This window comes from Lotus japonicus, chromosome 5 (genome assembly GCF_012489685.1).
Source record: "Lotus japonicus ecotype B-129 chromosome 5, LjGifu_v1.2".
Taxonomy (NCBI): Eukaryota; Viridiplantae; Streptophyta; class Magnoliopsida; order Fabales; family Fabaceae; genus Lotus; species Lotus japonicus.
The window spans coordinates 59,883,590-59,954,912 of record NC_080045.1 but is presented as its reverse complement, the minus strand read 5'-3'; the positions used below and the strand labels follow the sequence as shown (position 1 = coordinate 59,954,912).

The 71,323-nt window shown below is 36.7% G+C and overlaps 7 protein-coding genes across 8 annotated transcripts; 1 reads left to right on the top strand and 6 right to left on the bottom strand.

Annotated features, from left to right (window-relative positions):
- Positions 1–10,766: 10,766 nt before the first annotated feature.
- Positions 10,767–21,034, top strand: LOC130716653 (putative 1-phosphatidylinositol-3-phosphate 5-kinase FAB1D). Of its 2 annotated transcripts, none has more exons than XM_057566642.1 (13): positions 10,767–11,078; positions 12,574–12,848; positions 12,951–12,984; positions 13,069–13,722; positions 14,341–14,485; positions 14,557–14,898; positions 15,561–16,406; positions 16,661–16,977; positions 17,397–17,523; positions 17,684–17,836; positions 18,296–19,642; positions 19,884–20,150; positions 20,457–21,034. In XM_057566642.1, the coding sequence occupies exons 2-13, from the start codon at positions 12,611–12,613 to the stop codon at positions 20,772–20,774; spliced, it is 4,788 nt and encodes a 1,595-aa protein (XP_057422625.1). In that variant the 5' UTR covers positions 10,767–11,078; positions 12,574–12,610; the 3' UTR covers positions 20,775–21,034. The 2 variants fall into 2 exon arrangements, with proteins under 2 accessions (XP_057422625.1, XP_057422624.1); XM_057566641.1 differs by having other exon boundaries at positions 10,768–11,078; positions 13,063–13,722.
- A 2,678-nt stretch (positions 21,035–23,712) lies between these two features.
- On the bottom strand, positions 23,713–27,042 carry LOC130718715 (probable arabinosyltransferase ARAD2). The gene is made up of 3 exons (XM_057569347.1): positions 26,322–27,042; positions 25,754–26,007; positions 23,713–24,544 (listed from the first exon to the last, which is right to left on the bottom strand). Exons 1-3 carry the CDS (start codon positions 26,959–26,961, stop codon positions 23,993–23,995), a joined length of 1,446 nt encoding a protein of 481 aa, XP_057425330.1. The 5' UTR covers positions 26,962–27,042; the 3' UTR covers positions 23,713–23,992.
- A 2,474-nt stretch (positions 27,043–29,516) lies between these two features.
- LOC130720681 (uncharacterized) lies at positions 29,517–32,083 on the bottom strand. The gene is made up of 2 exons (XM_057571360.1): positions 31,811–32,083; positions 29,517–30,067 (listed from the first exon to the last, which is right to left on the bottom strand). The coding sequence occupies exon 2, from the start codon at positions 30,046–30,048 to the stop codon at positions 29,737–29,739; it is 312 nt and encodes a 103-aa protein (XP_057427343.1). The 5' UTR covers positions 30,049–30,067; positions 31,811–32,083; the 3' UTR covers positions 29,517–29,736.
- A 3,101-nt stretch (positions 32,084–35,184) lies between these two features.
- Positions 35,185–36,375, bottom strand: LOC130721237 (uncharacterized). Its single transcript, XM_057571998.1, has one exon. The coding sequence runs from the start codon at positions 36,145–36,147 to the stop codon at positions 35,416–35,418; it is 732 nt and encodes a 243-aa protein (XP_057427981.1). The 5' UTR covers positions 36,148–36,375; the 3' UTR covers positions 35,185–35,415.
- A 2,539-nt stretch (positions 36,376–38,914) lies between these two features.
- LOC130718638 (uncharacterized) lies at positions 38,915–39,770 on the bottom strand. Its single transcript, XM_057569255.1, has one exon. The coding sequence runs from the start codon at positions 39,697–39,699 to the stop codon at positions 38,971–38,973; it is 729 nt and encodes a 242-aa protein (XP_057425238.1). The 5' UTR covers positions 39,700–39,770; the 3' UTR covers positions 38,915–38,970.
- A 4,538-nt stretch (positions 39,771–44,308) lies between these two features.
- On the bottom strand, positions 44,309–45,659 carry LOC130720085 (uncharacterized). The gene has a single exon (XM_057570688.1). It carries the CDS (start codon positions 45,388–45,390, stop codon positions 44,662–44,664), a length of 729 nt encoding a protein of 242 aa, XP_057426671.1. The 5' UTR covers positions 45,391–45,659; the 3' UTR covers positions 44,309–44,661.
- Positions 45,660–55,355: 9,696 nt separating this feature from the next.
- Positions 55,356–55,831, bottom strand: LOC130719902 (uncharacterized protein At1g43920, Chloroplastic-like). The gene is made up of 2 exons (XM_057570497.1): positions 55,676–55,831; positions 55,356–55,610 (listed from the first exon to the last, which is right to left on the bottom strand). The coding sequence occupies exons 1-2, from the start codon at positions 55,829–55,831 to the stop codon at positions 55,356–55,358; spliced, it is 411 nt and encodes a 136-aa protein (XP_057426480.1).
- Between the last annotated feature and the right edge of the window lie 15,492 nt (positions 55,832–71,323).

Sequence of the window (71,323 nt, the reverse complement as noted above, 5' to 3'; positions counted from 1 at the left end):
AAATTAGGTTATTACTCGTCAAACTCACACATCCCAATCCTTAAATTAAGTAGAAGGCTAAACAAAAAAAAAACAAAAAAAAATCCTCATCATAAATAATAATATATATTTCAAACGAAAATGAGATGTTAATTACATTCTTAACCAAATTGTTAGCCTAAGAACCCTATTTGTTTGTTGAACCACCTTGATTTTAAAACAATGGCTACAAGCCTAGAATATATATACACCTAAGTACTGCATGGGAATATATATAAGATGTGAAAGAAATTAATATTGTTTCATCTTACTGCATTAGGATGCATAGGATGTTGTCTATTTCTCTTAGATAAATACTTTTTTCGATATTCAAACTTGTGTTTTCATTCTTACTTGATCTATTTAGTTTATCACTAGACTTACACTTTTTTATCGTTCAATATGCTAGATATGCATGCATGGTAAAAAAAAAAATTAAAAATCCATTAAAAATTAAAAGTTAAAATCAACTCAACACATCTTATATTATATCAACCCAAAAGTTAACTCAAGAGTTTAGGGTTGCTATACCTTTTATAATTAAGCACTTAATTGATCAATATATAGTCAATGTGAGACTCTAACATCTCATCTAAAAGTAATATTTATATTGCAAATTTAGAAAGCCCTCCCCCTTTGTCAATCTACTATTTCAAGAAAATGAAAAGTCGTGTTCAATGTACAGTATATCGGTGTAAGGAATCAGAATATATTGAAGGAGATCCCCAAAATCTGCATTCTCACCAACATTTTGGGTATTATATATGAGCATGGCAACGACACCTTCATCCGTTCTTTCATTGTTGAACGTATATAGTGGTTCGTTCAAAGGCCGGTGGTGATTAATTGGTCAATTATCCATAATATTCCATATGGCGGTACCACTTTTCCGGTTTCATGAAGACTCCAGATTTGGTCCTACGGCGGCACCATCAAGCAGCATCAATCGTGATTATAATGCTTCCACTTTCATAGTATCTTTTTACAACCGAAAAAAAACTGTATTTAGGTTCAAGTTGATCAAACAGATTTACTCAAATTAACTAATATTAATAGTAATTTATTTTTATTTGATATGAAAGTTTATATTATGTGGCTTTATGAGAAAACAATTGATGAGCGATATTATTTGGTTGTAGTTTTATTTGGAGTAATTTTGGGTTTTGATTTCATGTTTAGGCAAATGATTGGTTTAGGCCCTCTTACAAGCTTGATCTCTCATCATTTTATAATGTGTCATTATGTCCGACCAGCATTTATGTGATATGCCCACACACGTTTAAGTGACTAAGAAATGACATTTTACATTTTATTTATTTTTTTCCACTTTTTTTTTAAATTATTTTCCACATCAGATTAAAGTCTTAATTAGTTAATTTTTTTTACAAAGGAAAAAAATTGGCCTTAAACTTCGCTAGCCATCTATTTAGTTTGATCACATTTATCTCCACATGAATCAATCATTTTAAAGTAAACTGAATTTCATGTATGTATTGAGTTAAAAGAAAAGTTTTTTCATGCACATTACTAAATACTCAAATATTCTATTTTATTTAAGGATAATCGATATGACTTGAATCAATCGTTCATTCGTATTTATCATCCATGTACTATTTTATAGCTAGTGTTTGACATCATATTTTGAAACAAGGGCATGCCTTTTATTATTTTAAATTTCAGATCAGTATTTTATTTGTTTTTTTATATACATGGAGTATAATTTTTCACAATCATCAGGAATGCAAAATGAGGTGACGCCCGATATAGCAATGATAGGGTGCACTTATATGGTTCCATTCAATACACGAAAAACCTCCATCCAATCACAGTGCTCCATCTCTATAACCTAAAACCATTATCATCACGAACTCTTTGCAATAATTCAAGCCTATTTTACACCTTAAAATCCACGTGGCGAGCTACAAATGGGACACGCTGGATCCCAATCATTTAAGCAAGAGAACAAATCAGCGGCTCCTAGCTAGGTCGATCTTAGGTACTGCTTCCAATTCCTGAAGGAAACGTGGACCAATCCCCAACGGAGACTCACTAATTTTCCCACATTATAGTGAAGGAGAATATATAATTCATTTTCACACTTGAATTTTATCTCATTTGAGTTGGGTTGATCCGATTTTATGTTTTTTTAACTCGAACCAATCCAACCCGTGTAACACTATCAGGTCATGATGGAATCAAGTTTGTGAAAAAAGGAAATATTAATAAATGATTCCAGATCTATTGCTAAACCAGAAAATAATTAAACGATCACTCCCATACCAATTTTTCGCGTCTAGAGTAAAGGTATTGAGACCCTAAAAATAAAAAGCTCATCTCATAGAGTAAGGAAGAAGCATAGCACACAACAAAGCTCACATTGAAAGGATCCTGCTATTCTCTCATCAAATTACCTCTTCCACTATACTAACTCCATAATCGTTGCACTCATTTATGTTGGCGCGAACGTTTAACGAAGTTGAAGAAGAAACGCACTCCTTGTCGACCAATATTGCGACAACACGACAACCTCATCCCTTAACTTCATCAAATTAACGATTGATGACGACACAAAAGATTCTCAATGGCAGAAAGAAGGAAACCAAGGTGAGAACATTGAGACTACAACCACAATGATGATTAAAGCAAGGTTAGCACAAGCCCGTGAAACCTATAACCAACCCTCGCTTTTACCTATGATTTTTATTGAGTCAAGTGTGTTGGTTGGGTTGATCCAGCTATTGTATAGCCCTAGTTGTCCGAATCAAAGTCAAGCTAATTAATTAGAACTGGATAAGTTTAAATAATTAGTTCATTTTTCAATTCTAATCAAATAAAATCATTAGTTTAATTCTTAAAATGATTTTTTTTTTCTAATGAACATAAATATGTTAGGGTTCGGTCACCATCACGGGCAGGACATGCCGATCTCTAGGACCATAAGTCTTTTTTACAAAGATACTTATAGACCCCACTAACACAATTCTCACATTAACGAAAATCGAACATATAACCTTCCGAATGGAAGTGATTTTTTTTTAACTCGATATACAAACTCCCATCCCAATCAATCAATTAATCCAATTTTTCATTTTTTATAGTATTTTATATATTATATTTCAATACTTTTTTTCTTTTGGATAAACCAAGAGTTATATTTCAATACTTGAAATATTCATCTGTTTTGGTCTTTTTTTATCATTCTTTTAAAACGTGAATTACTATTTCTCAGGTAGGTTTTTTTTTTAATTAGTATATTTATTTTGTAAAAAGACTCCTACATTATTTGCTATTAAAATGACCTAACTAACCTTGGTTACGTTTGGATTTGGTTTCCAATTTAATATCCACAATAGACGTCTGTAATTCCTGTATCTCATTTGGCTTCCCTAAATCCTCATCAAGCTCAACACAATCGTACTTCAAACCTAAGTTTAAGCTAACTCAATTTGACACATGCATGCATGCTTCTCCCCTTTAACGTTCCACCATTGAGAGCTCGATCAAAAAGGCGCGCGGCTTAATTAATTGGTGTAAACAGAACTTGTTGTGACTTGTGAGATAACAACGATGGATGCTTCTTGGAGATGCGATGATTGCGAGTTTTGTTGGTTTGAACTAGCTAGTGATGGTGCGTCAAGATTATATAATTAAGGAGGAAAATGAGTGAATACATCCTAAATGTTAATGCTTTTTGTTAGGAAAAAAAATGCGAAGTAAAAGAGTAAAGGAAAAAAAAAAGATTTTGATAAGATGTTATTTTTTTGGAAAAAGATATTTGGCACGAGCTGCAAGGGCACGAGCAGGCACGAACAGTATTTATGACTAATAAATAATATTTTAAAAAAACACAAAGCAAACCCTTTGCATCAAACTAGTGCATTCTGTAACAAAAAAAAAAAGAAAAAACTAGTGCATTACCACCCGTTCTACATCGAAGGAACACAAAAACCCTTTTGTGGGTACCCTGGTTTTGGCATCTCTTGTGTCAAAAATGGCTTCCCAATCCTCAATTTGTCAAACACCCAATACATCATCAACCAAATATTCTATGAAAGTCAATGAGAGTGTCGAATGTTGAATTTTCAAGTTCAATTTGTTGTACCTTGCTCTTCCCAGCGTGTTCCATCTTGTTCCGAACCAAAAGGAGGTGATATTGTTCTTCGACTGCGACAACGTCGCTACCTAGAGAGCTCAAAGAGAGCACAATTGGGTGTTCTGAAGAAAGCGAAAAGGGTTCGGTTCTGGCATTGTATTAGGGGGGATAAAAATCTGAGCTTTGCGTCGCGAAATTGCAAGGGGGAGGTGGTGGTTGCGACGGTGGAAGATGGCGGTGGGGAAGGAAGGGTTGAAGCGGCCTTCAGAGTTTAGATCAACACTGTCCTTGGGGAGAAAGACCATGGTAGGCTCGTGCGGTGAAGGCTCGATGGAGGCATGTTGTGGCTATGGCCACGATGCAAACGGGGTGACTCAGGCTTGATTGGAACATCGCGAATAGAGTACGCGGAGGTTGCCATCGTCGATGGCGGTCTTGTGATGGTGCAGGGTCGAGATCGCGTGAATCCTTTGTGGTGTTTGGTTCTGGTTTCTCCACCGTTGATAATGGGAGAAGAGAACTGAATGAAATGTCACGTGTCTGTCGTGTCTGCTCGTGCATAGGTGTATCATGTCATATAGCGTTACTCTATTTTATTATTGATACTTAACTAAATAAACTAACTTAATTAACAAGGTGTTGGTAGTGGTGGACCCAACTTTAAATGAGAGGTTCTTGCACTTAGGCCCCGTTTGGATAAACAGCTTAATTAAGCGCTTATGGTCATAAGCGCTTATGACATAAGCGCTTATTCATAAGCTATTTTTAAAAATTTATTGAAATAAATTAGAAATAAGCTGTGTATAAGCATAAGCTGTTTTTCATAAGCTATCCTGAGTAGCTTATGAAAATAAGCTGAAAATAGCTTATGGCAGACCATAAGCTGTTTGCATAAGCTTTTCCAAACACTGACATAAGAGCTTATGTTGTCAGATAAGCTCAAATAAGCTCTTCCAAACTGGGCCTTACTCCCCTATATAATTTTTTTTGAACCCTGAAAATTTTAAATTATACTAGTAGACCAAATTTTGCACCTATTTGCACGAAAGACACACATTCACTCCTCTCATTAAAAATTGCACATACCCCTATATATTTTTATCGATGTGTTAATTTAAAAAATTTAAACCTCCTAACTCCAGGTCCTAGATCCGCTACTGGGTGTTGGTATAATGACGTACAAATTTATTTTATTATCTGTACTTCACTTTTTTTTTCTTTTCTAAATTACGTAAATTCAAGTATCTACGTAAAATAAGAGTACAATTCGAATCCTGATAAAAAAATATTTATTAGAAACAACATACAATATTTTTTTAACGACTAACAATATCTGTGTTAAAGACATAAATAAACTGTAAACCGACTTAAAAAGTTTAGCTCAAAACAGAAGAATAAGGTTCTTTTGAAGCAGATTATTAGTTGGAAAATTGGAATCATGCGCCATTTTCCACGACTATGTATCATGAATCAGTCTGTTGGATTGGATGGACATAATCACATAAAGGAAGTCAAATGGAATTAAAATTTTCAAAAAAGCTGAAAAGGAAACGGACCTGATGTAACCTCGTAAACATACCAAAAACAGCGCCGTCTTTCCTGATTCAAATCTAGCTTCGATTTGGATAAGTATATGTTCACAAATTTTATTACATCAAAATGATAGATTACACCTTTTAAAAATTGATTTGTAGACCTCTCCTTTAATTTCTCAACTTATATATCCTTAGCTGTTGCTATTTGGATTATCATTACTATGTTCACACTTGCTTACCTAAACAAAAAAAACTATGTTCACACTTAATTACACTTATATTTAAGAGAGAAAGAGAGAAATGAAAAAAATGAGACATGTAAAAAGAAGAAATAGATAAGAGGAGAGAAAAAAAAAATAAAAGATAAAAAATAATTTGCATTGAAATAAAACTTTTTATTTAATTTAACCTACCAGGGTCCCCTTATTTAAAAAAATTAACAAATAATGCTTGTATATATCATAATAGATACATCAAAATGGTATAGGTAAGTGAGAAATATGACAAAAATGAATATGAGTTTTTTCAGTGCATTTTGTCATAACTCACGCGCTTTTAGGAAAACTTCCTGAGATGTCAGCTAGTCATCTCAATATTGCTCTAAGACAAGCACACTTAACAATTTTTTGAGTTGGACTTTCGACAAGAAGATACATCTTGTCACGAGTGTAACCAATCAAATGTTTTATATATGCCTTTCTCAACTGTATAGTCTCATACCTATACAATATCGAAATACACCTATTGTCGGTTTATTCAAGTGTTCTTTCAGCTAGAAGTTTGTCATGAGCTAGGAGTCGCTCCTTGTTCGTGCCTCATTGCTCTGGCGATCACTCCTCGCCCTCATCAACCCTAGATGTCACAAATCCAAACTTAATAAGCTTAATTACAATAATAGTTAAATGATTGAATTTAAGAAAATAATAATTTTAATTTTAATTTTTTTACACTAACAACCAATCGGGGTTTTTTTTTGCGAATGGGAAGAAAAGATGAAAAACTATAAGACTAACAAGTTCCTAGCTAAAAGGGACAAAACTAAAGGTGGCGGGGAATCCAATTCTGTCATAGCGCACTACAACTTTGAACCAAGCCCAACAAGACAATCCGCTGGCACATTAGCTTCACGAAACAGATGATCAATACGAACGTCTCAGTCTCGCAAAAGGAAAAGGTGCAAATCTAACAGAGCACTTCTATACATATGGAAGTTGTACCGATTCCGCTTCAGAGCATCCACCAACTCATAGAAATCCGACCCGCAAACAATACGCCTAAAAATCCGTTGCCAAGCTATCATGAGCCTCATCCGCAAGACCTGAATCTCAGAACATTTTCTCACATTTATGAAATTTTGGTTTAGTAAAATCTGCATGTGAATGATTGTATAAGATTTTCTTGTTACAAACGGTATAAGAATATACATGTGGATACAAGTTATTCTCATGATTTTTATATGAGAAAAGTATGTCATTATTGTTAGGTTTAATCATCAAAATTTCATTTTATTCAAAATAATACATATCATGAAAGTAAATTTGAAATAGACTGCATCAAGTTTTTTAAAAATAATAAAATATTTCAACTTCTATTAAAAGAATACTTCGTGCGAAAAAAGAGGCTACACCCTAAAGACAAAAAAAGAAGAAAAATTGCACCCTAGGGTCTACAGCTTTTCACCTTTCAGTTAGTTTTTTTGCTATTAGCTAATTTATCAGTTAGGTGTGCCAAACATAGCCAAAATTGGCAAAATGTCCGATTGAATACAAGCATTAAAACAAATAGGGAAATTACCAAACCAAGTCTCATCCCGGGACTGAGAATTTAGCTAGGCAATGAGCTACATTATTATCATCCCTATACATACACATGACTAAAAGAAAGGAAATCAAACTGTGGGGAAAATAAATGAGGATAGTGAAAAAATACGCGTTAAGGACTAAAATAAGAAAAAAAATGTTTTAAAAAATTGATGTGAATGTTTTTTTTTGAAACCCAGAACAATTATGTAAAACGTAACGGAACATAAGATATAAATTAAAGAAGTCGTATTCTACATTATTTAAAATTAAACCCTATACGTCTTTGCCGATGGCTATTATTAAGACTTGTATATGAATCCGTCAGTCATCTTCAATCTGCTTCAAATTTTGATAATTTTGAAACGCAAAAAAAATGGTGAATTTCAAATATTCAATATTGTTCCAAAGCATGACGAATAGTTTTATTGTTATTTATTCTTAGATTGTGACGTAGGACCTGTTTGTACAAGGCACAAAAGGTCACAGTAGGGGAGATATATAATTAATGAAAGGGGCAAATACTGTCTCTATTTCAAAGTAATATTTATTATTTTAACTTATATTTTTTTTTTACCATTTATATCTTATTTAATAAATTTCATATCACCTATTATCTTTTACTTTGACCCACTTTCATTCTTCTGGATCAGCATCTTCTCAATTTCTAGAAAAATTTGACACAATATTAATTTTCATGATAATAAGAGTTGTTATGAAAAATTAGAAAAATAATTAATATAGTATAGATAAGAACAAATAAGGGTATTTCAGTCAAATTTCATATTAATAAATAAAGGTAATAATAATAAATATGAAAGATGATTATATTTATTACTCTCTTTCACCCCTTATCCATTTCTTCCTTTATCATTAATTACATCACTAATTACATTTATCACTTACTTTTCCATTCCTTAGGGCCCGTTTGGTGCGACGTATAGTATAAGGCCTGATAGTATAAGACCTGATAGTATTAGGCCTGATAGTATAAGCCCTGATAACTTTCTTATACTATCCAGCGTTTGGCCATACTCTGTATAATTTACAATATCATTTAAATTAATGCAATTTTATGTTTAGTGAAATATTGAATAATGATATAATAAAAATCAAATATGGAGGTGATTATAACGGTGGTGGCGGTGGTGATGGAAGTGGTGGTAGGTTGGTGGTGGTGGTGGCAATGGTGGTAGATTGGTGTTGGTGGCGGTGGTGGTGACAGTGGAGATAAGTTGGTGGTGGTGGTGGCAGCGATGGTGGTTGTGGTGGTGGCGATGATAGGGTGGTGATGGTGGTGGTAAGACGGTGGCGGCTGCGGTAGGTGGCGGCTACGGTGGAGGGTGGACGCAATGGTGGTGGTGGTGGTGATAGGGTGGTGGTTGTGGTGTCGGTGGTGGCGACGATTATGGTGGTGGTGGTGTCGGTGGTGACGGTAGGGCGGTGGTGGCGGCGGTGGCAGCGATGGTGGTTGTGGTGTTGGCGACGATAGTGTGGTGGTGGTGATAAGGCGGTGGCGGCTGCAGTAGCGCGGCGACGACAGTGGAGGGTGGAGGCAATGGTGGTGGTGGTGGCGATAGGGTGGCGGTTGTGGTGTCGGTGGTGGCGACATTATGGTGGTGGTGGCGATAGGGTGGTGGTTGTGGTGTCGGTGGTGGTGGCGGCAACACCGGTGGTGGCGGCGGCGGTGGTGGCAGCGATGGTGGTTGTGGTGTTGGCGACGATAGGGTGGCGGTGGCGGCTGCAGTAGCGTGGCGGCAACAGTGGAGGGTGGAGGCAATAGTGATAGTGGTGGCGATAGGGTGGTGGTTGTGGTGTCGGTGGCGGCAATAGAGTGGTGGCGGCGATTATGGTGGTGGTGGTGGTTGTGGTGTCGGTGGTGGCGGTAGGGCGGCGGTGGTGGTGGTGACGGTTGGGCGGCGGTGGTGATCGGGTGGTGGCGGCAACACCCGGTGGTGGTGCCAATGGTGGTGTAAGTTGGCAGCAATGGAGGTGGTAGTGATGGTGACTTATACGTCACAACCTTATCATGTCTTATCCATCACTCACATGATGGATTAAATAATACGTCATTTTAACGTATAAGGGGACTTTGATGGATAAGCTTATACAATACAATGTCATCACCAAACAATGGATAAACTCATAATGTATTGTATAAGCTTATACTATCATGCCTAATACGGCGTGCCAAACGAGCCCTTATATTTTGGAGAAGATTTGGGGTGACCATTTAATTTTTTCCCAATATGAAATATTTGAATAATTTTATTTATATTAAATAATTAAATTAGATTTTAGCCTATACAAATAATATTTTTCAATATTTTTTAAATACACATTTTAAAAAATTGTAAATATAAAAGGAAGTTAAAACTAAAAAGTGATTTCTCTTGCATCTATCAATAAAATTATATCCGTTGAAAAAAAAAATCAAACAACATCTCAAGTTTTATGAAGACTTTTTCCTCTTATCACGCATTGACTTTATAGTTTATGAACTTGACTACTGCTTTATTTTCTACAAGTTGTTTCCTTGACGTCAAAAAAAAGTACATACATTTTATAATAATAATAAAAAAAACATTTGTTTCCTTTATTTCGGATAGTAATGTACACAATACGCTACACGGTATTGGCAATTTTGGTAATATACAGAAACTTGAGGGACCTATTTGCAAAATTGAGAGATGGAAACGCACTTTTAAACACGGATGACGCGTACAAAATCATGTATTTGGACAAAGATTACCCCAAAATCTAGCGTATGTCATAGCTGTCTCTATACGGTACATACATGCAACCCTGCAAATCTGCAATAAAAATAAAAACAAAAATCAACACATAATACGTGACATTTCCTCTTAAAAAGTTGTGTTTAATTCTCGCTGTCCATGTAAGGATTGTGCTGGTGAATGATCTGTAAGAATCTTTGTAAGCGACTTGTGGCACTGAATGCATTGCCTAACCCATGACCGTGACTAGAGCCGAACTCACACCAACTTTATTTATAAGAAAATAAAAAATTAATATTTTTTGAAGGACACATCATGTCAGTAAGGACATAATACTTCCTCTCAGAAGCTTGCGTATGTGATTTCCACTTCTGATGTGAGAGTTGCTTTAGTAGACGATATGTAAGCGACCTGAATACCAGAGACATGCCTTATCCCGTCGTGGGCGATCGGAGCCTAACTCGACCAAAATAAAAATAAAAAATTTATTTTCCGAGGATATTTTTTTTAGGAGGCAAGGAAGTTCAAGCAAATAGAGTGTGGGGTCCACAGAAGTGAAAATTTTCTTCGTCGTCTTTGTGATTTCTTTCTTCTTATTCTTCTCCTCTCTCACACAGTTCATTTTTCTCTACTTGTTTTTTCCCCCCAATTCATTCATCGATCAACCCTCTCAACAATTCTTCAAATCTCTTCATTCTATTCCCTACCCTTTTCTCCTTCGCCCAAAAAGATTGCAACTTTGTTTCTGGGGTTTTGTTTCCCTCACTCTTCATCACCAAATTCCTTGCTTGTTGGTGAAAGAAAACAGTGGATTTTTGTGGGCTGAGGGGTTTGGGAACTGCGATTGATTTGCAGGTCACATCCATGTACTTGTTCTTGGGTTTGCTTTGAAGCCAAGGTGTGCATTTCTTCCTAGTTTTTATTAATTTTTTTTTGTTAAATTTCAATTTCAAGCTATGGATTCTTTCTTTAAACGCTTTCCATGGAGCTGAAAATGGCAGTTTTTTTGATGAATCTTGGATTTATATGGAAGGTTTTTTATTGGTAGCAGAGGTTTTGATTGAGGGTTTTTTCTGATTTCTGTAGATCACTCATTTTTGGGTTGTTTTTCTTTCTGTATTTCTGCTTTGAACTCTGATCCATTTTGATTGAGTGTTTGCCATTTTCAAGATTCAGAGGGTTCTGGGTTTTGGTTATTTTTTTGTCTATCTGTTATTGGCATGAGAGAATGTGCATCTGAAATCACTTTTTTTTAGCCTGTTTTGAATCTTCAATCTCAAGCCTATGTGGTACCTTGAATCTTCAGTTTTTATGTGGTTAATGAATCTGGGTGTGTTCAGTTGATTGTTGTACTTTGCTACTGATTCTTTTTGTCTCATATCTCTGATGTTGGTTTTTGTTTGGGAATTGATATGACAAACAAAACCACCGTAATCAATAATTCTTTTGTGTTCTGTTAGACTAGCAATGTTTTCGTGTTCGTTCCCTCCGTTTAATCATTTGACGGAAACCAAGTTTTCTTTCGATTGATTCAGCTTACATCAAAGTTGTTCCAAGTTTTCCTGTTTATTGCATCAATGCACAAAAAAGAAGAAGTTATTTCTCTGGGCGGGGTGTGTTTCATAATTGAATCTATCTTTTTCCTGCAGTAGATCTCAAGCCACACCTTTCTATAGTCTTCTTATAGCCCATGAATTAGTTAGGGCTTAGGATCTTAGTGGAATTGTTGATTCCTTTATCATATTTGTCAATGAATATCTGTTTGACATTGAGTGTTATTGTGATTTTTGGCTGTTATTCAAGTAGATGATGCATTTCCTCTTTTTATTTCATTCTTTAATCGCAATGGTTCTTTTTGTTTATGTGTGTATGATAAATACTCACTTGAATCCTTTTTAAGTGTTGTTTAAGGTAATATATCACCCGATTAACAAAATAATTGATATTCTCATTTCTATTAAAATCGCTGTTTAATTTTCTACTATATCTTGTCTCTTTGATATGTTATCTCTCAGATATTTTCTGTGTTATTAATTATTTAGGTGTAAATAAGGGTGTAATTGAAAATGATAGATAATAGGAACAAAAAAATTCTTGTAAAATAAAACTTAATATGGAATGAAGGCGGTATTAGTTTAGTTAGAAGGGAAAGTACACTTAGTTGAATTTTATGCCTCTTCCCTCCCCCCCCCCCCTCTCTATATACATACATGATAAATATGTATATGTATATTGGAGGATCTGGTTTTATTCCAGTTGGTCTTCATGATGGAATTGGAATATTATCATAACTATCATATTGATTTTTATTGAATTTTTACAAATTAGTTCAATAAAGAGATAGAACTTCAAAAGGCACTCAGTGCTAATATGGAATATGTTACCAATAACAGGTATCTTTTAATAAAGTTTCTGGACAAGTGGGATCGGATGTGTAGTATGTGCCATCATTGTGGTGCAGGCTTGATGGAATCAAATGTAGATGACAAGAAACAGGGTAATGAGAGTAGTGTAGCGATTGGTAAAGTTCCCATCAAACCTTGTAAATTCTGTGGAGAGAAGCTAGGGCATGAAAATACGAAATGGAATAGTACAAGTCCATATGCGACACCACTTATCAGTCCGACTGTATCATTGTCAAGTACTGGTAGCTGTGTGTCCACTTGCAGTATGTTACTATCTCTCTGTTTATTCTTACAATATTAATGATGTGAGTCTTAGATTACAAAATGATCTTAACCCAATCTTTCTTCTATGTCTGATATTTCAGGTGAATTTTCAGTTGATTTGAACTCATTTGACAGGTATTTATGTGCACACTGAGGTTTGAGTATAAAGCTTACTTTAGTTGTGTTCAAATACTTATTTTTTTTTCTTATTAGGTATAGTCGAGAAGAAAAGACAGTTGAAAGTGTCACGGAAGGTCGTGATAATAAGTTGAATGGGGATTCTCAAAATGTGATGGAAAACAACTCCCGAGAAAGCAATAATGACAACCAGGGTTACACACTGAGAGATGTGGAGATTGCACAAGGACATAGCTTTCAAGAAGCAAAAGCTGATGGTTCTGAAAATCCTACGACATCTTCTGCCGAAGAAACTGAATATTCTCTTCCTGATGATTTGGACATCCAAACTTGGGAACTTCCTGAGCCAGAAAACCCACAGGATGATCTGGACAATAATGTGACTTTTAATGACGACGATGATGAAGACCAGGGCATTGGGATTGCTAACTTGGGTGAGCCAACTTCTATGAGTAATTCTAAAGATGAATTAAGTAGGAGCTGTAGCTTCAAAGAGGAAAAACAAAGAGCAATGGAAGAAGTAATGAATGGAAAATTCAAGGCACTTGTAGGTCAGCTTCTTAAATCTGTGGGAGTTTCCTCTTCTGATGGTGATAAGAGTTGGGCGGACATAGTTACATCTTTATCTTGGGAAGCTGCGTCTTTTTTGAAGCCTGGTGCCATTGGAGGTAATGCAATGAATCCTGATGGATATGTTAAAGTGAAATGCATTGCAGCTGGTTCCCGCAGCCAAAGGTAATTTTGGTGCTTCTGTTTGTTGTTTGTATGTATTCATGAGTTATTATTCATCCACACCTCTCAATTATTTTCCACCTTTATTTTCTAGATATTTCTCCCTTCTCTATCAATCAAACCATCTCTCACATGTTTACTTTCTCTCTCTTGTCTTCCTATCTCTCTCCTCCTCCACCTCTTTCTACCTCATCTTTGAGGTGTGAACAAAAGATTATTCGTATTCATATTGACAACAACCTAGATTACACATGATGGTCTTTTTATTTATTAATTTTTTTTGTTTAAAATGTACAATCTTTTTGTGCTACCATGTTTATGGTTTCCAGAAATCTTCATTTGGATTATGTGATTATCAAGGTGTTTTCCCCTAATTATTTAAGATCCCCCCCCCCCCACCCATTTTACCACATAGAGAGTTAACTTATTGCTTATCTTTTCCGTATGACATTTCCTTTTAGCAATAGGTTTCAACTGTTTTACTCTGGTATTCTTTTCCTACTTTTGTTTATGATAGAGTCTTTCTTGTGCTATGATCATTTTAATGGTATTAAGCATATGAATATTTGGCATGCAATTTTATGTGTCCTACCAAATCTTAAGAAAAATGTCTTGTACCAGTCAACTTTTCAAAGGTTTGGTCTTCAAAAAACATGCTGCTCACAAGCATATGCCAACAAAGTACAAAGGTCCAAGATTGTTACTGATCAGCGGCGCGCTTGGCCATTCTATCAATGGGCTGTCCTCATTTGACTCCATGGACCAGGTAAGTTAATTTGATTTGATCCTGTTATTATTAGCATAGGATTCTCTGGCTGATTATTTGCTTACTAACAGGAGAAGGACTATCTTAAATCTAAAATGGATCTTATAGAAATGTGCCATCCAAATGTTATATTAGTGGAGAAAACTGTTTCTCGTGATATACAAGAGTCAATTTTGGCGAAGGGAATGACACTTGTACTTGATATGAAGCTTCATCGTCTGGAAAGAATTGCACGTTGTACTGGTTCACCAATCCTATCGTGTGATAATTTGAACAGTCAAAAGCTGAGACACTGCGACTCCATTTATTTTGAGAAGTTTGTGGAGGAACATGATGGTGTTGGTGAAGGAGGCAAAAGGTCCGTCAAGACTTTAATGTTCATTGAGGGATGCCCTACACGTTTGGGTTGTACGGTATGCTTTTATTTGTGACTTGAAACCTCCATTTCTTATTTATGATTCTAATTCTAAATCTTAAAAACTAATGAGATGGATTCTTCGTCTTCTGTGACACTGCAAATTTGTATTGTGTTTATTTACATAAATTTGAAAGCAAACATTTCTCCGTACTTGAATCCTCAGTCTTTTGGCTTGGGTGTTCAAAGGTTTTGTTTTTGTTGAAGTTAGCATTCTATTATTATTTACATAATATATTGATGCTGTTTTTCACTTTGATAGCAAATAAACTGTATGTTGTTATATACTATGTAACATGTTTGATGAACATTAAAGTTATCCATGCCCTCATTTTCAAAGAATATATACTTCAACGTATCAGTGTACTGTGTGAATGTCTGGGGATTTATGCCTCTTTTATACTTATGAAATTTGAAATAATTTCTGCTTCATTATTATCAACTTGAGTAGTAATTTTTTGTTTTCAAATTGTTCGCACATGATATTTGTTATCTGCCCCGTGCTTGTGTTGGTTTATGATGTCAAATATTGGTGATTTTTACCACCATAATCTGCCATCATATGGATGTGAAGTTGTTGTTTATGGTCTTTCTTACTGAAAATGATTTTTCATCTAAAGTTTTGGGCGCTATTAACTTACGCATCACCTGCAATTGCAGATTTTGCTGAAAGGAACACACAGTGATGAACTTAAGAGGATCAAATGTGTCATGCGATGTGCCGTTATCATGGCATATCACTTAATCCTCGAAACCTCCTTTGTTGTTGATCAAAAAGCAATGTTCTCTACCATTCCTTCTGTGAATGTAGCAGATATCTTGCCAACCAATCAAGAATCCCATGATTCAGCATCAACTAATTCAAGTATTCCATCTCTCGAGTATTCTGCTGAAAATGGAATAATTAGTACTGATATTCCCATACGCAGTGGACTTGATGAAAAAAGCACCGATGGATTGAACTTGGAATCGGAAGGGTTTTCTCCATTTTCTCATGAACCATATAATCCAGCTGTCCTTTCTGGGTTGTCAGCTATTTCATCATCTCTGAAGAAAGTTGTGGGGGACAGTTTCCCCTTTCCATCTTCTGCTCCTTATGCGTCTCTATCAGCATACTTTGGCTTCAATGGAAGGAAACCTGATGATGAAGTCACCAAATCAGTTTCTATTTTGGACTCTGTGGAGGCAGATGAAAATACCAGTATTGAAGTGAAAAATCATTCTAATGAAGTGAAGTTACTTAATGGTGGTCAATCCCTGTCTTTGCCTGTGAACTTAGATTCGAATGAGAATGCAAGTAAAGATGATGATAATGGTAGAAGTGAACTGCAAAGCAAAGATGATATCAATTCGGTGTTGGATTCTCAGAGTATTTTGGTTTTGATGTCTAGCCGGAATGCCTTAAGAGGGAATGTATGCCTGCAAAGTCATTTTTCTCGTATTATGTTCTACAAGAATTTTGATATTCCACTTGGAAAGTTTCTGCAGGATAATCTACTCAATCAGGTTTTCATTGCTCTTCCTCCCCCCCCCCCCCTTCATTGCTTCTTTGCCTTTTCTGGTTGACTAATGGTAATTATATGATTCTGCGTATGATTTCAAAGTAGTTCATTTCTTGAATGCAGTATTAGAGTGAGCAAGGATGACAGTCCTGAAGTTTTCACGGGCAATATAATTTGATACAAATCTTTATTTGCATTGTGTATTTCCTCTGCAAAACGAGTTTGGGTTCTAACTGATTGTTGTTGCCATATATACAGACAAGACTTTGTGAGACCTGTCAAGAACCGCCCGAAGCTCACTTCTATTATTATGCTCATCACAACAAACAACTCACTATACAAGTTAAACAATTGCCCCTCGGAACTTTTTTACCTGGGGAGGCAGAAGGTAAAATTTGGATGTGGAGCCGTTGTGGAAAATGCAAGTCTTGTTCTACAAAGAGAGTGTTGATATCCACCACTGCTCGTAGTCTATCATTTGGAAAGTTTTTGGAGCTTAGCCTTTCTCACTACTCTTCTGGCAGAAAATTGAGTTGTGGCCATTTTCTTGATAGAGATTTTCTCTACTTCTTTGGGTATGATCATCTACATTTTCTTGTTCTGCTGCACACTTATTTTATGTTTATGTTGTTTAGAACATATTCAGTTCATATTTGACTTTTTTTCGAAATGATTTCAAATTTTAGCGACATGATGTATATTCAGTTCATATTTGACATTTGATTTCAACTGATTGCAAATTTGGCAATTGCGTAAGATTGGTTAATTTCATGTTGTATTATTGCAAATTTCAAGTACTACCACACTACTTTTAAGATTTAGGCATGTACCTTACCTTTCTATTCTTGAGTTCGTTTATTCGTATCTTGTGCTCTCTCTACAGAGTCCGTATATTTTGGCTTTAATAACACGAGGAGGGTCGGGAAGAATGTTCACCTGGCTTGTTTATCTATCGTTAATATTTGCTCTTATTGTAACTTTCCTTATCATGCAGACTGGGTCACATGGTTGCTCTGTTCAGATATTCTTCTGTCACTACTTATACTGTGTCAATGCCTCCTCAAAAGCTTGAGTTCAACTGTGCAATTCGGCAAGAGTGGCTTTTGAAAGAGATCCAGAATGTATGTTTTCTATTAGGCTATTTTGATGTTACTATTTCTTAGATTTGTGGAGGCTAATATACATATATATATATATATATATATATATATATATATATATCCTAATTCTCTTGAATTCCCTGCACTAAATTTACCTCCTTTTTATTTTTTATGTTTTAAGGTATACACGAAAGGCATATCACTATTTACTGAAGTTGCAAACTGTTTGAAGACAGTACAATTTGATGGATCAGCTACCTTCACCCTTGGAGGACCAATAGAAAAGTTCTCTGAGGTTGAAAAGATGTTAAAGCAAGAGCGAGAAGGGTTTGAGGTTAGCTTTCTGTTAGTAAATGATTTTGACATTTCATGTAAAATCAACTATTCTTCAAATTTGATTGTGCTTCTCAATGGTGCAAGCTCCAAATATCTCTTTTCTAGCTATAACTTGTAAATTTGGATTCCTACCTAACTTACTGAAAACCGTTGTCTAATGGAGATCAGTTATAGTGGAAATAAGATGCTAAGGCTTGGAGTGATGACATAGTTTGTAATAGTAATACTATATAAATTTCAAATGTAATATTGCTATTATTACATCTCTAATCAGAAGTTTCAATGCCAATATATATGATTTAAATCATAGTGCAACATATGAAGCAGAATGATTTAATTTGTTACAACTTACAAGTGATACATGAGTTTAGGATTTTCATTTCTTTTGAGTTTTGATTCAAGTTTTCCATATTATGATCACTATGCCTTCTTCCTTTGACATGTGTTATGTTAACAGGCAACTATCAAGAATGCTGTTGCTAAGATTGGTGATTCAGACCGGGCTGCCTTCCAACTTCTCAGTCTAAACCGATTGATGTGGGATCTTCTTGTAGAGTCATGTGTATGGGGTCGACGCTTATGCTCATTACACTCGCTTGATCATTTAAGAATTGAATCCAATGTCTCTGAGAAAGTTGTACAAGAGCATAGTCACTCAAAGGTGGAAGGTACTGCTGGTAGAGAAAATAGTTCTGTGGATAATTTTGTGGAAGATGACAATCTTAGTGGGGGTGGCAATATAAAAACATCAGTCACATCTGTGGAAGGAAATGATCTTCAAATAAAGGAAATTCCTATTAGTGGACATCTTCCTGAATGTAATGAACAGGATGATGATTTGAGATCAAAGAGATCGTGTGACCAAAATTTGAATCTGAGTCTAGATGTTGCAGCAGATGCTACTCTCCTGGAAAAGGATTTTGCTAATTTGAATAATCAAGTACATGAAAATTTCCCAGTTGCCACAAATATTCAAACTACTCTTCCAAGTGCTGATTTGAAGGTATTAAACAGGAGTGCTTCACCGCATTCACCTATTTCCAACTTGCAGGATTCAAATGAGTGGTTTTGGAAACCATTTTCTGACATTTGGCAGATAGGTGTTAGGGAATTCCAGAGAAGATTCTTTCAAAAATTTGAAGCTGTAAGCAGTTCTATTACAGAATATCTACCCACAGCAAGTCAATTTATCACTGAGGAAGGTACAAGGTTGCACATCCCTCTCAAGTCAGATAATCATATCATGTCTGACTTTGAGGGAGAACTCTCAAGCATAATTGCTTGTGCACTAGCTTTGTTGAAAGATTCGTCTGAGGTGACAGAAGTTGATGAGGATGTGAGGAGAGAAAGTGAAATAGCTGCTTCAAAATCAATGGAAAGTTCTTCAGATTCAGATTCTGCTCAGTCTACAGTAACCAGTTCTTCAGAAGATTCGCGAGCTTCTCGTGCTGCAGATAACCATAGCATAGAGATTCCTATGGGTTATGCAAAATCACTTGGCAGGGAAAAATATTCAGTAACATGCCATTTTGCAAAGCAGTTCCGTGAGCTAAGAAGTTGGTGTTGCCCATCTGAGCTTGATTATATTGCTTCTTTAAGCCGCTGTAGGAATTGGGATGCCCAAGGTGGAAAAAGTAAGTCGTTTTTTGCAAAAACTCTTGATGACAGGCTCATCATTAAGGAAATCAAGAAGACAGAACTTGAATCATTTTTGGGGTTTTCTTCTCTGTATTTCAAACACATGAGAGAGTCATTTGGGTCTGGAAGCCAAACATGCCTTGCCAAAGTTTTGGGGATATATCAGGTTGGTGTAATGTTTTGTACATACCTTTTCTCTTTGCCATTTGCCAAAATTTTCTTGTTTTATGGAAAACAAGTCATTTGCCATAGGCTATTCATTAAGAAGTATTTGGATTTAAATGGTCTGTCATTACATGTTTTATGATAGGATTATCTTGTCGCATGATCCATATAGCAAACCTTACCTAGTGGAAAAAGGTTTCAGTTGTTGTATGGTATTTTTAAGTGTTGCATTCTCTATGCAGGTTACTAAAAGACACATCAGAAGTGGAAAAGAGGTTAAACAAGACCTCATGGTGATGGAAAATCTTACCTACAATCGAAATATTACTCGCCAGTATGATCTTAAAGGTGCTCTTTTTGCTCGGTACAATTCTGCAGCTGATGGTGCTGGAGATGTTCTTTTGGATCAGAACTTTGTGAATGACATGAACTCTTCTCCATTATATGTTAGTCATAAAGCCAAGCGTGTTCTTCAACGGGCTGTTTGGAATGACACATCTTTTCTCAATGTAAGCCTAAGTTTTTTTTTTCTTTTCTTTTCTTACCAGTGCTCTAGCATCTCCAACCAGTTAATATAAGGAAATGAATTAGGGAAGAGACTACAAGTTGGTAGTATCTTTGAATTTGATATAAATTTTTGTACACGGGGAATCTTTAGTTTACAACTGGAGCTTGGTTCTTTAATTCTCATAACAAACAGTATATATGAATCATATTGTCATTGTTCTCATATTTTCCTCAAATTTGTTCTTGTTTGGACTTTCTTTTAGCTGGCTCTCTTGTTTCTAATTCCATCGCTTGCTAAAAATATGCAGTCAATCAATGTGATGGATTACTCCTTACTTGTTGGAGTAGATTCTCAGAAGCGCGAGCTTGTCTGCGGGATTATTGATTATCTCAGGCAGTATACATGGGACAAGCATCTTGAAACATGGATGAAGACTTCACTTGTTGTGCCTAAGAATGTTTTGCCAACTATAATCTCTCCAAAAGAATACAAGAAGAGGTTCAGAAAGTTTATGTCTACATATTTTTTGAGTGTTCCAGATCACTGGTGTTCTCAGAAATCCCCTGTTCCTTGCAAACATTGCTGCTCAGGGGAGGAAGATGACTCTTCCCAACGAAAGGCCTAGCACAAGGGTTCCAGATGGTTTATCTGCCTAAATTTTTTGATTTGATTTCTCAGAAGAAATTATACAAATTGATAGTTTTTGCAATGTATATACAGTCAATATTGTTCATACAACTAGCCCTGCTATGCTGCAATTTTTAGCAAATTTCTGGGGATATCATATACAAATTTTTAGCATGCGATGAGTCAATTTTTTGTAAAGTGCCTAAGCAAAATGTAAAGGTTCATTTTGAATGAATGAGAAGTACAGTTCCTAGCTTACATTTTTTTCACTTATGAGCTTGTTATTGCTACTTTAAGAATAGTGTTATATAATGAGAATTTTTATGGACACATGCTTTGATTTAGATAAGATAAAGTGATAAACAATATTTTATATATAGTCAATAAAGGAATTTATTATTCATTGACATACATCATAACCAATGAAAGAGGAATAAGGATCGGGATCTGGATCGTAAGATCGATCTGCAAGGGTAATTTCGATCTGAATCGTAAATCAAGTGGATCGCATTAGGATCAAGTTCTTTGAGGTTTTAATGGATCAGATTTTAATTGAGTGTTTTTAAAAAAAATTCTAGTTTGGCTCACTAATTTAACCAATAGTCAATACCCATTTACCCACTCATTCCAAACCCCAGTTTTACTTTGAATTAGAAACAGTGAAATGTGCATTTGTGATCTCACGTACATTCATTGGAGCTGTCAAACTTGGGTCATTGCCAACATGGTTTTCTTTCCAATGGTTGTCCCTTAGCTTTTCTTTCTTTTTTGTTGTTATTTGGCCTATGTGCCTCTTGTTACCGGTTCTGTTTTTCTCTACTAGTAGGGTTAGTGGAGGGGCGGGGTAGCTAGGTTTTGGTTGGAGGTCTCCTCCCAAGTCTTTGTTTATTACTCCCTTCCCTCCGGTCCTATTTATAAGCAACAAAAAAATTTTTTACATAGTTTAAGAAATGTAGTTAAACTAGATAAAATGCATTAAATTTGTCTTTAATCAAAATAAACTTCCAAAATTACCCTTTGTTATTAGTGTTGGAAAGTGAGAAAGAGAGAGAATAATTAATGAGACACATTTTACAAGTTAGAATTAATAAGGGCATCATTGGAAAAAAATAATTAATATAGCTCAAACTTTCATTTGGTTCTTATAAAAAAGACCAAGATTTTTCTTCTCTTTCATGCTTATAAATAGGACCGGAGGGAGTACTTCTGTTTTTGGTGGTATCCTTGTACTGGTCTATGAACATTTTATCTATATAATTTGAACTTAAAAAAAAACCTTATGAATATATCATTATGTCTTTACTCATAATTTAAGAAACATAAGAACTTGTGTTTCTTATTGTTAATCATGAACAATTTTTGTTCTATAGGTGACTTTTTATATATGTGTATTTTATTAAATACATATTAGCGTTTCTTGTAGAATCTTACGATAAGATCTCGATCCTCTGATCTTCGATCTTTTATCCCCCTGTCGATCCTACGTAGGATCCCGATCCTGACTACCTTGAATGTTTCATTCACACATCTCTCTCAGGTGGAATGAAGAGAGATAGGAAGAAAAGAAAAAGTAAAAGAGAGAAAGTATGAGATGTGATAGATGATAAGATGAGAGAGATAAAAATAAAAATAGGTGAAAATGAAGTGTTTAGAAAATGATGTGTGTATATATCATTATTGATTAAAGAGCTTTTGAATTTGATTGTACTTTTTATGGGAATTACATCACAATTGCAAGAGGGTTATGAAATGGCCATGTTAATCATGATTTTAGTTTAACCATCATGATTTTTTCGAACGAGTTTTGAAACATACACGTATAAGATTACGACCAAAATGTTGTCTATTATGTACATTACATTTATGTTCTTCATTCTTTGAGTATTTGTGTGATACATGTAATCCATCCCTCTTTTTTTAACGTTTTGATGATATATTGGATGAGAAAGTTGGTCCCTATCTAAATTTTCAGAATCTGATCATATTACTGCTTGAATCAGATCATTTTACTGCTTTTTTGCAGCAAAAAAAGATATTATCACCAAAATAATGGCTACCCATTTGAGGAAGGTGATGAATGCGTTGATGTCCCTATATCCCACTTTTGTGCTCTAATCATGAACAGTATGAAGATGAGTTCCTTCAAGTGTTCTTACATTTTTTAATGGAGAGAAAACATGAGCTTTTGTCCATCAAAAGGAATCAAGCAGGGAGGCCCTATATCTCGCTATATGTTTTATAAGCTTATCAATGTTTGAGATTCCTTCCTAAGAAACTTGCTGGAAGGGGTTCTTCTTTAAACATATGAATCATGAAGTCAAAAACATTGTCCAAGTTAAGAGCAAAGTGTGTTGCTGTAGAAGGAAAAGCATAATCCTACAAGAATTTTCATTTCAACTGAAGGAAACCCCAAAAAGAAAAGGGTCTAGAAAGACAAATAACTTGTTTACTTGAAGATATCCTTATTACACCTGCACTTAAGGACTATACTACAAACCTCCTCTTCCACACATCTCCTGAAGCCTCATTTTTTTTTCTGGGAATTCTTATCACTGCTTTATGGAGATGAGCAACTCCAGCCAGTGAAATCATGATTGCTCAATATGATCAGAGTGAGGAAGATTATTATGATCTTGATTATTATGACATTGATGAATGTCACTACTTCTATGTTATCAATGCAATACTGAGTGGAACTGCTATGCTCAATGTTCTCTTACCCACAGTCACCATCCTTTGCCTTCAGCATTTTTGCACCAATCCTTACAAATGATGGCCAATGCAGCACACTGTTATTGTTAGCACACTAGTAGCTCCATTTTTTTTTTCTTTTGAAAGTTAGTAGCTCCATTGAATGTTAGCTAAATTGCATATAACCATTCTCAGGGAAAAATTAAGAGATAAATTGGCGAGAACAAATACTAAATAGAAACAAATTTGTCAATCAATATTTCATTGCGATAAGCTATCAGGCTGCAATACAAAGAGAACAATGTAAACATGTAATGTAACTTCGGGTACAACAAGAATGAAGTGAAAATGAAATATTGAGTAAAATCCCAGTCAATGGCAACTAATTGCTCCTATACCATTCACATAAGTATGCATAAAAAACTTAACACCTCCCAAAAGTGCCATTCTGGTGCAAAATCTAACTAGACATCAACCCATATCTCTGATCCTTTGAAGAAGAGAAAAAGAAAGGAATGGTTAAATTCAAGTGCAATGACAACGACGTGGAACTGATACACCAGGTGGTTTTCTTTTCTCTCGAATTATGGCTTCTTTAATAGCAGGCAGTTTTTGGTGAACTTTCTTCCATATATGATTCACTGCACCATCCAAAGGTATAGGTCCAATACCACCTTGGTGACCATTATCGTAGACACACATGGGCCGTACCTGAACCATGTTTTGGCGGAACCTGTCTTTCTGTTCTTTTGAAAAGCTTTGAAGATGATTGACTAGCCAACTTGGTTTCAGGGCATCACCCACTGCCACGAAAACGGAAAATTCGGAATAGTCCACCATACCTTCAAATGGGAGCTCAATGTTGTCACTGATAATAACAGGTATACAAAGACTCTGAACGGCATCAAAAAGTCGGCATGAAGTAGGTGTATCACCAGCTGGATGGAGGCAAAACTCTGATGTTCGCATCCCTCGTATCGATTGTTCTTTCCCAGTTGCATTAGGGAAGCCTTCCTCCATTATAACACCAGGCTCATTAATCAGTAGATCCCATAACTTCTCTCTAATCAGGCCTCCCTGTAAATTGCATAGTTTTTCAATGAGATAAGCACGGAACACATTGCCTTAGCTTTTCACAACTAGAAAGTCCAGTATGATCAAACTTCGATTGGATGAGTACACAAATAAACTATCGGTATCTATTTATAGCAAAACACTAGTTGGAATTGACTTTCCAGTGCTTCATTGAGCAGGAATACTTTAACTTAACACTCATATTTGACCACAAGAAAAAGAAAGAGGCAGAGAATTCACTTCAAGGAAGTCAAATATTTACCATCAACATTATTTGATAGGCAATAGGCTTTTTATCCTAGTCTATCAATGCAGATACACAGTCTCTTAAATGAAAAGGCAATGAGTAAAACTTGACTATAAAACTGGACATTTTCATTAACAAAGTTCTTGAAACAATAGTAAATATCGGAGATGAATTCTCATAGGTTTGAAACAATTCATGCATGCACAAATAAATAACTTTGCAGTGTCCAAAAATAAGGATTTCTTTGGAAAACGACTGATAAGCTAAATAGCCAGTAATTCATAGTTGAAAAAACAAATTTTTAGTTAACTTTGTCAAGAGTTCTCACTGCACAAACCATTCACTTAGAACATTGTAGACAGCACTGTGCTTCCCACTAGCAGATTTTTCAGTAACCCAAAATGTCACTAAATAGTCAAGACTCAAGAAGCATATTTTCCCAGATGGAAGATAGGATAAGAACTTACTCTGCTTGTGAGAAATGATATATGGCAAAAATTCAAAACCATATGCACATATTGCTAACATGCTATCGTTAGCAAGCATTATATCAAAACATTTGCAAGTGATGATGTACACCTAGTGGCATATCCCAATTCTTTCAACAAGACAGGTAAAGAGTAATATCCCAGATATTCTCAAATTTATTGCCCAATAATTGAATAAAATGCTTTTATTTTGGGGATGGAGACACTAGAGGCTATTTTAGTATAATTTTAAGACGTAACAAATAAAACATAGAATGGATAAAGACGATATTGCTACAACCAGCAGCTAAGATTAGCTGATATCAAAGGTGCTTATGTGATAAATCCACAAAGAACAATTACAATGAGACAAAAAGAACAACACTCACACAACAATTTTGATCACTTGAAACAACAAAGTAGTCAAACAATCCAGTTATAAATAAGTCATGGAAAATGCTGAAGTTAGAAACACATACAAAAAGAAACAATACTGACCCGGTGCCTATGTTTAGCTCCCTTAAAATACAGAAGATGGTGGCGCTTCTGGTTCTCTGACAACTGCAACCTGGGAAGTAAATGAGTGTATGGCACAATCACATCTTTAAGCACCGAAACCTGGGTGTGTTGAATCATTTCAGATGAGCTACAGTTGGATGATTTTGAGTCAAGTCTGTACCAACCACCGAAATCCACGACAAGGAGAATCGCTGGGGCTATCTCATCTTTAACATGCCACATTGCAACTGGGTCTGCCAAAGAATGCTTCAGTTTTTAACATAACCTGACAATTCAAAGACTAAATCATAAGCTGGTAACAGCATCCCAGAGAATTTAATTACACCTTTTGCATTTCAATATTTGCATTACACCACTCATATTATCCTTAACACCATCATAGCCAACACAAATCACTTACAAAAAAATACAAAAATTGGAGAAAATTTAAACAGAACCCTCATTTCAGCAAAGCATTCATTGCAATTAATTCACCACCTTGAACCTTCTTCAGTGACATTTCACCTTAAAATTCTCAAAAACAGAGTTGCAAGCACAGAAAACATACCAGTGAGCACAAAAACATGGTCTCTGCCACCAGAACGGTTCCAAGCTGGTGTTTTCTTGAGAAAATCCATAACCTCCCTCTGCCTCTGATAATCCTCATTCCCAACCTTCTTCCTGAACGCACCTTTCGCCATACCCAGTTGCATTTCAGCGCTGATAGTGGCGAAGAAGGGAACGAAGACCACGTCGGCGTCACGTGCGTCAAGAACCCGTTTTGCGAACGACCCAGTTCGCAATTCGGGTCGGGTCATCAGATCCCCCATGATCCAATACTCCGCGCTGTACTGTTTGATCAGTGGATTCTCAGGGTACGGTGGAAATTCTAGGGTTTTGCCCAAATTGCTCGATCGAATCTCATGGTCCAGGTCGCTGCCGAGTCGGGAATCGCCGTCGATGGACCAGTAGCGGTTCAGGAGGCCGTAGTTGAGGGATCTGGGAAGCTCGGCTACGTAGACATTGATGCCGGAGTTTGTGGGAGATTGAAGAGAGAGAGAAGAGTGTGAAGTGGTGGTGGTGGTGGTGGTGGAGGAGAAGAAGATGAAGAATATGAGAGAGAGAACAGAGAGAAGGGTGAAGAAGAGGAAGAGTGTGGGAACAGAGAAGAGAGCATTTTTGTTGTTGTTTTTTGGAATCAGAGGCATTGCTCTGTTTTTCTCTGTTTCTTGTTTCTGTGATTTTTGATTCACTTGTTATCAATCCTTTCCAATTCTGAAACCATGTTAGTTAAGGATACTACACTCAACCTTCTCCAGGCTCATTTCTTTCTTTAAAATCATTTTGAAAAAATAAATCAAAATATGATTGATTTAGGCTCCGTTTGGAAGAGCTTATTTGAGCTTATCTGATTGTGTAAGCGCTTATGTCATTGTTTGGAAGAGCTTATGCAAACAGCTTATTTGAGCCTACCATAAGCTGTTTTGAGCTTATTTTCATAAGCTACTTATGAAAAAGAGCTTATGCTTATATATAATTTATTTTCAATTTATTTCAATAAACTTTTTAAAAGAGCTTATGAATAAGCGCTTATGACCATAGGCGCTTAATTAAGTTGTTTTTCGAAACGGGACCTTAATAGTGAAAAATGACTATGGTAAGATAATGTAAATGCCTAAATGGCACCAGCTGTGAAACTGTGATTTATTTCTTGCAAGCATGTAACATATGTATCATCTCACATTTGACATTTCTAATGTTTTTTTTTTTTGACATTTCTAATGGGGTAAATAGTCAAGTTGTCCCTGAATGTGTCCACCGCATTCAATTTCGTCCCTAAACTTTAAAAATGTCGCCCGTGGTCCTTGGAAGTGGCAAATCTCCCTCATCAGCAGTCCCTGGTTAAAAAAAAGTCACGGACGTTAACGGAAGGCTGAGTTGTAATTTTTTTTTGTTAAAGGCTGAAGCTTATGTGGCATTTGAGTGTTGGGAATGTTTTAAAAACTTCAATTTAGTCCTTGTAGTTGAAAAAAATTCTTTTTCTCCCCATCTTCCTCTACCTCTCCCCACCACCATCACCCTCTCCCCATCTCCATCTTCTTCATCCTTCTTCTTCTACCCACCCTCATCTCCTCCATCTCACGCTGTCCTTCACCCCGACCCTTTTTCCCTTCCAAAAATCAAAATCTTCAACCCAAAATCACAAAACCAAGAAGGAGAAGAAGAAAGAAGACGCGGTTTGGTTCTCCACCGACATCTCTGCTCTTCTGATTCCATCTTCTCCATCTGCGCTTGTCTTGGCCAATTTTCTTTCCATCTGCTTCTGGAGGAGCTTGATTTCTTCCAATGACATCCTGTAACGCCAATTGACATCAGTGTAATTGGATAAGAAAAATGAAACCCTAACATAAAGTTCCCAAATCAGAATGAAAAAAAATCGATTTTTAATTTTTTTTTGGTTCAAATGAAAGGGAAAAGTGAAACCTTCTTTCTCGTTCTTCGTCGGATTCCTTGTTGTCTTGAGATTGTGGGAGTTGATCTCCTCCAGCTCAGTGAAGGTAAAATTTCTTTGTGTTTGTCATCTTTCAATCTTCTCTGTTTTTATCGAGAAACCCATTTCATTAAAAAAAAAATCATTGAATTTTCAATTTTTGCATTTTGTTTAACCTATAAAATTCTGGGTTTCTTTCTTGTGATGTTTGATTCACACAAGTCACACACTGGTTTCCAGATCGTGTTTTTTTTTTTCTTTGGTTATAGGAGAAGATAAAACCGTGGCCATTGATTTGTATTCCCTTTTCTACATACACTCTCTTCTTAATTTATTTGGTGTTGGTTCGATTGATTTTGTTCTGATTTCGTTGAAAATTTTATGGAAATTTGGAGGGGGGTGTTTGGGAGGGTTTTTCCCCAATTTTTTGAGGTGTTGGTGGAAGTGGGTTTCGGTGGTGGTGGTGGTGTTGGGTGAGAGGGGGGATTTGGTGGTGGTCGTGCTTGGTGTTGCTTCAATGGTATTGGGTTTCTTATTTTGAAGGTTGGGTTAGGAGGAAGAAGATGAAGGTTGGGTAGGGACCAATTTGACCACCATTTGAGCCTATCAGCGTCTGACATGTGTCCTGTGAATTTCATTTTTGGATAGAAAACAAGTAATTTCCACGTCAGCACTCCCGGATGGAAAAAAAAAATTTACATCACTACTTCTGTTAACATCCGTCACTTTTTTTAACTCAGGGACTACTGATGAGGGAGATTTGCCACTTTCAGGGACCACGAGCGACATTTTTAAAGTTTAGGGACGAAGTTGAAGTCGGTGGACACATTTAGGGACGAACTTGGCTATTTACCCTTTCTAATGTTATTATGAGGGAGGTGTGGCATTACAAAATATGACCAAATGTTTTTTCTTAGAAAGTAAAATATGGCCAAATGTTAAGAAAATTGTAGTTTATTGAAGGAAAAAAAGTGTAGTTATTTGTGGGTTATGCGTTTTTAAATGCGATTTGTGTGATATTGGTTAAGCCTAAGCAAGTATACCAAACCTGGAAAGAGCTTTTAAGAAAGCAGAAAGCTACTAGAATCAATTTCAGAACTTGGAACCTGCTCAAAGAAGTTTTTACTCAAAATTAACTGACTTCATAGTCTATTGCAGAAGAGTTTCTAAACATGCACTCGTAGTGTTCACTTTCATAGTCATTTTCTGTCGGTGGGTTCTTTCATGGTAGATATTTCCTTTTGGATGAAGAATTTTAAAATGGATGTCATGAAGCGAAAGAGCAATTCCAAAACAAATTGAAACAATGTCTTCAATATATACAAGAAAACTGGAGAGGGAATTAAGGAAAACCGATAACAAAATTGAAAGTAGCAATGTCATATTGTCACATCATCCTCTGAACTATGGCACAAGAAATTTTCCCCAGAAATATATAGAGAAAAACTATTGTACAAGAAAAGTCTTAGTCTTTTCTGCCGCATATTGTTCACTAAGCCATTACAACTTCATCAAAATTCCAATCTTGTACAATGTCCCTCCTCACGGCACGACTTCGTACAAGCCGAGGAGCGCCGGGGATCTCACTGTTACTGGAACCAGTAGGTTGTGGGGTGACTTTGGATGATGATGATGAAGCAAGAAAAGAGTGTGTTGCAGGGTGTTGAACAGATACTCTCCTTGTTAAGCAATTGGAAATAGCAGAACATCGTCCTTCGTTTTCTGAACTTGAAACAGTTCTCCTGAAAGAGTGTGATGGAGATGGACTATCCACACTATGGCACACAAGACATGCCAGACTCATTCTGGCTCTCTGGCTTCACCTGCCATTCATATCAGAAATAAAACTTCGCATCAGTCAACAAATAAAAGTCTCAATTAAAATGAGATTTGATTTCCACATCAATAGACATTCAACCTAGCACCTAGAGTGTTTAGTATGAGATCATTCAACCATCTAGTTTATAAGGGTCTCAAATTTCTAAGCTAACTTCAATTTCAGAAACTAAAAAAGTACAGCATATATAAATTAATTCTAATGAGCATATTGTAGATTAGGTATTACTATTAGACATGTAAAAAATTGTTTGTGCATCTAATCTCAAAGACTGTAACTTTGTAAGCATATTGTTGTCATTGCAAATGCCACAGTGCTGGACTTTGGAGCCTTTTCATCCTCATTTATTCATTTTAAACAAGCCTCATGTTTCAAACCCTACCATATACCATAAGGACATTTTGATTTCTGATAACCAAAATAAGATAGACCATTAATAACATAAACATCATGTTGGAAGAACAAAACGTCCACTTTACCGAAGTATTTCTTTTTCATTAAAAAGTTTTGCAACATAAAAAACAACTTGCAGTCAAACACTACGCACCATATCAATAAGAAACAAATCAGTCATCTAAGTTTTTTAGTGTTCTCACACCACAAAAGGGTGAGGCAACAAATATGATGATTATCAATATCATAGTACCTCTTCTTTATAGAATCACATATTTCATTGTATTGAAGAGCATAGTAACTACATTAAAACCGGATGATCAATCAGACTCAAGTAACAACATTCTGTTTTTCTATGACAAGGTCAGATTGGCAATATGCAACACTCAAGAAACTGCTACGGTTGATAAGGGAATTTTTCCAGTACTTCTTAAAGCATGACACCTGATATGTAAGAGAGATGTAGCAACTCCAGAGGGAGCATGATACAGTACTTCAACCTCAAATAATTGAAACTGCCAAATGGAATGGACATATAACCTCTGTAGACTTACAGATGATTTGAACAGTAAAAGATGGAACATGGCAAAAGTTAGAAGAAAACTGGGAAAAGGTTAATAATTCTCAAAGATTCAGCAGCTGAAGAGCCAAAATTAGTTCAATGATAGATGAACTAGAACTAGCTTGTAGGGTATTTTTTAAACAACCCAAACCCAAGCATATTAGAATTCATTCACAGCAAAACTGACTCCTTTCTTTTGCTTCTTCCACTACTTGCAAAACATGGCTCAATAACTTCAAATTTCTTACTTACATCAAAACAAGTTGCTCATGCCAATTTAATCTTTATTATTTATTCCCCCACTCCTATTTATTCCTCCTGAAGATTTTTTATTTACACTGTTCATATAACCTCACTTTATATTCACAAAAGTTATGAACTGAAAGCTTTCCATCAAAACACCACACACCAGATCCCAGCACAATGCAAACTATGACAAGTTACTAAGCATCCATAACACCCAGAAATAAAAACTTAATTAAAAATTAAAATCGACAACTTGGTTTCAGCATTTCAATCACGGATCCAACGAATTTAAAATTCACAAAAATAACGCAAGTATCAGGATCCAAATCAAAATCATCGTAACCCACAAGACAAGATCACACATGCATGAATCTTAAGATCAGCAAAGACAGGATCTAACACAAAATCAGTGAAATTAACAAGAACCTGGAAAAGGGTAATTCATTTCGACAAAAAAGATAATAAATTTAACAAAAGATTCAAAAGGGCATGAAGGAAGAAGAAGAAAAAAGGGTCGGAGACACAAACCTGGTTTTCTCCGAGTGTAGTGTAGAGAAGGGACAAGACAAGAGAGTTTACGAGGAAAAGGAACTGGTTGTGTTGTGTTGTGGTGTGTTTACTGCGAAACTTGCCTTCTATTTCGGTTTGGATTTGGATTTGGATTTGGATGAAGTTAAATTAATTATATGATGACATGAATCTCAGTGAGTGAGTGAGTGAGTGAGTAAGTGAGGAAAATGAGAATTTATGGTCAATTTGTTTGAGAAAATCTTGGACTAGTTGGTTGTTGTTTGTTGCTGTTATGAAAACAAACTCTATTTACTTAATGTTGTTGTTACTCAGTAACTAACTATATCCAATTATGTTAATCTCACCGTCCTATTTTACCTATTAAACATGTTAATCTGTAGTCTAACTTTCCTGTTAAGACCAACCTAACTCTAGGCCTTAATTGCTAAGTCAAGCTTCAAGTTAGAGTTTAATGTTCCCAAACATCCATTTCATTAACTATTAAAGAGCAACTTGGGACCAAAGGATGACAAGATTGAATAACTAAACATGTGTTTAGATTTAGGTTGAACTCGACGAGGATTTGCATTGAAGATTGAAGATGATAAAATCTTATCTGTTTGTATGTTGGGTTACGCGCGTGTTTTCAATCTGATGAGAAACCAAATGGATAGTAAATTAATGTGAGAGATTAATCATGTGATTGTTTATTCGTTATTTTTTTTGTTACAGAAGAACTAGCTAACAACATCTAGATACAAACAATCATAAACGAAAGACAGTGGTCTAGCCCAAACTTGGATCGGTGTACCACTTTTCCCCGTCTCACGAGCTAAGCAATCAGCAGTATTATTCGTTGTTTGTTAATGCTTTGATAGACACTAGTCTAGGTATTTAAAGATAATAATCACGAATGGTTTACTGTGATATATATATATATATATATATATATATATATATATTTAAAGATAATTAACTTTAATTTAGTTTATTTTTAGATTTTATATCAAAATTTTCCTAGATCCTTCGCGATCTTTTATGGGTAAATGGTCATATTGGTCCCTGGATGTTCGCACCGACTTCAGAATCGTCCCTGGATGAATTTTATTAGGCTCGCGGTCCCCAGATGTGGCAAAAAATAGTCATATTAGTCCCTGACGTTAAAATCCCCTAACATCCGTTAACCCAATTAATAAAAGTCAACATTATCTTTCTAATTTTCTTTCACTTTGGTCCCTTTCTTCTTTCTTCCACCCTCTTCACCCCCTGCTTCCATCATTTTCACCAAAATCCACCCCCATCATGCTTCAGAAACCCAGAACGTAAACCCACAATCTTCACCTCCTTCATCTTCATCTTGTTCATCTTCACTTTATTCATCTTCATCCCCTTCTTCCATCATCTTCACCAAAAACTCCTCCCCTTCTTCATCAACCCATTCCCCTTTTTTTTTCTTTTTTTTCATATCATCATCATCAACACTCTTCTTCTCCTTCTTCAATCAGTCATGCCCAAACCTTCTCTCCCAGATTTAACACAAACCCAACTCAGATTTAACACTAAATTCTTCCAAAAGAATTATAAAATTTTAGGTGGTGTCATGACAGAGGTAGCACTCCCTGCTTCCGCTACTGGGTGTGACAATTTGTTTAGCAAGATGTTCTTTGAGTAGACAAATGAACCTTGATTTTATGGCCTCGTGATGCAAAGGCGGAGCATAGTTTGTGTGATGAGTGTGGAATCTATAAAGTACACTTTAACGCTCAAATCATATTTGAAAATGTCTGAATTTGAGAAGAACAATATAAGAGAAAAAATGAGTCTCATTGATTTACATTGCTATATTATACTTTTGGTTCTTCTCATCTATTCAATTTCTACGTGTTATTTGTCCTCCTACATGTCATAACTTAATGGTACATTGTGCGACAAGTCAACATTGGTTCTAGCAATTGGACCATAGTTTTATCTGCTTAACTGCAATAGTTTACTCAGCTAGTTACACAAATGGAAGCTTGGTCTTCCTTTCATTCAATTTGAAGCCTTTTTGTCATATGTGGGCCTTGATCGTCTTGGGTCGGCCTAATGGCTTTGACCATTTGGTTTGATCTCGACCCATAGCACTTATGTTGAAGCTCTTGTTATATTTCGACCAAAAAAAAGCTCTTGTTATATTAATTAGATATAAGTTTGGTTTGATTAGATTTAACAACGATTAAGTTCATTTATTTTTCAAATAATATTTATCATCTATTATATTCTTTGATTGATTAATCTTTATACCAAAATGAGTAGATCTCACATCTCATTTTTTTATCAATTTTTTTAATAGGTAAATATTAATGTTAGTTGTTAGTAAATTAGTCTTTCTCAAGGTTCGAACCCTGGATCTCCCACCCTTCATTCTACCCAACCCTTATGTTTATAACTCTTACTACTAAATCTCGTATGAGTGAATGACCGGCCTTGTAGATATATAAACTTCATCTTCTTTGAAGACTTGGTGTCTTTGAAGCTAACACACTACGTCTTATTTAAAATAGTCTTCGAATTTTAGACTCTGTTTGGTAGAGTAGAGAGAAATAGAATGGAGAGAGTAGAGAAGAGAGAATTTGAGTAGAGAGAAATATGTGAGAAATAGAGTAGAATTTGAGGTTGTTTGGTATGATAGAGATAGAAAAAGAAGATAAGAGAAAGAATGAGGTGGATGAAAGAGAAAAAATTATTTTTAATGCTAAATGACATTTTTACCCTCAAATCTATAAATATTTAATTATTTTAAAGTTGATCAAATGTGCAATATTGGAAAGTCCAAAAAAGGTGCAGATATGGCCAACTTCTTCTCAACTTCTTCTCATTTTAAGAAGACTCTAAAAAGTTGGAGTGGCCCACCATAATCTTCTCTCTTCACATACAGTACCAAGTAACCAAATGAGGGAGAAGAGATGCAATCCTTCCTAACTCTCTCCCTTCCTTCTCTCTCGCCAAAGTTGGCACTACCAAACACAGTGTTAGTGTTTACAGGCTCGCGCAGTGGTTGGATAGTCTAAGCTCTTTGAGATTGGATGATATCTTTTACAGTGTCACAGTATAAATATTATCTCTTACTCTTATAATTATTATTATTAGGAAGCCGGCCAATACCTACTCCAATCTTAATATATTTTGTTTGTGTTTTTTTCCTTTATCTTTTACTTTGATACTCGTGGCATTCAAGATCGATATCGATACAAAGTTATAATTATAATCTACCATTTGAATATAAATTGAACCATTCCGTGTCGTGCAAACCAACTAAACGGGGCCTTCTTGACAATCTAGATAAAAAAAAAACTCAAGTAATTAAAGACATCATAAAATGTTAAAGGACATAGCATCATAAGAAACGAAACTTAAGTAGAAAGCAACTTCCAATATCATTCAATATTAATAGGAGTATTACAAATTAAGAGAGCATCATAAAAAACTTAAAATACAAAGACACATCCACTATTTATCATTACAAGAGAGAACATTATAAAAACGAAAGACAATTAGAAATAACTTCCAACATCATCCAAACAAGAAATGTTAACACAGAGCTTAACTTAATTTGGTCAGGAACAGTTGTTTTCTCCTGCTAATTAATCTGTTGGGATTTGGGATGAACGTCCTTGGAGCCATTCTTCTGGATATGCTATTCGATCATGTTTGAGTATCCGGGTTATTTCTGAAGAGTTTTGAGCAATATTGGTTTCTATTACATCAGTTTCATTCACTGTGTTACTTCTTTTGGCCTTTACACCACGGAGGTTGTCAGTGACTTTATAACAAAATCTGTACATGATACTAACCGGTGGTGGAGCTCCATCAACGAACATTTCATTTGGAATTTTTACATCCAAGTCTAAACATTTTGTAACATGAGGATCTCTAAGAGAAACTGGATAGCTAGGATAACAATTGAAATATGCTGGTCCATTCTGAATATCAGATTCAAGAACTGCTCTGACAGTGTTCCAAAATTTCAAATGTCGTTTGTCTCTTAAGCAGATTAAGATAGGGAGGTCGCACCTTAATCTGGTAAGAGGTTTCACAGCTACTTGAACTAATCCAAAGTGCAGAGAACCATATTTTCTCACATGTTGATTCACTATGCGTGAGTCCAAAATGGAAATAGTCTGGTATGGACCTTGGACTGCAAAAGATTTTTCCACTGTTTTGATCTCATAATCAGGGTTGAATTCAAAGATTGGAATTTTATAAACTTGGTTTGTTTTGATCTTTGGAATTGACCAATTTTGAAGCTTTTGTTCTAAGTTTGAATCAATTTCTTCAGAATTGTTGGCATGTTGGTTCAATGTAAGATATGACATATCTTAGAAATATTTTGGTTTCAAGAGATAAATTCTTCAAATAGTGAACATGCAGGGGTGAATTTTCAACAATAAAAATAAAAGATAGGATGAAATATTGAGAGGAAAAATGCTTATGATAGAGTAATACTAATGGAGATAGGTTGAAAGGACTTACTAAAGGAATACAAGAGACTTTGATTTGATGTAAAGCTTGAGAAAGCAAGAGGGGCTGGTTAATAATATACAGGTTTGTCTTCCTCTATGAATATATTTATTGAATTTTGCGGACTTCAATGCCTTTCAAGTCCGTTTTGGAGTTGTGTCAAAAAAAGTTTATAAAAATGATATATTACTCCAAAGATAAAGACTAGGGTCTAGGGTGGACCTACTTTCACATACTTTATTAATGCAAAGAGGGGGAAAACATAGAGAAAAACTCTAAAACAAAGTGAGGAAAGTTATATAGTGGACATTTTTTGTGATCTATTATAAATTGTTGTTGATATAATGATTATAATCGTAGATATTGAATCAATGATTATTAATAGTGGGTAATTGATTTAAAAATTGGTGCCTCCTATTATTTGTTCTAAAGTAAACTCTTTTGGACTTGTATAAATAACTCTAGAATTTTTTTTTTTAGTTAAATCATCTTATTTTTAGGGAAACCAATAATATTTAAGATAAGTTGGTTAAAAAACTATTCCAACCAATGATAAAATTAGAGGGATCAAAAACATATTTAACACTCTTTTATTCGCCAATATCTCCCCACAAAGGATAGTCATAGGCAGTTTCGAAATCACATTATGCCAACAACCATTCTCCATGTTTTAAAAAATGATTTCTTAGCTTATGGTCAAAAGCCTAGATCCATCTAGATAGTGTATTTATTATTGAGTTATCACATTTCATATTCTTTTTCATTTCATTTTCATTTATCTTTTTCTTTTTATTTCTCACTTCTATTTCTATCACATTACCTTACTTATCTCATTTCAGATAAGGGAGACAAACTAGAGATGTGAAGTATTGGGATATGATAGGAATGAGACATGTGAATTTTGTTTTCTTTTATATAAAATGTTGTTTGTGGTTTATAAAACCGGATTGAATTTCTACACCCCCATTAAGCTACTTGGTATTATGTATGGTGTGATTGGTGAATCACATCAATTCTCTTTCTTTTCCCACCTGTCCACCTCTCAAAGTGGAGGTGGACAAGTGTGAAAAAGTTAATTTTCCCTTTTCCCCCTAAACTACTTGGTGTCATCTATCCCTGCCCTAAAACTCGATCAGTTGTGGTTGTGTTCAAATAGTGTCCATTTTTTATTTATTAATATATCTTATGGTTGTTAATTAAAAGTTTTTGGATTGATTTTTATCGCTACAGCCTACAAGAAAGGGATAATTTAGCGTTATATATTGTGTTGTTCTCAATGTGACGCTAATTTTGATTACTTAGCGTTGGTTTAGCCGACACAAATTGTTAAAATATAGAATTTGTAATTTAAAGATTAATTTCAGCATGACCAACGCTGAATAGCGTCTATTGAATGAAATTTCAAAGATTGTCTTCATCTGCATTCCCCACTCCTTGAATCCTAGTTGTCTCTCTCCATAACCCTAAATCTGCTAGTCTCCGCAAAACCATCCTCCTCAATGAAACTCGTCGTTGTTGTTGATGAAGCGTCATGCCCTCCCCCTCTCTAATTTCGTCCCCCTCTGATCGAGGCCGTACTCAATGCAAATAATTAATTAAGAAAACGGTATTAACTAGGAAGTGACTCTCTCGTCCCCGAGCAGGCCCTATCCCTCCCTATGAGCATATCTTATTATTGTTGTGTCTCTTGCACTATCGTCGTGAGCATACCCTCCTTCGATTCCAATTTCGTCACCCATAGTTCTCCCTTCTCCTATCGTCGCCATCGTGCCCCCTCCTGTCACGGATCCATCCTCTTGTCGCCACTACGCCCTCTGCCTCCTTCTCGCCCTTGCCACTGTCTCGCCCGCTACACTCACTCTTTACAGGTTAGTTAATTCTACCTCTTTGATTTTTAAATTGTGTTGTATAATGACATTGTTCTATACATTGTGTTCTTGTAAATGGACCACCTTCCATTGTCGAATCGCAACCTCAATCATGTTGTGTTCTTCAACGCTTAGTTGCGCCCTGGTCTCCACTGTGACTTGTGCTCAGCGCCCGACACAATAGCCACCTCTTCTCACCTTCTCTTGGTACTCAATCCTCCTCCTTCCGCCGGACAAATTAGCCACCTCCATCATACTAGTGATAGTTTTCAGAAATAATAATGCTATGAATGAATAAATGCAACGAATTTGCAAGTACAAGCAAATCAGAATGAAAACCAAATACCATGGCCCAAATCCAACTCAATTCCCTTCCAATATTATATAATTATAGTATTCAATACAAATTAAAAGAGAGCATCATAAGAGACTAAAGATACAAAAACAAGTAGAAAACTAGAAACAACATTAACTATTTTTCATTACAAGAGAGAAATCATAAGAAACAAAGACAATTAGTGACAACTTCCGACATTATGCAAACAAGAGATTTCTACAGAGTCTAACTTTGATTTGGAAAGTTCTTTTCTCACAAGTCACAAGTGCAGTTATTTTCCGATGTACCAAAAGAAAAGTCACAAGTGCAGCATCTGCATATGCTCGCAAGTGAAGACTAACTATAACATACGATGCCTCACCAAACTTGTTGTGCCACCAGTGAATTCTCACAATTTAAAGTTATGCAATACAGAGATTCTTAAGCCATAATGATATCCTTGAATAGTTTTTGACCAATGGCAATGAACATTTTCAAGGTGCAGGTTGTGAAGAACATCCTTGCAGCCATTCTTGTGGATATGTGATTTCATCATGTTTGAGTATCTTCCGGGTGATTCTTGAAGAGTTTTCAGCATTGATTTCTGTTACTTCAGTTTCATTCACTGTGTAATCTCTTACGGCCTTTATGCCAGAGAGGTTGTCAGTGACTTTATAACAAAATCTGTACATGATACTAACCGGTGGAATTCCATCAATGAACATTTCATTTGGAATTTTTATATCTAAATCTACACATGTTGTAACATGAGGGTCTCTGAGACAAACTGGATAGCTAGGAAAACAATTGAAATATGCTGGTCCATTCTGAATATTGCATTCAAGAACTGCTAACACAGATTCGTGAAATCTCAACATCCTTTTATCTCTTAAGCAGATTAAGATAGGGAGGTCACAATACCTTAATCTGGTAAGAGGTTTTACAGCTAGTTGAACTAATCCAATGTGTAGATCACGATATTTTCTCACATGTTGATTCACTATGCGTGAATCCAAAATGGAAATCCTCTGGTATGGACCTTGGACTGCAAAAGATTTTTCCACTGTTTTGATCTCATAATCAGGGTTGAATTCAAAGATTGAAGTTTTATAAACTTGGTTTGTTCTAATCTTTGGAATTGACCAATTTTGAAGCTTTTGTTCTAAGTTTGAATCATTTTCTTCAGAATTGTTGGCATGTTGATTCAATGTAAGATTTGCCATGTCTAAGAAATATTTTAGTTTCAAGAGACTGATTCTTCAATCAATGGACATACACGGGTGAATTTCAACAATAAAAAATAAAAGATAGGATCAAATATTGTGATCAACTTCTATTCATATTGCATCACTTTGCATAGCTGTCACTTATATATTTTGAGTGTGAATAAAACTTTATTTGTCCAAATGCACTAATTATTAATTAATTTTTAAGGTGCATACTTGGGTGCCCATAAATTCAAACGAGTGTAGGCTACAGGAGTGAGGTGTACCAATAATATATGAACACTTAATGTGATAAGTGTTGACTAGATCATTTTTTAGGCTATTTACGTTATGACCCTAGATCAATTTTACCTTACTAAATATGTCCTCATCCTTTTTAATAATTATGTATTTTAAACTTTACCACTGTTAATATTACTTCCATCAAATTTATATTCTGGGCTATATGAGTTTGTCTACCCCAATTCAAAATGAAGAATCTCTCTGATTTCCACCCTTCAGTTGCTACCACCACAAAATATCTTTTTTTCACCCTTTTTCTGCATAAGAATATGTTCTGCAACTGCATGATGAGTGTTTTCATCAATACTCCAAAGCCTCTAGAAATTTTTGTTTTACCATATATAATTCTCTCACAAGAACAAAAATAGCTAGCTTGTCCCAGTATAACGGATTTGGGATTGGGGCTGGTGACACCATGACGCCAACGCCAATTTGTGATAAACATGATAAAAAAAATCATCTTTTCATTATAAACCGAATCACGATATTATATGAATACACCACATGAATTTATTTCAGCCACAAATTTTTCGGGAATTTTTTTTTGCAGAAAACTGAAACACAGATCAATAACCATCAATTTTCAGATTCCATTGCAAATCACTGAATCGAGAAGATATAAACAAGAATGGAAACGATTTCCAAAATCTGTGCGATAGAGATTGGGAAGAAGGGAAGAACCCTAAAACCAGAGGCAAAATGAAAAGAAGGTGAAAAAAAAGTTGAAACCGATGAACATATATAAAACAAGGTGAAAAGGTTAATCTCATTCAACATCCAATTTTTTCACCTAACATAAGGACTGAATTCGAAAAATAAAAGGTTCTGAGGTTAGTTTATAATTACAATAAACCTACAGGGTTGATTGAGAGTTTCAAGAAGTCCACAATATTATTAATAAATAATCCAAGTGTAATTTTCCTACTGGTACATATCACTCATGTATTTGACCCAGAATTTTTTTTTTGCTTGTAATGAGGAAATGCCAATTCTTAATGTATAATCAAAACTCAAAAGTCAAAAGTGTTAGTCCACACTAAAGGAGAAAAAGAGGACGGGGGTTGTCAAAAGAAAAGGAGAAAAAGAGGACGGTGGAGGGTGGAGCCAGGGACTAAAACAATGGGAAAAGGACAATTATTAGAATTATTATATGGTGGCACCTTATTATATTATCTAAAATAAAAATATGCCTTGGATTTCACATATAGGAGACTTAGAGCAACTCCAACGCTGGGCTCTTAGCCCAGCTGGAGTTGCTAAGAGCCGGCTCTTATTTTTTTCCTGCATTGGAGAGAGCCTTCAAGCTCTTAGCTACAGTGCAGAGGCTCTTCTGCAAGAGCTCTTGCTTTATGGGCTCTTACATTAAAAAATTATTATCTTCTCTCACATGCTCCTCATCAACTACTTTCAGAGGGAAGAAACGGTGAAGGGAAGAAGAAGAAGAAGAACAGATTTGAAATAAACTAACACAAGAACAAGACCAAAATCAATTTTTTTAAAAAAAAATCCAAACTTTACAACCAAAATCAAACTTTTACACTGCAACTGATATTTACATAGGAAAAAAAAAAAATTCTGAGCCTTGCATGTCCGATCTTGTTGAAAGGGAGACTTGAATGTGCGAAAAGGGGCTTCCTTTCCCCTGATCTGATCTGGTGGCTCCGATTTGGGTGGTGGTAAGTCGATTTGGGGGCGGCGAGGTGGATTTTGGCTGTGGTGGTGGGTGTTTGAGGCGGTGATGTGGGTTGGGTTTCGGTGGGGGTGAGGTGGGTTTTGGGTTTCAGTGGTGGTGAGGTGGGTTTTGGGTTTCAGTGGTGAGGTTGGGTTTCGGTGGGTTGGGTTTCAGTGGTGGTGGTGGGGTTGCAGAGGTGGGTTGGGTTTCAGAGGGGAGAAGAAGAAGAAGAGAAGAGGGGAGAAGAAGGGAAGGGGGTTTCGAGGAGGCAGGGGAGAAGAAGAGAAGAGGGGAGGAGAAGAAGAAGAAGAGGCTTTCGGTGGGTTGGGTTTCAGTGGTGGTGGTGGGGTTGCAGAGGTGGGTTGGGTTTCAGAGGGGAGAAGAAGAAGAAGAGAAGAGAAGAGGGGAGGAGAAGAAGAAGAAGAGAAGAGGGGAGGAGAAGAGGGTTTCGAGGGGGGGGGGGAGGGGGAGAGGCGGCTAGGGTTCACAAATGGGCTCTTGATGGGTTTATATATAGGGTGACCTGCTGACCTGCCCAGCAGGTCACCCTCCCGTTGTGGACCGGTTTCAGACCGGTTTTGACCGGCTGGAGCCGGTTTTTTAACCGTTTTAGGTAGTCTGACTGGTTTGGCCGGTTATCAGACCGTTTCTCTCCCATTTTCAGCTTTTATACATTATATATAGTGTGCACTTCATCATTTTACACATCAATTCAAAATGGATCACCAACATTATCAACAATACTATGATTTGTTGGACGATCAAACACTTCCCACCAATGAAAGTTCTCAACCTCCGCCGGTGTTACAACAAGGAAACCAACCTTCACAGGTGTTTCGACCTACGCCGTCATTTCCTCCTCACAACCAAGCGCGTCACACCCGAGGCAATTTTCAAATTTCTCAACACCAAATGTCTCCATATCCACCTCAAAACCAATCGCATCACCCCGGTGGCAATTTTCAAAATTATCAACACCAAATGTCTCCATATCCACCTCAAAACCAACCGCATCACCCCGGTGGCAATTTTCAAAATTCTCAATACCAAATGTCTTCATATTCATATTCTTTTTCATTTCATTTTCATTTATTTTTTTCTTTTTATTTCCCACTTCTATTTCTATCACATTACCTTACTTATCTCATTTCAGATAAGGGAGACAAACTAGAGATGTGAAGTATTGGGATATGATAGGAATGATACATGTGATTTTTTTTTTCTTTTATATAAAATGTTGTTTGTGGTTTATAAAACCGGATTGAATTTCTACACCCCCATTAAGCTACTTGGTATTATGTATGGTGTGATTGGTGAATCACATCAATTCTCTTTCTTTTCGCATCTGTCCACCTCTCAAAGTGGAGGTGGACAAGTGTGAAAAAGTTAATTTTCCCTTTTCCCCCCTAAACTACTTGGTGTCATCTATCCCTGCCCTAAAACTCAATCAGTTGTGGTTGTGTTCAAATAGCGTCCATTTTTTATTTATTAATATATCTTATGGTTGTTAAAAGTTTTTGGATTGATTTTTATCGCTACAGCCTACAAGAAAGGGATAATTTAGCGTTATATATTGTGTTGTTCTCAATGTGACGCTAATTTTGATTACTTAGCGTTGGTTTAGCCAACACAAATTGTTAAAATATAGAATTTGTAATTTAAAGATTAATTTCAGCATGACCAATGCTGAATAGCGTCTTTGAGCTCACACTATATTGAATGAAATTTCAAAGATTGTCTTCATCTGCATTCCCCACTCCTTGAATCCTAGTTGTCTCTCTCCATAACCCTAAATCTGCTAGTCTTCGCAAAACCATCCTCCTCAATGAAACTCGTCGTTGTTGTTGATGAAGCGTCATGCCCTCCCCCTCTCTAATTTCGTCCCCCTCTGATCGAGGCCGTACTCAATGCAAATAATTAATTAAGAAAGCTGTATTAACTAGGAAGTGACTCTCTCGTCCCCGAGCAGGCCCTGACCCTCCCTATGAGCATATCTTATTATTGTTGAGCCTCTTGCACTATCGTCGTGAGCATACCCTCCTTCGGTTCCAATTTTGTCGCCCATAGTTCTCCCTTCTCCTATCGTCGCCATCGTGCCCCCTCCTGTCACGTATCCATCCTCTTGTCGCCACTACGCCATCTGCCTCCTTCTCGCCCCTGCCACTGTCTCGCCCGCTACACTCACTCTTTACAGGTTAGTTAATTCTAACTCTTTGATTTTTAAATTGTGTTGTATAATGACATTGTTCTATACATTGTGTTCTTGTAAATGGACTACCCTCCATTGTCGAATCGCAACCTCCATCATGTTGTGTTCTTCAACGCTTAGTCGCGCCTTGATCTCCACTGTGACTTGTGCTCAGCGCCCGACACAATAACCACCTCTTCTCACCTTCTCTTGGTACTCAATCCTCCTCCTTCCGCCGGACAAATTAGCCACCTCCATCATGCTAGTGATAGTTTTCAGAAATAATAATGCTATGAATGAATAAATGCAACGAATTTGCAAGTACAAGCAAATCAGAATGAAAACCAAATACCATGGCCCAAATCCAACTCAATTTCCCTTCCAATATTATATAATTATAGTATTCAATACAAATTAAAAGAGAGCATCATAAGAGACTAAAGATACAAAAACAAGTAGAAAACTAGAAACAACATTAACTATTTTTCATTACAAGAGAGAAATCATAAGAAACAAAGACAATTAGTGACTACTTCCGACATTATGCAAACAAGAGATTTCTACAGAGTCTAACCTTGATTTGAAAAGTTCTTTTCTCACAAGTCACAAGTGCAGTTATTTTCCAATGTACCAAAAGAAAAGTCACAAGTGCAGCATCTGCATATGCTCGCAAGTGAAGACTAACTATAACATACGATGCCTCACCAAACTTGTTGTGCCACCGGTAAATTCTCACAATTTTAAGTTATGCAATACAGAGATTCTTAAGCCATAATGATATCCTTGAATAGTTTTTGACCAATGGCAATGAACATTTTCAAGGTGCAGGTTGTGAAGAACATCCTTGCAGCCATTCTTGTGGATATGTGATTTCATCATGTTTGAGTATCTTCCGGGTGATTCTTGAAGAGTTTTCAGCATTGATTTCTGTTACTTCAGTTTCATTCACTGTGTAATCTCTTACGGCCTTTATGCCAAAAAGGTTGTCAGTGACTTTATAACAAAATCTGTACATGATACTAACCGGTGGAATTCCATCAATGAACATTTCATTTGGAATTTTTATATCTAAATCTACACATGTTGTAACATGAGGATCTCTGAGACAAACTGGATAGCTAGAAAAACAATTGAAATATGCTGGTCCATTCTGAATATTGGATTCAAGAACTGCTACGACAGATTCGTGAAATCTCAACATCCTTTTATCTCTTAAGCAGATTAAGATAGGGAGGTCACAATACCTTAATCTGGTAAGAGGTTTTACAGCTACTTGAACTAATCCAATGTGTAGATAACCATATTTTCTCACATGTTGATTCGCTATGCGTGAATCCAAAATGGAAATACTCTGGTATGGACCTTGGACTGCAAAAGATTTTTCCACTGTTTTGATCTCATAATCAGGGTTAAATTCAAAGATTGAAGTTTTATAAACTTGGTTTGTTCTGATCTTTGGAATTGACCAATTTTGAAGCTTTTGTTCTAAGTTTGAATCATTTTCTTCAGAATTGTTGGCATGTTGATTCAATGTAAGATTTGCCATGTCTAAGAAATATTTTAGTTTCAAGAGACTGATTCTTCAATCAATGGACATACACGGGTGAATTTCAACAATAAAAATAAAAGATAGGATCAAGTATTGAGAGGAAAAATGCTTGTATATGATAGGGTAATAATTATACTAATTGAATGATAGAGGACTTACTAATATTAAAGGAAAACTAAAGTAGCTTTGATGTAAAGCTTGAGAAAGCAAGAGGGAAATATTTGGAAACGCTCACCAGACAAGAGTGGGGTTGCTCGATCTCATGCTCATGAATGTATTTATTGAAGCTTGCGGACTTCAATGCCTTTCAAGTCCGTTTTGGAGTTTGAGACAACAACAAAAATTATGCTAAAAATTTGTAATCGAGTGGTTAAAAAACGAGTTTTGATTCATTCGCACTTTACTCTCTTCTATTTTATTTTTACTGTCTTCTTTTTTTATCTCTCACTTCTATTCATATTACATCTCTTTGCATATTTGTCACTTATATATTTGGCTTAATACTCATATTAGTCCCTGTCTTTGTGTCGCCGTCTGAACCAGGTCCCTGATCGGAAAAATTTGTGGATTAAATCCCTCTCTTTTAAAAACGTATGGAGCAAGTCCTCGCCGGAGCTCGAAGCTCCGGCGAGTGATGATTTAGCGTGCTGACTATGTAAATGATGCTTACGTGGATTTTAAAAAAAATAAAAAATAAAAAACAAATTACATATCAGAAAATTAAATTAAATTAATAAAATTAAAACCCCAATTTTTTTAAAACAATTCAACCCTCTCAATTTTTTACTTCAGGGTACTTTAATTAACAAATTTTCTCCACCTTCTCATCTTTCTCCCTCTCCCATCATACCCACCCACCATATCATCTTCAACAACATATCATCTGAAATCATCCATCTTCATCTTTGTCTCATCACCCTTCATCAATTTTGGCCAGACATCATCAACTCAACCTCCACCATCAAACCCCACAACCAGATAAGGTAAAATCAATAATTAAAAATACCCTAAATTCTTCATATATCTAAAATAAAGGTACTGGCATAAGGGAAAAACCAGAAGATAAATATTCAAAGCTAGTGGGAGATGAAGGCGTAAGGGCAAAACCCAATTTTGCTAAGTTTGACTTTAAAGTTGCAAGCTTTATTTCCATGGGCATAAAAAATAGTGGGAGAGGAGATGAAGGAAACCCAGAACTAGCATTAAGAACCCATAACAGTGCACAAACCAACAGAGGAAACCCAGAACAAGGATTCAAAACCCAGACACACATGGGTATTGCTGCAGCCTGCTCAATCTTCTACCCACCTCACTACAACCCCATCCACCGCAACCCAGAATTGTTTTGTTCTTTCCAGCCTTGCACAAATCTAGGTTCATCTTCGATGAAGACGCAGCTCACGACAGAGGTCTGGGTGTTGGTCGCGACTGTTGGCGCAGCGGTGCACAGGTCCTAGGTCTCTTCGATTTGGGTCCGAATGGTGGGGCGTGGGTGCGATGGTACCTGAAGGCGAAGGGAAGAGAAACGGGAGACCACGCTTTTCTGAGGGCTCCGATCTGCCTCCATGAAACCAAACCCATAAGCTACCTCCGCCGCTCCTTGCCCAGATTTGACGATTCACCACCACCGCGAAGTCGCCAACCAACACCACTCGCCATTTCCTTTCACTTTTTCCTTTTTTCTCTCACAGACAATCAGTTGCAGTCGGTTGCAGGTTTTCAGGGGTAGAAGGTGGGGGTTGCAGGTGGTGGTGGTGTCGTTTTCATGGGTCTTTGATGATGTTGATGGTGAAGAAGAAGATTAAAAAGATGAAGGAGGAGGAGATGAATTTGGGGGTTCTGGATGAATTAGGAAATTAGGTTTTTCTTTTTTTGAGAAGATGAAGGAGGAGATGAATTTCTAGGAAATGAATTGCTTAATTTTGGGTTTTTTAATTAATTCGGGATTAGATTTTTTTAATTAATTTTGGGTTTTTAAATTAATTTATTTTCCTTATGTGTAATTTTTTTATTTTTTTTAAAATCCACGTAAGCATCATTTACACAGTCAGCACGCTAAATCATCACTCGCCGGAGCTCCGAGCTCCGGCGAGGACTTGCTCCATACGTTTTTAAAAGAGAGGGATTTAAACCACAATTTTTTCCGGTCAGGGACCTGGTTCAGACGGCGACACAAAGACAGGGACTAATATGAGGATTAAGCCTATATATTTTGAGTGTAAATAAAACTTTATTGATCCAAATGCACTAATTATCAATTATTCTTAATGTATAATCAAATGTCTTTATACAATACTAATAATAAAACTTTATTAGTCCATCATGAAGGAGAAAAAGAGGACAGTGGAGGGTGGAGCCAGGGGGACTAAAATAATGGGAAGAAGGACAATTATTAGAATTATTATAGGGTGACCCCTTATTATATTATCTAAAATAAAAATATGCCTTGGAGTTCATATAAAGGAGACTTCCTAGGTACGCAGGAGACTCTATAAAGTGAGAATAAAGTAAAAGTTAAAAATACTAATTGAATGATAGAGGACTTTACTAATATTAAAGGTAAACAAGAGACTTTGATGTAAAGCTTGAGAAAGCAAGGGGGAAATATTTGGAAACGCTCACAAGACAAGAGTGGGGTACTGGGGTTGCTCTTATGCTCATGAATGTATTTATTGAAGCTTGCGGACTTCAATGCCTTTCAAGTCCGTTTTGGAGTTGAGAAAAAAAAATTATGCTAAAAATTTGTAATCCCGGACTAAATGCGAGTTTTTTTTTTTTAATCTCCAACTTCTATTCATATTGCATCACTTTGCATATCTGTCACTTATATATTTTGAGTGTGAATAAAACTTTATTTGTCCAAATGCACTAATTATTAATTAATTCTTAATGTATAATCAAAAGTGTTAGTCTACAATAAAGGAGAAAAAGAGGACGGGGGTTGTCAAAAAAAAAGGAGAAAAAGAGGACGGTGGAGGCACTGTTTTAAGACTCGGCTCGGACCGGCCGGTCCGACCGGTTGGACCGGGACTCGGTGACCTGATCGGTCTGAGCCTCACATCAGACCGGTTGTGTAAGTCACTCGGCTGGAACCGGTTTGAACCGGTCGGTTTAATGGTCAAACCGGTGACTCGGCCGGTTTTTTATTGAACCGGCGAGTCACCCATTTCTTGTTTTTTTTTGTTAGTTTGTTAACTGTTGGGCTAGATAGAAGCCCATTTTCCAGTAATTATTTAACCCTTTCACATTGTTTTTTTTCAGTCCAGTTGGGTTATTTAACCTATTGTCCATTTGCAAACATTTTGTATATAATTGGGTAAAAAACGTGAAATTTTGTTAAAAAATGGTGCCAACAGGGTTTGAACACAGGCCATGGAGGTAATATGAAGGAAAACTACCACTGCACCACCAGGATGTTGTTGATTAAAAACGTATTTTGTTTTATTTATATTAACTTTATATTGCATTGGACATTTTTTATTATTTTTTAATATACACCGAGTCAAGCAATCGAACCAGTGACCCAGTGGTCCGACCAGTGACTCAGTGACTCAGTACCCCGACCGAGTGGATGACCGAGCCGAGTTTTAAAACACTGGGTGGAGGGTGGAGCCATGTCAAAAGAAAAGGAGAAAAAGAGGACGGTGGAGGGTGGAGCCAGGGACTAAAACAAGGTTGAGGATAAGGTGCAATATGGTGTGGGTCTTGCACCGGTGCAAGAGAGGGATGGCCCAATTAGAATATGCCATCTGGCTATGACTAAAATTGGTTACCGGATCTGCTTGTTAAAGGAAAAAAATATATATTTTTTTAATTAAGTGTGTATATGACAGGAAAGCCCCTTCCTATTCTGCTTTCTGGGTCGGGTATCATGGATCATGTTTCATGGACGTGTTGAATACGGGTTTGAATTTTCTGCCTGAGATTTCTTGGCACCGTGCAATCCCTGATTTTGATAGACTAGGGTCGTTGTTGCCTTGTGATGGTGGATTCAGTGTCGATGGTGGATTAGGTCACTGTCACGGAAGTACTTCTTCCACCGCCAGTCTTCAGGTTTCATGGGCGTGTTGAATACGGGTTTGATTTTTCTGCCTGAGATTGCTTGGCACCGTGCAATCCCTGTTTTTGATAGATTGGGGTCGTCGTTGTCTTGTGATGGTGGATTGGGTGTCCATGGTGGATTGTCTTTGGTGGATTAGGTCACTGTCACGGAATGAGTTAGTATCTTAGAACCCCTTCTCCGACTGAGTGAGTATCTTAGAACTCTGTTCTTCTCTTCTTCTGTTTCTTAACGAAAATGGTATATTATGTTGAACTGAAATGTAGGAAATGTACTCTGGAAATGCCTTAGATTATTGTAGGAAATGTAGGAGATGTAGTCTGGAAATGTTTCATGGTTCTGTAGTTGGACTGAAATGTAGTCTGGAAATGCTTTAGATTATTGTAGGAAATGGTACCCTTGATTCCTGATTTGCTTCACACTGTTCAGTTGTATTCTGTGAGCGTAGAAGAAGAATAGAGGAGATAAACCCTACTCTAAGATAAGCCATCCCAGATCCTGAATGCATCATGTAATACACACAATCAGACCCCGTGGTCGAACCAGAGGGAGGTCCAAGTATCGGGGATCTTGCGCCACCAATAAGCATAAAATTTGGCTAAATCCTGACCAATATTTTCCATGATGAAAATTTTTATTTACTGAATTAAATCATTGCTTTTAAATAGCACAACAAGACGTGATCACAGCATTAGCTTACGCCATAGTGAAACTGCAATTGTTAATCAAGTGAGTTCACTTTCATGTGTTGTTGATCAAGTGAGTTGACCTCATTAGTTTACTTTCATCTGTTGCAAATGAAGTTTATGCCATGCTAGGATAGGTTAATGGGTTTAAGTTGTAAAACTAGGATTTGTTTGAAATAAACAAATTGTTCACATCTGAAGTAATGAGAATATGTTCCGATCTCCCGAATTATCACCAGATCCTTTTTTTCATTGCTGGATGTATGTATTTTCTATTTTGTAGGTTCTGCTGAGAACAAATGTTGAAGGGTTGCGGTTTGTGAAAGTAAGGGTGAGACATGTTCATATTGCAGAAGGGCTCGTATGACAATCGGCCAGCTTATTGATTGTATCATGGGGAAGGTGGCTGCCCACATGGGAGAAGAAGGAGATGCAACAACTTTTATGGATGTTACTGTAAGTAGTAGCATGTTATAACTACCAAATATCTTCCATGTCAAAACTCGATACTTGTATAATTAATCTAATTCAGCTGCTCGTTTTGGACCTTGTTTTATAGTATCACCCATCCAGCCCAGACTTGCATAAATTCTATCTTGTATGAAAAGACTCAGTCACAATTTTGCCTCTAATCAGTCAGAAATAATCATGGTAGAATATTTCATCTATCGGTTAATCTCAAGATATCTTTTTATATTATGTTAATAGTTATATTATTTTTACATGTTATGCATAATTGTTAGAAGTCCTATGTTTTCCTTGTGCTGAATGTTTGGTTCTGATTGTATATGCAGGTTTATATTCGTTATTTTTTGTAAACTACTATTCCAAGAGATGATGGGTATTGCCATTGCTCCAAGAATGCTTATGAAGGAGGTGAAATCTATGAAATACCAAAAGAAAAAAGGATCCTGATAAATATGTTAGAGTAAAGTAAAGGCACTTGGTTTGTTCCACCCTGTCTTACACCTCTTGGGAATATGGAACAAGCAGGGGATCTGAGCTTGTTATGCCACAAAAAATAATGAATGTTATCCGAAAACTGTTTTGTGTAAGCTGATTATGAGATTGGATGCGAGATTTTTTTAACTTTGATGTATTTGATTCACATGCACCGAGGTCGATGCGACATTTGTTTTAACTTTGATGTATTTGATTCAATGGGTACTCCTTCCTACTAACTTATACCGTAGAACATTGTATATATACAATGTAAGTGATGTTTCAAGATAATCAGACAGAGAGCTTGTTATCTGCTAAGCATAGATGGATTAGTGGATGTTGTAGTTATGTGAATTTAGTTAGCTATTTCAAAAAAATGAAGCTAGGAATTGAGAATTTGTGTTATAGGTGCTGCCTTCTTGAATATGTGTTGACTATTTCCCATTAGCTCTGTAGCTCTTATATCAGACCCTGAATGCTGTGTAAGTTTATATAAAAAAATAAAAACTTCATGAGTTGGATTCATTGATTGACTTTATTTGTAATGCCTCATAGCACCAGTATTGAATGCCTCTTAGCACCAGTATGTATCTGATTGACTTAATGTATATGATTGATTTAATTTAATAAACAATCATAGAATAAGCCACTTCCTACTTGCACCATGTATCATGCAGTTGTGGTTGAAAATCACGAAATAAATCCATATGAAATAGAAGTACAATAATAGAACTTTGCACACAGGCCAAAAGGGGCATTGTGTTCTGTTTCACGCACCCAATTAAAGGCATGATAATACATAAAAAGAAATTGGTCTAATTAGTTGCAAAACAACATAATAATTTACTTGATCAAATTAACGCATGAGAGAACGTTATGAGTAATATGAAGTTAACTAAGCAAAAAACACTTTGTTTCTTTAATTTGTCAATTGCCAGTAAGTTCATTCCAAAACGCTGCACTCTTTTCCTCTATCTCCCTCCTTTCCTCATTGTGGACACCAGTCACCAACTTCATAGTGGTCTTCATCCTCACAGTTTTCATTTTTGGCTGTATGAATAAATGTATGAACATCAACATTTAAGTTAAGAATAGAAGCTAACTATAGTGTAATGTTCTCAAGTCTGTACTTATCAACTCACTTTGCCAATGGTTGAACTCATCTTCCATTTGAAGCCAATATAACACCCACACTGCCGAATCCTCCCTGTTGTTAAATTAAAAGTGAGTACCGTATAACTTTTATGATAACACAACAAGAATTAATTAAGGAGCATGATGAGTGTCTGAACCTGTAATAAGTGAATCTAATGAAAACAGCAAAGGGAGGGGCCCTAGATAATACTATAGACAAACCAGAAGTTTAACAAACTTAGAGGTTTGTCTTGTTAAATTAGAGGTTTGTAAAAATACAAATAGATTTCCATAATAAGAACCAGAAGAAGCCATATTCAAAAGCCATTTACGTAGTTATTAGTCTAGACATGTTAGACAGAAGATTAGTTTCCAGTCTTCCTTTGAATACCTTGAACCAGTATTTGGAATCCCATCAGCTTGCTTAATTGGCCATGTTGTGAATTTAGCTACATTTATGACAATCCACTTTGAATATTGTTTTTGGGCAATAACATTAGATATCGCAGCTGCCTATTAGAATCACAAAAAAGAACAACAATAGTTAGAGAAATGAAGTAGGTGTGTGTTCAAGCATCTAACAAATATTGAAGAAATTTGTACCACAGTGGATATCATTTCTGTCCTTCGATTTATGCTTTCGGTCAGCCCAAGGAATGAGTCTAGATGGAACACTGTTTGATGAGGTAGTGATATCACCATAAGAAACCAATGATCTTCCTCATCACATAATGGAACATACACCTAACACATAATAAACATTTGTCATTATAGATGTTGTTACTGGCAAAACAGGTTTTGGAAATTGTTAACAAGATTGAGTACTAGGGTGATGTAAATGGTCCGCACATATTTCAGGGATTCTGTTGGCTGCATCCAAACTTGAGCATATGTGTTAGCTAGTTCTTCTATGGTCAGCCCGTGGAAGACATCCTCCTATTTCAACAAGTCCACCACACTTTGACAGTTAGCTTTGAATATATGTAATTTACATTAAGGATGAATTTGGAGTACATGATTGATGTAATAACCTACCACAAAAGATGGTGGTAAAGCCCACACGGCTGAAGTAGGGTTGTCATGATGCATGAAAGTTGTTTTCATGGTCATGAGGGTGATGATCTGCATAAGAAACAAATGACTTAAGTAACTGGAATCAGTTAGTAGTAGCAAAAAGGAAACGTCAGAGTTATATGTTTGAGAATACAAAACCTCTTGTTGCACTTCATTTTTGGGATACATGCATTGAAATTCCATTCTAGTGAACATCTTATTTCCCATGCGTACTAATACTTCGCTGTTATAATCACAATGTAAATGAAACTAATTATTATTAAGTTGCAGAATATGAAATTTAATTTGTGTTGTTGTTTATATACGAACTCATTATCAAGCTCTGGATGGAACACGTATGCCGCCACTTTGACTTCAGACCTCGGCAACAGCATAGCCTTAGTTGGTTTGAAGTTGGTTAACATTCCCTGATATTTATATTTTGTATAAAGTAAACTATATTAAGGTGAATGCTAAGAGCACATAAATATGAGATATAATAAAAGTTAATATCAATGATGAAAAGATAGTTGCAGTCCATGTACATAAGATGAGTAACTCTTAGCCATTTTATAAAGTTAAATTATGTGAAAATGACTTCACTCAATTCATAATATTGAATTAATTCCCTTACCACAGGAAAAACATGTGCACCGGGGGTGTTGGAGTCCGCTTGTTCACTTTCATCAATTGTGATTTCCATCTTTGCCATTTTGTTACCCCTACCGGTTGGACTTGGACTCTCAAACAGTTTTCTAACTGTGTCACATGCTACTTCATTGCGGAATGAAGCTATTAGACCCTGCAAATGGAAAAAAGCACATAATGAGGTTGCAACATAGGTTACTAGTGTCAATCCTAAAACGTGTTGATTTCGACCTGTGTTGGGCTGGCATGACGATACGTAGCAGTGTTTGTCACCTTGGAGTCGAAAAGTTTGGGGGAAACTGAGTTTTTTCTGTTTGGCCAGTGGATGGATGTTCCCTCACCAAGTTGTACGAGATTTTCTACACCGACACTGTTAGGATCCACCAGTTTTGTGATTTTAGCAACAGTTTGTTGGAGCTGAACCACTTGTATTTGCAAACCGTCCACACGTGATGTTAGTCCCTATTATACATAAAACCATAAAGTCAATACTGGAAGCAGTTGAATATTCATTGTGTGATTGGTGTAGAGAAAAGTTATTTACCTTAATATGACCCAAAGCTTCGTTAACAGCTGTTCTCATAGCATTAAAAGTAGTTTCCAGCTTTCTAACCTCATGTTCCAAGTCAGCCCTTCATAGAAAAGAAATGAGTTTTTGTGAGACATTAAGCACTGGATATAAAAGGAACATATACAAGATTTGTAGAACTTAAACTGTAGTATTACATACCCGTTGAAAGTCCTTTTGGTTGTAGAATTTCCATCATAAGCTTCATTAACATCAGCACACTGCATAAGTGGATCTCCCATTACTATCGGGTTCACTGGTCAGGCTTGAAGGTGTGGAAAGAGGTCAGGTTGAATGGTGGAGGAAACCTCTGATATGTGAGGTTGAATGGAGGAGGAAACCTCTGATATGTTTTTAAGACAATAGAGGAATTGTAAATAACAACATATATGTGGACTTGTGCAACCTAACCTAGTTTGTGGGTCCTGAAACAGGTCACCCCTGAAACACTTGAAAATGACATGAATGTCCACATAATTTAAGGTCCAGTTAGTCTCAGTTTGAACTGAACTATCCCTGTCTTGGAAGGAGAGCTAGTCCAGTTGAAGGAAACATGTTGCTGCACCCTTAGCCAATTTAGTTCCTTATTTTCAGGGTGTCAGTTGGTAGGCAGTAAAATTCATCATCATATTAATTAGGATAATGGAACTAAAGTTAATTGTTAAATTTGTTTATAAAATGAGGTAAACTCACATTGAACACAGTTAAACAAGCCAGATTTTCATTAAGGATGTTTGTTGTCTTACAGAATCAGGAAAAAAGGTAGCTTTCTAACAGAAACCCCTAAGAGATTACATTGAACATAGAATAAAAAGTTGAACATACATATTGCCACTAAGCAGGAGAAGAATACAAGAACACAACATGCAAATTAAGCATGTGCATGACTTCGGCAAAAGCAGAACATCATGACCACTAAGCAGGACAACGCAGCAAACACCATGACCACCTTTTTTTGGAATCTTTGTTGGACAAGTTTTTTCTCCAATTTCGCAATCTTTCGTTTGCTTTGTTCCTCCTGCAGAGTAATTTTCACCAACTGAAGTTCCAAATGTCTCAGTGCAGCCTCTAAATCTGCTTCATCCTCTTCGTCAGCCCACTTGAAGTGACCACAATCCTTTGCATTCTGTAAAAGAAACCGAAATTTAGACATAAACCAAGCAAATAAACAACAGTATGAAGTTAACTTACATGCCAATTTGTGCATCTCCAGAACTTTCTGTCAGGGTTATCCTCACTGTGCGAAGTGAGGAGGACTAGGTTTTCCATACACTTGCATATTCTCCGTCGCCCCATGGCCACAGATGAAGACCGTGAAGCAGAGGCTGATGAGGAAGCTCTCTTCATTGTTGAATGTGTGATGTTTTGGGATAAAATGAGGTGCAAAATGAAAGCAATTTGTAGCCAAGTGATGGAACTCAATAATTGCGGATGCAACCTTTACACCAGATCGGTCCTGTACTTGGCATAGCCATTTGAAAAGGAAAAAATAAAAAACTGAATGGTATAAAATATCTATTTTGATTTTTTGAAACATAATAGCATAGCAATATAATGGTAACAGAGAAACGAAGTAGCCCAAACAGTTTAGTTGAAATTGAACAAAGGCAAGCTGAGTTTGGTTGATGCAGTTGGACTCTTCTTCATTTGTCATTTCCAATGTATTAATGTTTCCACCTTTCCATTAGTACCAACTGGTCATTTTTTAATTCAAACCATAGAAATGGACAGAAACGTGTAGAAAGACAGAAACGTGTTCAGACCATTGCGTTTGAAATTAAGTAAATGTCACAGTCACTTTTCTGATGCAAAGGACAACAACTTGTACAACGGTTTAGTATTTTACTGCGGTTCCTTTTACTGCCACCTACCTTTCTTGTAGCATTTAAACCATCTGACCACTTTATGCACCAACTTTTTCCCTGTATTCGTGATCAAGTGCATTAGGTGAATTACCGCGGCAATAATTATTTATTCACACCTCAAAATGAGGTGGAATGAGGTGGAGGAAGAGAGAGATAGGAAGAAAAGACAAAGTAAGAGTGAGAAAGTATAAGATGTGATAGATGATAAGAGAAAAGAGATAGAAATAAAAATATGTGGAAATGAAGTGTATAAAAAAATAGGTGTGAGCATTTAGCTGAATGTCCGAACTGAAGAGAAGAATCGTTAGGCGGGTGAACTCAGTTAGGGTGAGGATTGAGCTGAATGTCCTAACTTGAAGAGATTCTTTCGGCGGGAGAACTAAGTTAGGGTGAACTCATTTAGGGTGAGGAGTGAGTTTAATGTCTTAACTTGAAGAGATTCTTTCGGCGGAAGAACTAAGTTAGGGTGAACTCAGTTAGGGTGAGGAGTGAGTTTAATGTCTTAACTTGAAGAGATTCTTTCGGCGGGAGAACTCAGTTAGGGTGAGGTCAGAGCTTAATGTCTTAACTTGAAGAGATTGCTTCGGCGGGAGAACTAAGTTAGGGTGAACTCGGTTAGGGTGAGGATTGAGCTGAATGTCCTAACTTGAAGAGATTCTTTCGGCGGGTGAACTCAGTTAGGGTGAGGAGTGAGCTGAATGTCCAAGCTTGAAGAGGTTCTTTCGGCGGGTGAACTCAGTTAGGGTGAGGAGTGAGCTGAATGTCCTAACTGAAGTGATTCGTTCGGCGGGAGTATTCAGTTAGGGTGAGGATTGAGCTGAATGTCCTAACTGAAGAGAAGAATCGTTAGGCGGGTGAACTCAGTTAGGGTGAGGATTGAGCTGAATGTCCTAACTTGAAGAGTTTTGTTCGGCGGGATAATTCAGTTAGGGTGAGGTCAGAGCTTAATGTCCTAACTTGAAGAGATTCTTTCGGCGGAGTATTCAGTCATGGTGAACTCAGTTAGGGTGAACTCAGTTAGGGTGAGGAGTGAGTATAATGTCTTAACTTGAAGAGATTGCTTCGGCGGGAGAACTAAGTTAGGGTGAACTCAGAGCTTAATGTCTTAACTTGAAGAGATTCTTTCGGCGGGAGAACTAAGTTAGGGTGAACTCAGTTAGGGTGAGGAGTGAGTTTAATGTCTTAACTTGAAGAGATTCTTTCGGCGGGAGAACTAAGTTAGGGTGAACTCAGTTAGGGTGAGGATTGAGCTGAATGTCCTAACTTGAAGAGTTTTGTTCGGCGGGATAATTCAGTTAGGGTGAGGTCAGAGCTTAATGTCCTAACTTGAAGAGATTCTTTCGGCGGAGTATTCAGTCATGGTGAACTCAGTTAGGGTGAACTCAGTTAGGGTGAACTCAGTTAGGGTGAGGAGTGAGTATAATGTCTTAACTTGAAGAGATTGCTTCGGCGGGAGAACTAAGTTAGGGTGAACTCAGAGCTTAATGTCTTAACTTGAAGAGATTCTTTCGGCGTGAGAACTAAGTTAGGGTGAACTCAGTTAGGGTGAGGAGTGAGTTTAATGTCTTAACTTGAAGAGATTCTTTCGGCGGGAGAACTAAGTTAGGGTGAACTCAGTTAGGATGAGGATTGAGCTGAATGTCCTAACTTGAAGAGTTTCGTTCGGCGGGATAATTCAGTTAGGGTGAGGTCAGAGCTTAATGTCCTAACTTGAAGAGATTCTTTCGGCGGAGTATTCAGTCATGGTGAACTCAGTTAGGGTGAACTCAGTTAGGGTGAACTCAGTTAGGGTGAGGAGTGAGTATAATGTCTTAACTTGAAGAGATTGCTTCGGCGGGAGAACTAAGTTAGGGTGAACTCAGAGCTTAATGTCTTAACTTGAAGAGATTCTTTCGGCGGGAGAACTAAGTTAGGGTGAGGAGTGAGTTTAATGTCTTAACTTGAAGAGATTCTTTCGGCGGGAGAACTAAGTTAGGGTCAACTCAGTTAGGGTGAGGATTGAGCTGAATGTCCTAACTTGAAGAGTTTCGTTCGGCGGGATAATTCAGTTAGGGTGAGGTTAGAGCTTAATGTCCTAACTTGAAGAGATTCTTTCGGCGGAGTATTCAGTCATGGTGAACTCAGTTAGGGTGAACTCAGTTAGGGTGAGGAGTGAGTATAATGTCTTAACTTGAAGAGATTGCTTCGGCGGGAGAACTAAGTTAGGGTGAACTCAGAGCTTAATGTCTTAACTTGAAGAGATTCTTTCGGCGGGAGAACTAAGTTAGGGTGAACTCAGTTAGGGTGAGGAGTGAGTTTAATGTCTTAACTTGAAGAGATTCTTTCGGCGTGAGAACTAAGTTAGGGTGAACTCAGTTAGGGTGAGGAGTGAGCTGAATGTCCTAACTTGAAGAGATTCTCTCGGCGGGTGAACTCAGTTAGGGTGGGGAATGAAGTAAATGTCATTCGTGAAGAGATTCGTAAGTTATATCATTTTAATAAGAGAAAATGTATGATGCACCGACGGTTTTAATTTAATGATGAGCCACGTCAATTAATGAAATTAAATTAAGTGAGAGGTTTTGTCACATCCTTGCATAGAAATTAAACTATTTTTATAATAACAAATACTTTTTGTACTATTTGTAATATGACCTAAACCTATAATTTAACACTATTTATACGTATAATTTAACCTATAATTAAAACGATTTGTACTTGAAAATGGGATTATGGGCCGCTTTGTTTTTTTTTACAGCTTTTTAGGGCCCAAATGAGAGAAAGTGATTGACGGGTCGGGTCATGTTGACATGTAGCCCGATTCAAATCCAACTTTTCAAGGTTCGAAATCCCCAAATTAGAATAGCGCCGTTTCAGATGAGCACATCAGGTTCTTGAGCACCGACGGCGAGCTTAAGACGGAAGCGGGTGTGTGGCTATTGCGTTCATATTCCCGGAACTCATAGGTAAAGTTGTTCTGTACATTAGTAATCGATTCTTGTTCAAACGAATTTTCAGCTTTCAAATTAGGGTTTAGGTTTCCAATTCTGAACAAGGGTGACAATGCATGCAGCTAAAATCTGTGTTAAAATGTAGTATACAACCTACGGTTTCCATGTTGTCCTCCTCTTATTTGTGCTGATTAATGTCAGGAAACATTGTGAAAGAAAATCTTAGGGTTTCCGTTTTGGGGTTTCCATCTGAGGGTTTCCATTTTGTCCTCTACTATATGCTCTTAATTGTCAATTATTAAATTGTTAAACTTATAGTGCACCAGCCAAACACCCCACCTTTTGTCCTCGTTCACGACTATATATTACTAGTAGTGTTTGTCGCTTTCCAAACTCTTGGACCACATTTTTTGTCCTTTACCACATGTCTGTACTTTCCAGTTTCACGTGGTCCATGCATGTTGGATTTTAAAACTAGTTGTCTGCATGAAAATGGGAGTAATTTGAAGTAATTTAACTTGCAATTGCTGTTAGCACACATTCACCTGTTTCTGGGAGTAATATAACTGGTTGTCTTTAAATGTTGGCACACATTAACCTTGCACTTGCTGTTAGCCCACATTAATAAGGTTCAGGGAGTAATATAACTGTTTGTCTTTAAAATGTTAGCACACATTGCACACATTGACCTGCACTTGCTGTGTCAGGTGATTTATTTGTTGCAATGGAGACTCCCAGAAGCGCTGGTGAAGATCCATTTCTCACAAAATTTGGAATGTGGTGGAGTCCGGATCAGGTATTATAAAACCTTGTTCATATGCATTCATATTAAGGTTTATATCTCTGCTAACTACATTGTTAAAAAAATGCAGGACTTTATCTACATAAGCAGAAGGTTCTATGCTTATTGGGAAACTGTAATTGCTGGAAAGGAGGTTGTTGTTGCTGATCCCAATGGAACAACAAGACAGTTCACCATTGGAATGAAGCATGGGAGGCCTGCATTTACACAAGGGGTGCAGCAGTGTGCTGATTTTTACTCGTTGCAGACCAAAGCTATGTGGCAGTTCAAGTATGATGAACCTCTGACTTTCCACTTCCGCATCTTCCCTGAGGGAGGAGAGGAAATTGAATACCCAGATGTCATACACATCTTGTCTGATACTGAGTCTGATGATGATGAGTTCGACCAAGGGGTACAGCAGTGTGCTGAGTTCGACCAAGACAATGATTGGCATAAGGTTGTCACCAAAAGGATAGCTGATGGAAGAAACCCTTTGGTAAAATATCCTCATGATATGAAATATAGCAGCATTATTACCAATTTACTATGCTTTATGTCCTCATGATATTAAATATAGCAGCACCATTATTATCATTTTACTATGCTTTACATCATATGAAATACAATAGCATTGTTAACCTTCGACTATGATGTATATCCTCATGATATGAAATATAGCAGCATTATTACCATACAGTTTTACTAGTGTTTACATCCTCATCATATAAAATATAGCAGCATTATTATCATTTAACTAAGCTTTATGTCCTCATCATATGAAATATAGCACCATTATCATTGTGTTGACTAAAAGGCTGCTGATTTTTATTGTCTCAGCATTTACCTGCGAGGGTTGCCGGCAGAATTGTTGATACTGGAATGAAAAGAATTACTGTGAGGCTCTCAAACCGTACTGCTGCTGCTGACTGTGAAATTCGTCCATGTGGAAGAACAAAAAATGAAGCTTATTTATGTGATGGCTGGTACGGGCTATGCAAACAGCTGAAAATGACCCCTGGAAGCACCATGTACTTCACTTTTCTCCCTGTGGAGCTGCAAATTATCATGAGTGTAGTTCGCAAGAATTAGCATGGTTTATGTCTATGTTTATGACCTGGTCAACGAGTTGCAAGTGCTTGTCATGTTGTTTATGGACTTTGAGTCATCATATCTTTAAGTCGTAGTTGCATTTCAGACACCGTACTTATGTTTATGAACCATGTTGGACATGTTATGTAGACTGCCTGTAACAGATATTGTGTTTTAATTTAAGTCATGTTTAGTATCCAGTTTATGGTGTGGTTGCTTACTAACCTTTTTAGGTACAGGAGTGCATTAGCAATTAATCCAAAATGTATGAGTCAACCTACTTACTTACCTTGTGGCCAAGATCAAGGTTCAATATCATTACCACACATTTAAATTAATATTATATCCATGATATAGAACCCTGGTCCACATTCGTACCACATTAGTTGAAATTGAACCAAGTCAAACAGATTTTGTTTCATGTAGTTGGAAACATCTTCAGACTTCAGTCCTTGCTGTTGCAATTTAAATGAAGTAAATGTCACTATCACTTTTCTGAATAAAGCATTTGAAATTTATGGCATAGTCACACACCAACTTGTCAATGTCCTTTGTTGGTACAGAAATCAGACCCTTTTACCATCCACCTTTTGTGTAGCATTTAAAGCAGCAGACCAACTCTTTTAAAGCATCTCACCTACTTGTTTTTGACGTTCATAAATGTGCCCCTATATTAGCATATGTGACCTGCTTTGAAATTGCGAGACCAAACTATCCAAAAACCCCCACTCCGAACAATTGTGAGGAAATGATGAATGAACATGTGCCCAACAAGTGTTATGTGGTGTTTGAAGGAAGAAGACCTGGCATTTACCTCACATGGATCGACTGTTACGCACAGGTTAATGGATTCAAGGATTCAGTATTTGAAACATATGATACACTAGGAGAAGGTGCAATCGCATTACAGGGGCATAAAACTATTTCAGGTTCATCAACAGGTGCTCCAAGCTTGCCAAAAGGGAAGGGTAAAAAAAACATGGACACGGAAGGGCTTACTGATGGTGAGTAAGACCATGACTTTATTAGATTGAATATATGATTAGCAATGTGCTATACTATTAACTATGTTCTAAATTATTTAACTACATCTTCTAACATTATTTTTATTATCTTTAGAAAAATAATTATAATTTCCAGTGATATACTTCATTCTTTCTATGACTTATTAGATATATCATTTTACGACGAATTATTTTACTTTGTAGCTATAAGTGAATCTGTTACAGAGCATCCAGAAGTGGCTGTAGCGATCCAGGAATCCATGCAAATTACTCTGCGTACCCTGTGTGTTCATTTGAAAGTGCCCCAACCACAATATACTCTGCACGACAAGAACTTCTCCAAAGGGTATCCAATATACAAGTATAGAGTATCATTGTCATGTAAAATTATGGGTCGACCACCAGTTTCATTGGGACGGTATGCAAGATATGAAGATGCAGCGCGGGATGATGCAGCCGTCTTACTAATTCGACGACTACTGTCATCGACCGGGAAAAAAATACTTGATTACAATCAACGAAATGTTGAGTTACTAGAAAATCAATTACAAAAGAAACTGATAGAAAACTTCGAACTGAAGGTTGAAAATGCTGTTCTTGGCCAAGATATTTTATGTTTACAAAAAAAAATAAAGAGTCATGTTGCCTAAATGTACTTTATTTTTACAAGTGGATGTATCGCTCAACCTTATTTCGCATATATTTCTAAATAGTCATTATCCGTGCATAAGCTCCTTTGAAACACACGTTTATAAAGCGTTTAAGTTAGTAAAATAAATTTTAATATGAGAAAACAACCTATAAGCTATTTGATATGACGTGCCGAACATAACCTTAATATCCAAAATATGCACTCCACAACCCTCGTTCAGATAAATTTCTGTTAATTATAATTGAACCTCAACTTCATGGTTAAGATATAAAGTGAGATATTCATTACACCAACCAAATTATCTATATGTCAAAGACTATAACCGGACCAATCATCTTACGACTGTAAAATCACAAGCACTTAAATGAAATTAATTCCCTTTGTTGTAATTGTGCAGCTTTACGGGCTACTGACAATTGTGATAATTATATCCTAAACGTTGCATTGATTTGGCCAAAATCTTTATTTCGTACTCACCCACAGCTATAGTAAATGTAGCATCAAATTAGCTCAACTCTAGTATCATAGGTAGGTGGTATGATGTGAGGTAAGTGTAAAAATATAACACGTCAGTCAAGACACAACTTTACATAACATGTAATATAATATTGAAAGATAAAGATGAATAGCAGGACCTGAACACCATTCCTACTTGGTGTGTGTTTTCATGGGCAAGTGTCAAAGCTGAAAATACCCTCACAAAGCTTACTCACAACCATGGATGATGTGAAGATGGTTCAAGATCCAGAATCAACAACTGATAGAACAAATAGTGGGTAAGAAACAACATTCCAACTTGAAACCTTTTGAATCGATAAGGATATTTTGTTTCCTCAACATTAGTGAGGCTTATATTGATTTATTGACCCTGGATTAGAGAAGGATTGAGTGCTACACATAAAGAATCTACTCCATCTCACGGGAGTCATCAAGAGGTTAGGCAAACTATTAACTAACATCTTAAGTTATACTTTCAATGGACATGTATGTAGTAACTGATCAATGATTGCATGAATTTATTGTGTTGTTAGGGGATACCATCTGCAGTGGCCAACCTAGGCTAGAAGACATCATTAAAACACTGCAGCTTCTGTCAGAAAATGTTGCGGTTTGATTTCTACCACTAGCTAAGAGCATTGGTTTACATATAACTTCATTGGTGGAATGTAATATCCTGATGAAATCTGTATATTTTATTTGCCTGCATTGACATTCAAATAAAGTGAGCACATTTTCCAAATCTTGGCTCCCTCACACAGTAATAAAAAAGATATGGAAAATTTATGAAGTCAGCTATGCTGTGCAACAATACTTTTATTGTGTCTTATTAGAGGGTTACATTGCTGAAGCACCTCTTGTTATTCATAACTGGTTTGATTGTGCATTTGAGTATGAGCAGACAATTGCTAAACATGTGCATGATGGGGAAAAAATGTCTAAGTTGGTGCTAACAAAGATAAATAGAATAGATGAGGCTATCCTTGTGCAGAATGAGGTACTAAATCCATATTGACTCATTCATGCAGCATATTGAGGTTGTGATTCTGCTGTGAATACTAACATTTACACCACTTGTGTAGGCCATGACAACCAAACTTGAGGATTTTGACACAACGCTGAAGGAGATTGCAACTAAAGTGGATGAGCTGGATTTGGCACAAGGGTGCACCAGCAAGGCTAATATCCATACTGACTCCCCCAAATGGCGTCTTGATGACTACAACATCTTTGTTATTGACTCATCAGATGATGAAGACGTCCCTAGGACAGCCACCCATCTTCAAAAGCAAGTCAAGACTGAGGTCCTTGAACGTCAACATGAACTTATCACCCCTCAAGGGAAAAGTTTCTTGCAATTTGAGCAGAACAAGGTGTTTGGGTCTGGCAAAGATTCGTACCAAAGAGCACCAAAAAAATCGATGGTATAACAATGAAACTTGTGTGTCCTATTTTTTTTTAATGCATGTAGACAACTAACAATTTTAATGACCAAATAGATTAATACTTCAATGATGAAGGAGGACTCTTTAGCTAGAAAAAGGTTGCCTTACACGCCAGAAGCGAAGCGTCCAAAACTAGAGCCAAATCTGCAAAGTCACAAAGTAAAGGGAAGTGCTTCTAACTTAGCTCCCAAACACCCGGAATTGCCAAAACAAAACTTCCTACCAATTCACCCAAGAAACTCTTAAGTAAAACAGTCATCAGTGAAACATGTAAGTAACTTACAAACATGTGTTAATTTCAAGTGGCATATATTGTTCTGACTGAAATTTTATATGATGCAGTTAATCAAAACCAAATTCAAACCGTCAGAAGATATGAAGCTCACCCCCACTCAGTTGCATTTAGCTGCATACATTTTCCATCCAGATAACATCCAGACGTAAACTTGCAGGATTTATATATACATTTTATAATTTCAGTTTAATGTGTCAATGCATTTTTTCATGAAATACACACCACTTTGAATTTACGAATCAAATATTTGTTTTTTACTTGTTCAGTGAGACAATCTTCAAGATTGGAAATATATCAGCCACGGTGAATGACTTTGATTGCCTTAATCCTGAGCGGGTTGTTGAACCTGAGGTAATCTTCGAAGCACCTACTTAATTTAATCGTTTCTTGATATTAAGCGCAACCTCAGTAAGCTCTTAATAAAAAATTTTGACAGCTTATCACAAAAATGTCTGCTAAAATGAATTGGATTGAAATGAATACAAGACCTCAAACAACTTGGAGCTTGCCACCCTCATTTGCAGTAAGTACTTCATCAGTATTTGTAATGTTAGAATGGGACGCAGAATAGAAAGTTTTTCCAGATTCGTTAACAAAATTACTCTCTGCCCAGTGGGATGTTAGAATGGGACGCAAAATAGAGGAGATTATGGATACCTATTCAAATGATTGGTTGCACCCCTATGCCCAACTGAAATATGTGAGTATTACATATTTCGTACAGTTTGTTCAATTGAATTACATTGTAATGACTAACCTTTTTATTAGATATATGTCCCAATCAATGCAGGCTATGACCATTACTATCTAATGGTTATTGCACTATCTGAGCGTCGAGTTTACCACTTTGACTCTTTCCCGGATGAAGACACGTCGTTCTACAAGCAATTCTTCATGAGACAAATCGTATGTCTTTTTCAGTGAACTGAGTATTCATTCATTGATGTTAGCTTACAATATTAACTTAATAATACATATAAATACATTCTTCCTTTTGGATCAGCGTAAGATGATTCAAGACTTATTGGCTTTGGACAAGTTCTCGTCCATGGAAAGCAATGGAAAAGTGGACTTGGAAAATTGGGAAGTGGTGGAATTGACAGTAGATGGTGGAGAGTCTTATATGTACAACTCACCCATATGGGTAATGGAATGGTTAAGCATGGGGTCTTCTTTCCACCAAAATGCAAAAACAAAGGTGAAGCTAATAAATTAAAACTACATTTGTTCCTTTGCTTGATCCGTGTTACAAAATCTATTATTGTGTCACCAGTTGAACGAGAGAGCATCAAGGATGAAGATTGCTGTTAACTTGGTAGGTGGAGTGCACAATGAATGTTGGAAAGAGCTTGAAGGAAAGGTGGATAAGTTCTGGAATATGGTGAAGCCAATTGGTGGCTAGAATTGAGGGGGAAAATAGTTTCCTATATTTTTTGTAGTGCAGCAACAGTTGTTCATGATTTTTTTGAAAATGTTGTATCTAATTACAATCCAGTTATGACTTAGCTGTACATTTATTCAGTGGCCCGCGGGTCGCAAATTATATTTTTTGAAGCAGGCTTCAACCACAATTTGTAACACTACACACTTAAGTTCCTTGAATATGCTTATGCATATATTTTGTTATGGGTAACTGTTAGTTGTGTGTCAAACAGTTAATTCTCTTCCTCATCTATGAGAACCTACATTAATAAGAACAATGTGTTATGACCGTTTGACTATCTTCTTATCCAAAGAAAATACATTACAACGACCCTTTTTTACTTAGATGATTACAATTCAACACGTTAATTTGGTGTTGAATAGACAGTCCCATTTTTTAAAGCTTTTTAGAGCATTTCAATGCACCACAGAAGAGCCTAATCACACAAGCAAAGAGACCCGCAGGAAATGTAGGTCCAACCAAAATACTTCACAGCAACCCAATTCAAAATTTGACACCAGGCAAATATATCATGACAATGTTGTGGCATTCATTTCATATGCTACATCACTTACTGGAAGGCCAATTTCAACCTGGGCATTAAAATAATAATTCTCAATAAAATCATATAATATTGGCATACTATAACTTCAATAAGAGAAGTCATTGACAGGGAAAAAAACCACGTTCTTAAAGGTTACAGATCCAGTGCTCAAATAAACACAACCAACCAATTTCACACCACACAGAGACAGAGTAATGCATTGCAACTAGTCTTTTGTACAATGCTAGATAAATATTATCATTACACAACTGAAAGTACATATTTTTTTCAAACTCAATGCTCAGCACAACCAGATTTCCAAATTCATTGCTTGTTGTTAATTCCAACTTCAATACTTGTTGCAAATTCCAACTTCATTGCTGATTGCAAATTCACTGCACCAACAATTATCATAACTATGAAGTCATACTATTTAACATAACATGTAAGTAAGACAAAAAAATTATTTAAATTTACCTCGTTAACGTCAAGGTCTGAAGTAAAGAAGTTAATTTCTTCACCACCGTGAGGACGATTAAGACAGGTTTGCTTGTTATGGCCAGTGTTGTTCCTTTGTTGTCATCAATTTTGTAAAAAAAACAACCTGATGTCCTAGCCGATGTTGTGACATCTGCCTTGATGAAGGCCAGGACATCCGCCCCTGCTGGCATGCAAGTGGGTCCCTTGTGGTTATGCTTTATGGTATGATCTGTGCTTACTTGAAGGTCAAGTAACTGTGTGTTGGGAGCCAGTTGCGGGTTGTAATTGTTGAAGCAAATCTGTGATTAAAAAGATTTGTTTCTATTTTTACTTGTTGATCACTCATATCAGATCTTGAAAGATTCTCTGCTGATATGAGTTGGATCAAAGTGTTCTTCAGCCCAAATAAACCCTAGCCGCCTCTGCTGAAGTATATATATTGACAAAGACCTGAAGCTTGATGTTGATCGAGAGAATTACCTTGAAGATCAAGTGTTCTTAAGAGTGTAAGTTGTTCTTTGTCGTTGTTAGTTGTGAACTCGTCTTGCTCACTGATTCTATAAAGTGAGACTGAGTTCTGTGTTGTGTTTGAGTGTCAAACAAACTCTGTGTTATTGTTGTTCACCAATCACTGTGGCAGTGATTGAGGAAAAGTGAGAGGGGCTCTCATACTTAGGCTGTGGTTCTAAGTAGAATACCACTGGGTAGAATAGGTTAAGAACAATGAACTTGATGTGTTCATGTGGGTCTGTAATACCTAGTTCTTGAGATAGTGGAATTCCTTTTCATTGGGCGAAAGCTAACCAGACGTAGGTGTAGTTTCACCGAACTGGGTTAACAACTTCCTGTGTCTTGTTTCCTTTTAGTTGTTTGTTGTTTCGTGTTCAGGTCTTTCAGTTGTATGATGTTCTAATCGATTGTCCCAGCATCGTGCAGGACATTTGTTCTAAGGGATCTAGAATTTCAATTGGCATCAGAGCAGGCACCCCTGTTCTGTGTGGGTGAGCTCCAGGGAGATAGTTTCTTGATCTCATGGACAATAAGGAGGGAGGATCGATCAACAGGCCACCAATCCTGGATGGCTCCAATTATGATTACTGGAAGGTTCGAATGATAGCTTTTCTCAAGTCTATTGATATCAAAACTTGGAAGGCTGTTGTCAAAGGCTGGAAGCATCCTGTCAAAGCTCAAGCAGAAGGAAGTACATCTACTCCTGAAGAAAAACCTGAGGATGAATGGACAAGTGCTGAAGAAGAAGCTTCTCTGGCAAACTCAAAAGCAATGAATGCTATCTTCAATGTTGTGGACAAAAACATGTTTAGATTGATTAATACTTGCACTGTTGCCAAAGATGCTTGGGAGATTTTGAAAACAGCACATGAAGGTACAACCAGGGTGAGGATGTCTAGACTCCAGATGCTTACTACTCGTTTTGAGAACTTGACAATGACAGAAGATGAGACTATTTCTGAATATCACATGCGTGTGCGTGATCTGTCAAATGCTTCATTTGCTCTAGGAGAACCTATGTCAGATGAAAAGCTTGTGAGGAAAATCTTGAGGTCTGTAACCAGCAAGTTTGCAATGAAGGTCACTGCTATTGAAGAAGCTCAAGATATCAGCAGTTTGAAAGTGGATGAGCTGATTGGTTCTCTGCAGACTTATGAGTTAAAGTTGGGTGAAAAACCTGAAAAGAAGACCAAAAGCATTGCTTTTGTATCCAACACCACTGAAGGAGATGATGCTGATAGTGAAAGTGAGAATCTATCTGAAGCTCTGGCCCTTCTTGCTAGAAAATTCAACAGAGCTCTAAGGAAGATAGACAGAAGGACTAGGCCAAATGTCCAGGACATTAAGTCAGACAACTATAAAACCTACAATTCCCAGCGAAAGGTCAAAGAAGAGGACAAATCAGGCCAAGACAAGGGTGTTCAGTGTCATGAATGTGAGGGTTATGGTCACATTAGATCTGAGTGTGCAACCTACTTGAAGAAACAGAAGAAAGGCATGGTAGTGACATGGTCAGATGAAGATACTGAGGATGAGGAAGAATTATCTGTCAACAAGGTTAATGCTTTCTCAGGGGCTGTCAATGACTCAGATTCCAGTGGTGATGAAATGACATTTGAGGATTTGGAAGAGACTTACAAACTCCTACATGTTAAATGGAAGGAAACTTGCAAACATCTGAAGGAGCAAGAAGATGAGATGAAACAAGTTAAGACTGAAAATGAAAACCTAAGGGAGACCATTGATAAACTGCAAGATGATTTGGATAAATGGAACTCAAAATTAAAGGATGTTGAAACTGTTGAAAAAGCCAAGCTTCTGTTAACCATAGCTGATCTTCAAGAGAAAGTAGCTACATTGACAGCCAAACTGGAAAATACCTACAAGTCAGTGCGTATGCTGAATAGTGGATCTAATATGCTTGAAGAGATTCTGGAAGAAACAAGCAAGCAAGGAAAGAGTGTTAAAGGCATTGGGTTCAGTTATCAGTCTGGGAGTAGAGGAAATCAGAAAGCATCAAGGAAGTTTGTAAGAGCTAAAGAAAACTCTGAGTTTAAAAACCCAGAGAACTATCAGATGTCAAGCCCGATGTCACAACATATGCCTCCACATCCTACTACTCAGAAGGCTAATGCTCAAATTCCATGGAGATGTCATTATTGTGGTAGGTTTGGTCACATTAAGCCCTATTGCTTCAAGCTATACGGATATCCTCAGATCCAGAAGGTTCTCAAGACATCTAAGAGAGCTTGGGTACCCAAAGGAGAAGTTTCATGTCTTATAGCACACACATCTTTTAGAGTCTCATCAAGTGAAGACTGGTATTTTGATAGTAGCTGCTCAAAACACATGACTGGGAATAAGGAGTATCTAGAAAATCTCAAGGAATACTCCAGTAAATCAGTCACCTTTGGAGATGGGGCTAAAGGAAAAATCAAAGGCATTGGGAAGTTGGTAAACACTGGATCTCCTAGTCTGAACAACGTTCTTCTTGTCAAGGGGTTGACAGCAAATCTAATCAGTATAAGTCAGTTGTGTGATCAAGATCTGGATGTGAAGTTTAGCAAGACTGAATGCATGGTTACCACTAGTGATCAAGAGATTGTGATGAGAGGTGTCAGGTCCAAAGACAATTGCTACATGTGGATTCCACAAAAGAAAGCTCAAGTGTCTAGATGTTTGATATCAAAAGTGGATGAGTTGAATCTATGGCACCAACGTTTAGGTCACATCAATCTCAAGAGTATGCAGAAAGTTATCTCTAAAGATGCTGTACGAGGGCTACCAAAACTGAAAATAGATGAAGAAAAGATATGTGGAGAATGCAAGATTGGAAAGCTGACCAAAACATCTCATGCAAAGCTTCAGCATCCAACTACAACAAAAGTCCTTGAACTTCTTCACATGGACTTGATGGGACCCATGCAGGTAGAAAGTCTAGGAGGTAAGAAATATGTATATGTCTGTGTTGATGATTATTCCAGGTTCACATGGATTGACTTCATGAAGGAAAAATCAGAAACCTTTGACATATTCAGAAGGCTATGTCTGAAACTTCAAACTGAGAAGAATTGCTCTATAGTAAGAATCAGAAGTGATCATGGACGAGAGTTTGAGAACTCCAAATTCTCTGACTTCTGTGATTCAGAAGGAATAAGCCATGAATTCTCAGCTCCAATTACACCTCAGCAGAATGGAATTGTTGAAAGGAAAAACAGGACTCTTCAAGAATCCACCAGGGTTATGCTTCATGCAAGGAAGATTTCCAACAAGTTCTGGGCAGAAGCCATGAACACAGCCTGTTACATTCACAATAGAGT

What these genes read in the sequence shown, in the direction of transcription:
- LOC130716653 (XM_057566641.1), top strand. Translation starts at nt 12,611, where the DNA reads ATGTGTAGTATGTGCCATCATTGTGGTGCAGGCTTGATGGAATCAAAT. An exon ending in CTACACGTTTGGGTTGTACG is followed by an intron (nt 14,899 to 15,560) that starts GTATGCTTTTAT and finishes CTGCAATTGCAG; the next exon opens with ATTTTGCTGAAAGGAACACA. An exon ending in AAGTTTTGGGGATATATCAG is followed by an intron (nt 19,643 to 19,883) that starts GTTGGTGTAATG and finishes TTCTCTATGCAG; the next exon opens with GTTACTAAAAGACACATCAG.
- LOC130718715 (XM_057569347.1), bottom strand. Translation starts at nt 26,961, where the DNA reads ATGCCTCTGATTCCAAAAAACAACAACAAAAATGCTCTCTTCTCTGTT. An exon ending in CCATGTTTTTGTGCTCACTG is followed by an intron (nt 26,008 to 26,321) that starts GTATGTTTTCTG and finishes ATTCTTTGGCAG; the next exon opens with ACCCAGTTGCAATGTGGCAT. An exon ending in GAGCTAAACATAGGCACCGG is followed by an intron (nt 24,545 to 25,753) that starts GTCAGTATTGTT and finishes TGCAATTTACAG; the next exon opens with GGAGGCCTGATTAGAGAGAA.
- LOC130720681 (XM_057571360.1), bottom strand. Translation starts at nt 30,048, where the DNA reads ATGAGTCTGGCATGTCTTGTGTGCCATAGTGTGGATAGTCCATCTCCA.
- LOC130721237 (XM_057571998.1), bottom strand. Translation starts at nt 36,147, where the DNA reads ATGTCATATCTTACATTGAACCAACATGCCAACAATTCTGAAGAAATT.
- LOC130718638 (XM_057569255.1), bottom strand. Translation starts at nt 39,699, where the DNA reads ATGGCAAATCTTACATTGAATCAACATGCCAACAATTCTGAAGAAAAT.
- LOC130720085 (XM_057570688.1), bottom strand. Translation starts at nt 45,390, where the DNA reads ATGGCAAATCTTACATTGAATCAACATGCCAACAATTCTGAAGAAAAT.
- LOC130719902 (XM_057570497.1), bottom strand. Translation starts at nt 55,831, where the DNA reads ATGAAGAGAGCTTCCTCATCAGCCTCTGCTTCACGGTCTTCATCTGTG. An exon ending in GGAGATGCACAAATTGGCAT is followed by an intron (nt 55,611 to 55,675) that starts GTAAGTTAACTT and finishes TTTCTTTTACAG; the next exon opens with AATGCAAAGGATTGTGGTCA.